Genomic DNA, 63,867 nt, shown 5'->3' with positions numbered 1-63,867 from the left:
CTAAACCTTCCCTGGCACAACTTGAGGCTACTTCCTCCCATCCTATCACTTGCTACTTGGGAGAAGAGACCAACACCCTCCATGCTACAACCTCCTTTCAGGTAGCTGTAGACAGCGATAAGGTCTCCTCTCAGCCTCCTTTTCCCCAGGCTCAACAGCCCCAAACCCTTCAACCGCTCCTCATCAGATTTGTGCTCCAGGCCCCTCACCAGCTTCATTGCCCTTCTCTGAACTCTCTCCAGCACCTCAGTGTCCTTCTTATGATCAGGGGCCCAAAACTGAACACAGGATTCAAGGTGGGGCCTCACCAGCTCTAAGTACAGTGGCACAATCACTTCTCTAGTCCTGCTGGCCACACTATTCCTGATACAAGCCAGGATGCTGTTGGTCTTTTTGGCCACCTGAGCACTCTGCTGGCTCATATGCAGCTGGCTGTTGACTAACACCCCTAGATCCCTCTCTCTCAAACAGTTTTCCAGCCACTCTTCCCCGAGCCTGTAGCACTGCCTGGGGTTGTTCTGACTCAAGTGCAGGACTCGGCACTTGGCCTTGTTGAACCTCATACAATTGGCCTCAGTCCAACAATCCAGCTGTTCCAGGTCCCTCTGTATGGCCTTCCTACCCTCCAGCAGATCAACACTCCCACCCAACTAGGTGTCACCTGCAAACTTACTGAGTGTGCACTCGATCCCTTCATCCAAATCATTGACAAAGAGATTAAACAGAACTGGGCCCAATACTGAGCCCTGGAGAACACCACTCATTACTGGCCACCAACTGGATTTGGCTCCATTCACCACAACTCTTTGGGTCTGGCCCTCCAGCCAGTTCTTTATCCATTGCAGAGTACACCCATCTAGGCCATGAGTTGTCTGCTTCTCCAGGAGAATGCTGTGGGATATGGTGTCAAAGACTCAAATGAGGTTATTGTTTCTTCATTAGAGAGTGTCTTCTTTTAATTAAAATTTGTGCAGTAAAATCCATTATAATGGTTTTTTTGTGTGTGTATGTGTGTGTGTTGCTATCAACACAGAGAAGAATTGAAATACTGTATTTAAAGATGTAGGTCTTTAAGGTCCTAAGGACTGGAGTAACAGATACAGGATGAAGTTTATTTGTATAAAACCTCAAGATTATATCACTAGAATGGAACAGAATTATTTCTAATAGTTTTAAGTTCAGCAATTGGGAAGTACTGAAGGAAAAGAAGTATCAAGATGTTTATGAGCAACTCTGAAAAGAGGCATATACCACCTTATGAAGTTGCACAACGAAACAGGCTTTTCTTGCTGCAGCCATGATAAAGCCAACTCCTGCAGAAACCCAAGGCCCTTGTCCTGAAGGTGACTCCACTCACCAGGAATTCACAGTTCAGTGAGAAGCTGAATGCTAAAGAACAAAGCTACAAATTAAACACACTTAGTATGCAACTTGGCCTGCTTCACCTCTTCCTTAACACGAATTTATCTGCCATAGCTTACTTCATCATACCAAAAAGCAGATTTTAGAGAAGTTTCAGTCAAGATGCTATGGGAAAATATTTATCTATCAAGGGACATTTTCTCCTGCTCTTCCCATTGTAGTTTCTCCAATTTGAGATCTGAGGTAGGAAAGGTTAAGTTGTAACCAGACATTTTCGGCATACAGAAGTGAAGGCTTTAAAGAAAAATGTATTGCAGTTGCTTAAAGTCAATAAGTGGAATCTAATGAAGCTCGTTGCTGGGATTCATGCTTTTTCAAGCCTTGAGTAGCTGAAGACATGTTTGTGCTATAACACTCTGTTCAGAGGCTACTGAAAAAGAAATACAATCTTCTACCACCTTCATTAAGTCTGGATCAGATCTATGGCATATTGTTGTTTAAAGTTTGGTCAGCATATGTTGAGATTTCTCTGGTTACTCAGGGGGTTGGTGGGCTCTGTTTCTCTTGCTAGGTGTTTGGAAAGGATGTGGCACAATAACCTAAAGCAATAATGGGAAGGTTCAGTGGGCTCAGTCCAATGCCCTAATGACTCAGTGACTCGTAAATGTTAGAAAATACCTCAGGAGCAATGGTGCTAATGAGGGTGACTGCAGAGTGGCTCCACTCTGTGCCTAGTGATCAGCCTTCCCATGCAGACACAGAACACAAAGATTAGCTCCGAGGACCTGGCCCTCTGCAAAAGCCTCTGACAATGTAACATAACCCAGCATGATCTCTTCTTTCTGAACTTTACCAACTGCACACTCAGCAAACAAGAGGACAAGATCACAACTGTAACAAGAAGACTGCCACTGGAGAAGGCAGTCAGAGCCAAATCGCACCTCAGCATGGTGGGCAAAGAGGGTGATTTGATATGGACTGAACACAAGAACAGTGCACACAGGGAGATCCAGTGGCCAGACCTCAGCTATTAACTTCCATACATTTTACTTTTTTCTTTTGAAATACAAAATATTAATCAATAAAGTATAATTTGAGGAGGAAACACATACTGAGAAAATAACTGGCTTCCTTACTTTCAGCTTTAAGTCAAGGTTACTAAATTTTTCAAGTTTATATGGCATGCCCATTTATACAACATGACACAATAGGAGGATTTCTCCCCTTGGTGGAAGGAAGGGTTCTTTAACCCTTAAATTACCTGCCTCCCAGTGACAGCAAGCAGGAGAACTATGCCTTCAAATTATGGATGAAGAGAGTGTAAGCTGCAGATCAGGAGGGAACTTTACAAGAAAGTTGCCAGCCATGGGTAAAAGTTCAGGAATTCTACATTAGCGCCCTAACACACCAGTGTAAAAACAGTCCCAGAACAGGATAATCAAGGAAAGAAGGCCAGGAGGTTTTAAGCTGAGACTTTTTCAGGTGACTTGTCACTACACAGCCTATGTCTTGACTCTGAATCAGATTTACATGATACTTCTGTACAGACTTCTGTTGACATCACTTGCTCTGTGCAGATTGAAGGTCAGAAGATACATATGATTAGTATTTAAAGACTTTAAAAAGTATGATGACTGAATTCAGAGAACTGTATATAATCTTTTAATCATTCAACAGATGAAAAGGCAAATGCCATTCTGTAGTAACATCCTTTACAGGCTTGGAATTACAATTTCTTCTGAAGTGATGTGCATTACTACAATTTCAGCTACAGAAAATAATATCTGTTTTTCTTGCTTGTACAAAGAAGCACTAGATATTAGGATGGGTATTCTTAGTGTTTCTAGGAGAAGGTTAATCTTTTTTGCATTCCCTGCTATGAAAGACAATATTCCTGCAAATGTAGTCAATAAACATGTTAAAGCTGAGGTGATTATATGTACAGTGACTGTAAAATGTGACTTTTACTTGCAGTCTTTCATGCTACCTTCACTGATCTCAGGTATGAAAAGACTTGGATAAATCAATGCAAATGAGGTTTCAACTAGTATTGGCCTACTTGTTAGTGTTTAAAACTGCTAAACTGAAATATGGACACTACAGACCAAGCTACTAATTTAACCATGACATTTAAATTACACCTTAGTTAAAGACATATTTATTTTGCACATATTCAGATAAAAAATATTATTATTTTCAGAGAGAAAATTCCATCTTCTTTTGGTAACATTTATGTAGAAATTACACTTGATCAACTGTAAAAGCATAGGTAATTTCATCCCATAGTAAAACATTCCATTAAACTCTGTTCATATGAAGAGTGATCAGTCAATAAAACACAGTCTAAACCGGATGGAGAAAGTGCCAAGAGATCAACCCATTCCTGTGCCATTTGACTACTTTGTGCACTTGCAAATCAGCTCACTTTCTTTTTTGCATTATATAGAAAAAATTCATGTAATTTGCCTTATGCAGCATTTAAATGAAAAAATGAAAGGATTTTTTTTTTTAAGCCTATGTTTTATAAATCCTTTTTAAAGTCTGGAGTAGGTTGCTGTTTTAGTGCTCAGCACTGACATCCAATAAGCTTGTTTCAATTCCAGAACCTTTCTAGATGAAGCAAATGTCAAGTCTGCACCATATAGAACATACCAATCCAGTCTGAGGCTTAAATTTAAGCCAACTGCATAGTCTTTTACTGAAATGCCAGAAAAGAGAAACTACTACTCATCCCACAACCGTTTACACAAAGTCCATGAAAACCTGAAATTCATAAGTTATTAGAAGTAAATTTTTCATTATTATCTTCAACAGATTGAGTAAACAGAAAATTCTCAAAGACTTGAAGCAAAGACTGCTGTATATACTGTTACTATAAACATGTGTGAAAGGAAATGTGGCAGATTTTAGTAGTCTTTTTCCATACATACAATAATGCCAAAATATAGACTCGATTTTATGTTCAATTTAAAAAAATGTTATCCTTTACCTTGAAGCACAGGAGAAGTTGTGCCACTAGTACATTAATACTGATCTTCTACTACATTCACATCTGATACGTGACTTCAGTGTACTGAGTGGGGTTTTTAAAAATTGTAAAATAGAGCCACGCCATTTTCAGTTGTTTTAAATAAAAGCCATCAGGTGCTAAGTGATTCAGGCAGAACTGATATTACTAAATACTAGTGGAAGAAAGAAAGTATTTATTGAATAAGACATAAGATTTGAAGTTTGCAAAATGAGGTCTGGTACTACTTCTTTCAGTCAGTAGCATTCAATTCTTACAGGAACCTGACTAGTTACTTGTAGCATACTTGCTTAAACTAAACATTAGCTTGCAAATGTAAGAAAATGCCAAACATTAGTTTTGCCTAACCTTTGTTTTCTGAAACCTGGGATCCTAATCTGCATCTGGAAATCACAGGAGAAAGGGGAGGCACTTCTAAAGATTGTTTCATCCCACGTGTGAATCATGATGCCCCTTTCTTTCCATTGGTTCTATAGGGGACCACAAAGATAAAGCTCTCTATTTTTTGGCCAAATAAAGTTATGAGAGGTGAATCTTAGTCTCTAAGTTCTAGCCATTCTGAAAAAGAGAAAGCATCAAAATTGTCACGACTAGTCTATTTTTTAGCTGGTTTTACCTTGCCTTTTCAGTGACTCCCATTTGTTGATGAACATCAATAAATTCCATGAGTTGCCTTTGTAGTATGTTTTCTCTTCCTTCAATTTGCTTAATAAAATCATGCTGCAAAAGACTAGATACTGTTGGACGCTTCTCATAATCTTTAGTCAAGCACCTGTGCTGGCAGAAAAAGCATATGATCATTGAGGGATCGCTGTTAAGTTTTGAAATGCTTGTCTGTAGTTCAATTATACCTCTATAATAAATAGAGGTATCCTAATCACAACAATTCTGTACTGAAAATTGTAAAGATTTCATGGAATTGATGAAATTTAAGTTACTGCATTTTAAAACTAAATATTCTGTAAATTAAGAAAAACAGAAATATCAAGTGTGTTAAAATGTTGTTATTTCATGTTTTAAATCTGGAGTCTCACTTGGAAGTCAAACTGAGTTTGCAAACTAGGTTTTTAAGGGAAATTATTAGTAACAACAGCTTTCCATAGAGAATGCAAAGATGTTTTACACGTGACATTTACACATGTTCCATATTCAGCTACAGTGGTCCCAGTTGTTACTCACTTGTTAATGAAGTCATTGAATTCAGGTGACCACAGTTCAGGCTGCTGCAGTGTTGGAGGAGGATTCCTGCAAAGGTCAGTGTGATGATAAGTTAATAAGCTACTCACTTGACAAAAACAATGTGTGAAGGCAGGCTGAGTAATGAGTTTTAGAAGACCACTGAAAAAAGATATTGATTTCCACTGGTAAAAGGAGCATGGGTAGATGATACAATGCCTCGCTGGTTCTCCTGCTTTACATAACTAACAAGGAGAAATAGCATGGAGATGATGTGCCAAGCATAGCTAAGAATCACTATAATTTTTTCAATCAAATCAATACATGGAAATTAAACTAACAACCCATTAATCACTATTCACTTGTAATGGCAAGTTGCTCTTTTCAAGCTTGAAAGAATATACTTTCTTAAGAGAAATTTTAAAAATCATTTCTATTTTAAGTTTTCCCCAAGGGACCAAATTAATCAACCTGCTGAACAAAGTGTCAGAACGAGCTAGCTCTTTATTAACTATTTCTCATTCATCAGAAGATAATCAGAACTCAATACAGATCTAGTACAAATAAATACTACTACTTTCTTTTCTGTTGTTAGAGCTGTTTATTGTAAGTGTTAATGTGATTCAAATTGTTTTAACAGTTGTCTTCCATTCAAATACAGGTGCCATTTTCACTGAATACAGTCATGAAGACAAAACGAATGACCTATAGATGGGGAGACTCTTCTGTCTATTTTCAATCAACCATCACAACTGTTCTTCTTTAACTGCTGCTTAATGTTTACTCTATCACTTTCAGGTTTTGCTAACGGAATAAAAGGGTATTGATCTTACATTTGCTCTGGGGCAGAAAGGTGCCCAGTATTTGTGGGGTTATAAGCCAGATGTTTTTTGAAGGCCTAGTTGAAATTACTGACCACGATGTTTCGTAAATGCTTTTCCCACAGCAAGTAAAGGTGAGAAGAGCATTCATGCTCTGCTTCAGTGCCAAGTCAGTCAAGACTTCTTAAGCCTGAAGGTTATTTAAACTTATTTGAGTGACTTGGCCGAAAAGGACTTGAAGCACTCGTGTACTATGTGGTCTCAACTGCTGTGCTACTGCTCCAGCTGTTAGAATGACATCCACAAACCTCTGTGTGATCATCTCCTACAGACTTTGAGACTGATGTTCTTTGAAAACCTGCAAGTTGTGCTTTGGGTACTTTTATCTCCAGCTTCAAAGAAAACACAAAAGAAATTGCTATTTGCACTGCCCAAGGACAGCAACACTGGAACTGCCAGGAATAGCACAAGCTAATGAAAAGTGGCAAACAAAATGTATGTCAGTGGTGGAACAATACTTTGCTTCAAAGGACATGAGACAACTCTTGAGAACAGGTATGGGGCCTGTTCACCACAGTAGCATATTCAGACTCCATATTTCTATCATAAGTCATTCTTTGTAACAGAATATATGGGACTCAGCTAAGGCCTGTGCTCGTATATCTTGGGGAGCCGTCCACTCAGGAGAAGGCCTTATAGCTGTTTCTCAAATGTAGCCACAACTAGCTCTGAACTTCTCAATGTGCACACATGGTTGAAGCAGATCCTGCAGAAAATACAGCTGGACAAAGTATTTCTCACCTCCTCCTAAATAAATAACATGAAGAAACTCCACATACTTATACAGTTTAAGTTTGAAAAACGTAACAGTTAAAGAAAAAGTTCAGTCTAACCCAGCAAGAAATAAACACATCAAGATATTACCTGGGTATTTTGAAGAGTGCCCTCATAGGGTGCAAATCAGCAAGGGGTGGATCTCCATCTCCCAACTCTATTGCAGTAATACCCAGTGACCATGCATCACATCTGGCATCATAGGAGCTATCTAGCTGCTGCTCACAGGCAATCACCTGTTGGAGTAAAAGACTGGGGTGGTCACTGGATAGTCAAATGTCTGAATTTAAGAGTATACCCACAACTAGGGGAATCTCTTACAGGATGGAGATACTGGGTGAAATAAACAAACATGCATACATTTAGCAAGCCAAAGCATCCTGCTGTTGAAAAAAAAGCAATGTTTCAATGAGAAAAAGCAGCTGTCCGTGGACAGTAGGTTCTCTGGCTAGATGTTCCCTGATCTGACAAAGGGTGCCAATCCTTGGCTTTTTCAGCTGCAGGTAGTAAACTGCATCCTATGGTTGAGGGAAGTCACAGGAAACTCAGCTAAATCTCTTTTCTATGGATATTCCTGCAAAATAACTAATGGAGCTACATTGCTCCCTCTATGAATTGAAACAAGCAGGAGAGCAGGAGTTGAATTCTCTATCTCCAGCTGGGTCCTTATTCAGCCAAATCAGCCAGTTTCAAGATCAAGTTAATTTCTCGACAATGTGATAGCCACTGGACTACAGTAAATACTTTCAATTTCATATACATTTCAGCTTACCCACAATGTTGGATTAATCTGGAATTTTTCACCCCATTAGCTACAGGTCTAAAGCAATGTGTATCCCGTTAGCTACATGGCTAGATGAATATGTATAAACAGGGCATGTTTATAAAAATACATGTGTATCAACAGAGTAGTTTCATGTGCTATAAATAGATGTAAATGTGTGTGTTTGCGTGCACACAAATAGTGTAAGCACATAGGCTTATTTATAATGATATATTTGTCCTGCCTCAGCTTAAAATGTATCTTCATATGCTTCAATTTCAGGCTGGAAAAATCTCCAAAGATACATAGTACATCTTATTTATTCATAATGACCTCTTCCATTTCTTGCTGTCAGCTATGGATATATAGTATCACAATCTTTCCAGGTGCAGAAATCAAAACAGAAATGCTATAATGCATCACAGTACCACCTGGGGCTCCTTCCATCCACGGGGAGATACCCATAGTTTCAGAGCTTGGAAGACTGGAGAAAAGCAACGGTAGTGCTCCCTTTAACATTTCAGTAAGCAATTCAACATCTTGCTCCCTGGCTATAAGCTTGTAATTTCAAAAATAAACCCCATTTTAACTTAATCCTTGCAAACACATAAGAAAAAATGTTTTTAAAGGGCATTGCTACTTCATTTGGTGAAAGATCCAGTGGTCAGGAAGACAGACAAAGAGCAGAAATGCAGAATGCGGCAGCTTGAATACCACTGCCAAAATGTTTTGAAAGATGAATCTAACCTCTGGAGCCATCCAGAACGGGGTGCCCACGGAGGTGTTCCGACGGAGGCGAGTGCTGGTCAGCTGAGCAGACACACCTGGAAGAACGAAGGGAAGCTATAATCAGAGCAACTGTTATTTCCATCCAAGACAGCCCTTCAGAATGGTGCCATCCCTGTCTTGTCATGCCAAGACTTCCTTTGCTGCAGGTCAGTCTCAGATACATCTTTCCAGTTCTTTGGAAAGAGCCGCCCAGTCCTGAAAGGTACTCGGCACTTCAGCTGAGGTTCTCCACATCCTTTGTTTCCAGTGTCTTCAGCAGGACCAGAATTTAGTCCCAAAGGAGCATTTCATTAGTAATCCAATTCCATATATTTTGACTGGCTAATTACAGTTTTTCTATAGTCTCTTTCAGAAGAGTGGTAAAGTACTTTAGGAAAAAAATAACCAAAAACCAAAAAACACCATCACCACCAAACCTACTGTACTTTCCATGGATTCTTTTTTCTTTTACTGCTCAGTACTGACACTAGACCTCTGTTTCATTATTTCTATATTTCAGGTTGAACACTATAAAAGATATTTATCTCTTAGCTGCCCTGCCATAAAAAAGAAGCAACGAAACAGTGAAACCTCAAAAATCTTACAAAAACAGAAGTCTCTCCATGCTCAAAGCACATTCTCAAAGCAACATCAAATGCCTGCAAATCAGCTTTGTAACATGAGCTGTAGTTTAAGGAATTAACTATTTCAGGCCAAGAGCTGGAAAGTGAACTCTGAAGTCTAAAGATCCCTTGTAGTTTTAAATTAAAAGACACTGAAATACTAGGAATTTTAGTGGGCCACAGCACACTTTCTGACCAGCCTGCCACTAACCTCCTGCCTTGCAAAACAAGGGTGTATTGGTTGGTGTAGTTGGTGTATTGGTATAGAGTATCTCTAGTGTGTGCACAGAGGAGAGCACAAACATGGAGAACAACAGCCCTTCAGCTAGCATATCCTGAATTATAATGGATTTATGAGTCACAGCCAACTGTGAGGTTCACCAGCAGCATGTTCTGAAGTGCTTGGTATCATGGATGGCAAGAACGGTGCTGTGTTCTACTCTTGTTCCAAACCCAGTCTGATTGACATTGAGGCTCATTTATTTTGTCTTCATACATATGTCTGCTTTCTATTTAAAAAAGAAAAACGCCTCAGTTTCACTCTGTGAGTGCCATTTCATTATTCTGATATAGAAGAAGCTCCAGTGAACACCACTGGCCAGTTTCAACTCTGTACTGTCTGGTTTGAACACACTTGACCTTATCTTCCTGAAAAGCCTGCAGATGGTTCATAATAGCAGCAATTCACATTAACTGCCCAGTGGAAATACTAACTAAACCTCTCTCTAGAGAGAATTTGATTAGTTTGGGTATTTTTCAGTGGAGGTCAAGAAACCACAGAAGGCTCAACCTATTTTAATTTTTACTCTAAATCTATATGTTCAGCTCTGATCCACAAAATATCTGCATTTATCCATCACAGAAATGTATATAACAGCTGAAAATAAGGCAGCAAGAAAGATCCCGCCTGTTCCTTTGAGACAAACACAACCATTGCTTTTGTGGCTTCCACCCTCTAGTCTCCTGCAGGCTGGAGGAGGTTGAATATTTTCCTCTCTCCATGCCTGTGGAAAGTCCAACACACGGTGTTTGCACCATGGGAAGCAGGACAATGGGAGTCTTAGCACAAAGTCCACCAATCCTGCTTGGGCCCAGCTAAGCAGGGGCTTTGTTTCTGCTACTCAAGGAGTTGTATGAAGTCCAGCTTCCGGATCATGGAGCCTGTGGCCGTTCTAAGCCCTCAGCAAAACACGTCATTCAGAGAGCAAGGAGTCAGCACACATCACCATGGGTCTGTCACCAGTGCAGCGATGCACATGGACAACACTACGTGATCCTCAGTTGTGGAGGGAGAGGAGGCTACTCTGGGCCGTCCCTTTCTACGTATTGAGGGAGTCCCCTGTGCTAAGCTCCTCTTTGCAGTCTTGGATGAGGAAACTGGATTCAGTTCTGAAGGCAAAGAAAGGCACTAACTAAATGTTTATCATTCCAGTGTCAGATTTTATAAATAATCATAACTATCTGTAGAGATACAGAACAAAATATAAAAGGAATATTAATGTGCACAATCTTCTCTATGCACTATTGGTTTTTTTTCCTCTTTGAACTGTAATTATTAAATAAATTAAAGGAATTTTTCCTCCTCCTGCTTTTTTGCTTTCGTAAAGAGCTGATTTAATTTGAATTGTTCACTACTACCTTCTTTAGGCTTCTGGCATTTTTGTTTAATTTTTGCTTGTTTGTTTGGGTTTGTTTATCCCTTTGCTCTTAGCAGTAAAGTGGCATTCCAGATTATGGAATGTAGATCTTATGACAAATGATATTTCCTTGGGCTTTTTCTGTGTATAGAGGAAAGATGATGTAATTCCACACTTAGTAACATTTCTTCCAGCATTTCAGTAACCAGCCAAGCATGTAGCAGCCAGCTTTTTTAAACTTGTATAGTTTCTGACAAAAACATCTTGCTCCTCCCCCTTCCACTTTACTATTGCTTATTGCAAAATAAGTCAAATATTGTCCTAAGAAAATCTAAATATACATGACAAAATGGTGTTTTATTACATGTAAATTGTAAATTTTATGAAAGTGAAGAGGTTAATAAATAAGTGCATTAATAGTATCAATGCACACTATACCCAAAATAAAATATTGTACTTACAGCTGGAAAAAGCATTTTGATTGTTTGTTTGTTTTCTTTTTTCAGGCATTAGTTTGCTAATAAAAACTGGAAATCAGCAGGGTTACACCATGAGTATTATTCTAGCTTTTCATTGCAAAAACTGGCATACTGGAAAAACATTGAAAGTAAAGCCATCTACTCATGACCTTAGCACTCAATAAAATAAAAACAGTGCAGAAATGACCTCTCTATTATTAGGAAAGATTTGTCTCACAGTAGCTCACAACCTGAGTAGACACTGTTCTGATCTAAACTGGTAGGCTGTACAACACTGTTTTATGATTATGTCCTGTGACAGAAGTATGCACATTTTACTGGTTGCTGCTAATGGGGCAATGGCAAGCCCTACCAAATTCTACTAAATCCACCTCTGGTGTGCAGCAGTGAGGCTGCATTCCCAACTCTGAGTTCATACATAAGAACACAGACTCTACCCCAAAGGGTTTACACTGGCTATCACACTGCCTCTGGCTACCTCTTCCATAACCCTTCTGCATTTGTGCCTTTAGTGTCCACTTCCCTACCAAAGCATCCTCTTTGTCATCTCCTTTGGATTAAGAACCTCCAACTCAATCATTCCACAAGGTGGTCTCTGGACCAAAATCTGCTCACACTGTTACCCTTGCAGATCTAAACAGGCTAAAACGCTTCAAATTATTTCACAACATTTCACAACATCTCTGTCCCATGGTATGAAGGCAGTCCCTCATAGATGAACTCAATTCTAACATTTTTCTAGACCTGGCAATGGGTCCTAACAGTTCAGGGTTTTCCTTTAGCAATCTATGCTTCACTTTGAGAAGAAGCCACCGTCCTTGTCAAGATGCAGACAGGGAAGTAGCTACTGCCCATGCAACAATGGTGGGAGTTATAACTCCTCTGTAATCGCTGTTATCTTTCACACCATCTCATTTCTGTGTTTCCTTCTTTCAGGTTGTATTTGCGTAATGGTACACATCCAGACAGGATCATTTCAGACTGATCAGCTGCAATGCATACAAAATACTAAAAAAATAATACATACAATTCCTCCATACTTCCTTAATGACAAAAGACAACAGGGAAAGAACAAGATTTAAACAACGTAACTCTGATAGTCCAAAGGGCAAATGTCACAACAGACCAGGCATGTAACCACATGCTATGTATTGCAGGTATGGTGGCATCTGCATTGGGACTGTCCAGGGAAATCAGAGTGCTTCTCCCAGGTTTAATTGCTTAGCATGGATAGAAAGCATAAAAATATTTAAAAGAAAATGTCACTAGCAGGCTATAAGGTCACAAGTGGTTGGTTTGACAACTTTAGAAGAGATGTTTCAGAACCTTTTTCAAACCATGTCAATACTCAGAATTCCTTATAGACTATTAACTGACTCAAACACAAACCTTCAAATGAAAAGAACACGGAAGCAACATTGTTTCCTTGGGTGAGCTGTTGACAGAAAAGCATGCTTGAGAACTTCTGCTCAGTAGTAAGTGCTCAAATTAGATCTAGAACTAAAATTTGGTTCTGACCCATAAGATGGAAATAAACAAATAGGGAACAAAGTTGAAATGAGGAGTCCAAAAATACAACTATTTGACAGCCTTTTGTATTGAAAGGTGTTACGTTATGTTATGATGAAGCATGACTTCCTTCTCATAAATCTATGCTGCCTACTCCCAACTACCTTACTGTCCTTCATGTGTTTGGAAATGATTTCCAGGATTATTTGCTCCGTCACCTTCCCAGGGATCAAAGTGGGACTGACCTACCTGTAGTTCCCTCAATCCTCCTTCTTGCTGTTCTTAAAGACGGGAGTGACAGTAGCTTTCTTCCAGTTTTCAGGAACCTCCCCCAATCTCCAAGACCTTTCAAAGATTACCAACAGTGGCATTGCAATGACATTGGCCAACTCCCTCACCACTCTTGGGTGCACCCCATCAGGTCCCATGGACTTGTATATGTCCAATTCATTTAAATTAATTCATTAAACCTGATCCTCCTCTACGAGGGTAAGTTTTCCTCACGCCAGACTTTCCCACTGGTCTTACAAGTAAAGATGGTGGCAAAAATGACATTGAGTGCTTTGGCCTCTTCCATGTCCTTTCTTACCACATTTGCTGTCTTTATGTATTATTATAATGCACATAGTGTTTTAATGATGAAAACTATTTTCCCAAACACTTATGAAAACACACATTGCAAATGCAAATCTTTCACTGATGAAATAGGGCCCTCTACAACTGAAATAGCCCTCTAGAACTCCAGAAAGATCAAAAGCTTAGTATCCAAGAAGACCAGGTATAGGAACAGCCTGGGAGATGAAAAATCATGGTGCTTACTAGAAAACCAAGAAGCATGGAGTGAAAGGGGGATAAGAAAGTGTATCTGCACTGTAAAATGTAGAGTAATAGAAATGGAAACTAAAAGAATCAAGGTCCAGTGGCTTTCACAGTAAACTCACCGTAAGGATTAAAGACAAAGAAAAGGCATTTTTAGGCATATAAGGAACAAAATGAAAATCCTAACCAGGATACAGAATCATGACAAGGTAACTACTGATAATAAAATGGCAAACACTGACCTAAAAAGAAAAGCAGAATGTTCACTACGTCTATGAGATATATAATCTCTTTGAAACAAAAAGTTTGCATACAGATTCTTTAAGAAATCAGAGAACTTTTGTATTACAGGTGACTGGGCAAGGAGGTTTGGCAGCGTACTCGAGCTTCCCTTAGTCTGTAATTCTGGCTGCACCCTTTCTCCATGGCACTCAGCATAGCAGGCGACCATGGGCTTCCCTCCACATGCCCCCGACAGTTCAGTGCAGCATGAGGCCAATAATTTAATCAAATCTCATGCTCCAGGGCTTCAGCTGGTCTCCTGAAAGGGATTCACATGAACGCTTGTTTTCCTGATGCACAATTGGCCAGATGTATTTAGGTAGGAGAGCAAGTCTTCTCTGGAGCCTCAGGGATTTGTGCAGCTAGACACAATCTGGTGCAGTATGCTGGTGAGAAAAGTCCCTCCTTCCTAGATACTGCCTTCCTCACATAGATTTCAAACTGGCTGCTACTTTTGAGATGCAAAAAGGATTTTTTTTTTCCCCTATATGACTGGGAAAACCCTGGAGATTTTTCTCCTTGTTATATGACATGGTTTTCCTGTTAAAATTATCTGGGTTACTGTCAACATTTCTACTGATGGGATAGAATATTTAAAATATGTAAGGACCAGAATACTTCAGTACAAATAAGTCATTGGGTTCAACTTCCACTTGAAAGTGAATGGGGTTTAGTATACACAGGTGAAACCAGAGGGTTTCTAAAAACCTCAAAAAATGTCAATTTTGTGACCCAAGAAAAAACCAAGAGGAAGTCTTTGCTGGCCATAAAGGGCTATTTTCTCGCTTCTTGTGTCTCTGGCATGCAGCACAAGCTTTTTGTGTCAAGCTTCTTTAATGTTTAAGCCATCAGTGACATCTTTATGTGAATTAGTAGAAGAAAATATTTGAAAGACCAAGTGAACAGCTTATCCTGGATACAGCATTTGGCCACATGATTTCTTTTTGTTGTTACTGGACAGCACAAAGGTTTTCATTCACACATGGCCCATAAAATAAGTTTTTAAGGACTAAGCCTTCAACAAAGAATTAAACATTGAACAATGAAAGTGCTCCAAAGCTCAAGTCAATGCAATCCATCTTATCCTTGCTAACCCTAGTTTGAAAAATTTGGAGTCATTACTTTGATTGGGTTCAAAGCAGTTTGACAAGCTGTTCATGAAGAAAGCTTTCTTCAAAGTCTTTTACTTTGATTGGCTTCTGCCATAGTCCCCTAGTAAATACTTTTTAGAAGCAACATGTGAATGTCATGCTATATGGTATGCAGAAATGACAACACAATAATAGTCTGGCTTTGATCTGAATCAGTGAAGCAGACAGCTTTATTATGGATGTATGCTAGAATGACTAAGGCAAATACAAGTCTTGCTATGATTCATTGCTTAAAGTAAGCTAAGGGCAGAAAGAAAATTTTATTTTTGTATACTTTCAAATTAAATTATTTTAATTAATTGCTTCATTTTTGTAGAATGATTCAGACAGCATTTATAGCTAATGCAGGTCAAGAAGAAAGAGATGCAATAGGATACTCTGACTACTCTAGAATAAGTGATCTACAGAAGTCTGGAAAACTACCCAAGGTCATGCTGAGCTCCTCTTCAATGTCACCAGGACATGCAAGGCTGGAAGCCATGATTTATACTAAAAGGGACAGAGACTGAAATGTCCTTCCCCTAAATACCCCAATACTCAAACTTGGATCACTCACAATTCACTTCTCAACCTATTCCCTGAGCACAAGGTGGCTCTAGACTCCCAGTCCACTGCAGCCCAACCTGTCCTGCAGCCCAGTGCTGTGAACCTTCTCTCCCTCTGCTGTGCTCCGTGACACACGAGGTTTGCTAAGCTGAGCTGTGATCAGCCAGCAAACTGCATCTATCAAGCCTCTTTGTGGTAGAGAGAGGTTAAAGCACTGTGTTACAGCAAGGGAACACCAGAGCTGCTCAGGTGTCACAATGAAAGGATGACGCTTAATGCTGTGGTTCCCTCCTCAGTCTCCGACCCAAGATTTCATATGCTTTCCCCACAAGACCAGCAGAAAGCTCCCCCATGCATCAGAAAACCAGGCAAGGTGAGCAAGAAAGCAGATGGAACGATTAAGATGGAGTCTTACCATGGTCTTATGAATTACTTTGAGGTTGTACCTATTCATTTGGACATGCAGTACAGTGTAACTGATTTTACTGCTCTTGCTTTGTCATTATAGCAGCTGCTGGCTCATCCACACTTCAAACACTCAACCTGTTCAGTGTAGTCACAGAATTTTAAATATTTTGTCCTGTATTTCTGTATCAGAATAGGTATCAATATCATGCAATATAACATAAAAAATCCCACATATGCATTCTAACTCAGCTTAAGCTATTGGTTCTTACACTAGTAGCTGTAAAGCACTGTCTAACATTCCATAATTTGTAAGGAAGAAGTAGCACACCACTACTGAGTCACAACAGAGAATGCTGGCAGAATTACTACACACTCTTTCTATGGAAAAAAAACCCAAAACAGTAAGTTTATTTTATGAACTCAACTGAATTATGAAAGGAACTTAGTATTTGCATTTAGTATTGCCTAAATGAAGTTATGTATGCATTTTAAAGGAAAAATAGAGTTAATAGAAAAATACAGTACAAAAAGAGAGTGTCTTCCAATTGGCTTGTTTCACCAAATTGCAATTTTGAATAATCAGACCATCTAGAAACATCAGCTTTAACTTTTCCTTGGCTTTTAACTTTGGATGACTTCAAATAGCCTTAAAAGAAAAATGATAATTCTCTCCATAACATAATATTAACGCTATTACATTCCAAACACAAAAACTGACTTATGTCAACCTGCAGTTTCCAAACTACATGGAATAAATAGTTCAAGTACTAAACAAAGCAATGTCAGTTTTCAGTATGTCTAAATAAGGTGATACAGTATTCCCTCCTCCAATCCATTTTTTTCCCCAATGAGTCACACTTAGCTTAAATCTCTAAATGAGTCAGGCTACTGTACATCCATGATAAAACCATGCTGGCTACATGCAAAGTACAGTATCTGAAACTGCATTTGGAATGCCAAGACAATATTCACACACAACTTCTAGGTGTAACACTTCTAACATTTGAAACAAAAGCAGGAAAATGCAAACTAAGTATGTCTGAACTACAAAAATCACCTGATCTTCACTATATATTCCAATAATGTTACAGTACATGTTAAACTATGCAATCTCTTTATCCACAGTACTCAAGGAACCCTTAAAGTCATTATTCTTTGAACTGCATGCAGAGCAGCTGGTAATTTTCCACCATCTGCCAGCACCAGTGAGATTGCCATTACTTTCTTCCCATATCTTCTACTGGAACCTGCTTTACCTATAAAAAAACCTTAGGTGTTTCCTATGTATTGCTTATCCAGAGACTCTAATGATGAAGAGTTTCAGATACCACTAATTAGATGCCTAAGAAGAAACTGAAAATGGACAGTGCCAATCCTTTTCAATATCCCTTCCCCACAGAGACAGTATTAGGCAAACTGAGGGGAATCAAGGTGCCTCTTGTAATTCGAAATAGGCTTGAATTCTGAAGATTTCTAAAGATTTAATGAATCTTCCAATATTTTATTTTCATTATAGGAAGGTGAATATTTCTAATATCCATCTAGAGGTCTGATTTTTTTTTTTTCAATGACCTTTCCTGGTAATAGCATCAACAGTCTAATTACATGTGATATGAAAGTATGGTTTCATTTGATGCATAGAAGGGCATGGCCTTCAGCAAGGAACAGTGCTACTGGAAAACTATGTATTTGCCTAAGTGGTGGAGTACGATTTATATTTACATTTTTTCTGGGGATTTCCAAGGTGACAGCTGCTCTTCCTGAGATAGTTCCAGTCTGTGACAGTAGGCTTCAGCAGCCACGGAGAAGTATGAGCTACCTCGGCTCTTGTTCAAGACTAGCAGCCTACAAGGTCAACCCTCAAAACCAGCTGAAGAGGAATTTTCCATCAGCACTACACTCTCCTCTTTTTAGCTAAAGGAACCACTTGCCATATGACTGTAGGTGTTTCAAAACTTTTAGTGGAAAAATGGTTCTTTCCTCCATGACTCTCCCACAGCAGCAATCTGTCTAGTTTGCTGATAGGGAGCTGTGTCCTCTAGGGTTCTCTTCTTTCAGTAACATAGAAGCATCAAAAGCTCTGGCTTTCAAGTTTCCAGACTCACTGCAATGGCAAGGGATTTTGGAAACACATTAAATATTTCAAAATGAAATGTCACTTGGACTTTTTCAGACCAAAGTTAAAATAATAACAGCAATAATACAGCTCAATTTATTTTCTCCCATTTTGGAACAGTACATTATTTGACACCTTGGAATTTCCAAAACAGAATTGTGTTTTAGACTAACATTATTTAATACATGGAAGGCCCTGTGAAGCATCCTGATTTCAATAAAAGAAATTTAATTGAGAGGGAATATTCAAAGAAGCAAATATTTGTCAGCATAAGCAGATGCTATACACTCAGCTCCCTATGAAATTGGTTACACATTGTAAGATGCAGAGGAATATATGAATTTTGATTAGAGATGAGGTGTTCTATGTGTGCAAGTGACTTCAGGCCAATTTTTTAATTGATGAAACAAGGTCAGACACTGAAAGATATTTAGGCAGTAAAAGCTGCAGATGACATTGTCACAAGACTTTCAAAAGGTATCTAGCATCAGATTAATTTGGATTTATGTTACAGAAGTTTTTAATATTTTATTAGGTGTTTTTCTGCACCTTTAGTGGCTAAAATTTCTTTCAAAATCTGTCTATTTAACATCAATCTACTACATAGAACCAGAAGTCTGAGAAACAGATGTAAAAGATTTCCTTCCCAGAACACTAAGAAGCAACTGTGAATTTAATTAACAACATTTATAAAAAAGGAATTTTATTCACACCTTGCTTGCCTCCAGCTCTTTTTATACAATCTATTATATGGCAGCCACCCTTTAAAGTGCTGCAGGGCATGTAATGTAAATGTACATTTTTCTATCAAATCTCTATCCTATACTGAAATCATAGCAGTTACACTTGAATGGAGTGTAGCTATTGCTGTGGCAGAGGATGCTCCTTGCTTGGAGCATAATTGCTGTGATTCTCAGGTGTAACATCCCTCCCCAAACTTTTTCCACCAGAAAAGCTTAACAGCTAATTCCCATGAATGTTCAGGTAGCAAAACTACCTTCAGCCAACCTTCTTCTTTTACAAGGAAAATACGGATTTTATAATGCCTCTAGAAGTTTAATGAGTTCAGGGATTGGATCTGTGATCACGGGATGTGCTTAGAGTAGATCCACTTGGCTGCTACTGATTATCTGTAGTAAAAAAAAAAAATAATTACTTTATTCATGTCTGCTGATCTAAATCAACATACTGGATGGATGTGAGGAGAGAAGATGCTTCTTGTGGCTTGGGCAGACTAAAGTAAAACTTATATCTGACAGATCCCTGATAAGCAATTGAGCTCCAGAGGCATCGGTTAGAGATACTATAAACTCATTTACTTAATTTGATCATTAATCTGTCAACTGGGACTGGGTATTTCTTAGATATGAGAATATTACTGGAGTGATTAAGAATATTACAGCAGAACTGTAAGGGAAAGTAAAAATTATCTCTTCAAAGCAATCTAGGTGAGGCACTGCTATGGTATTCTTTCAAAGTCTTTATCATCTCTTAAACTATCGACACCTCCACAAAAGGTAAACAGTTCAGACTGTTAGCCCGGGTTCTGGGCGAGCTTTTCCACAGATCTTCTGTGTCACCTCAAGCAACTCAGTCTCTCAAAGTTTCAGATTCCCAGCTCTTAACTGAGAATTATAATGATATGCTTCCTCATAAGAGTGTTGCGAAGGTCATCCATTACAGGCTGTGCAATGTTCAGAAACGGTGGTCAGAGCATACATAAATGCCTATGACACAACAACCATAAGGCAATGTGTATAAATTCTATCACAAAATGAAGCTTCTGTAAAAGTCAGTATTGCTGTGCAAGAAAGGACTCAAGTGAGTGGTACACGATATGTCGGGTTCAGAATACAAAAAGAAGAAAGGAAAGAAAAGGCATCCTCAAAGGTGATTTAATTCACTGAAAGTTAACTGTTTTTTTCACTTATGACTATTAAAAAAGTTCCTAACTGTAGTTTTTTAACAAAATAAAAGAAAAAAAAAAAAGAAAAAGACACAAATTCAAGTTATACGAGCACACACCACATATAGACTTAGAACAGGTCCTTTCCTAGTGTTGTGTTCCGTAAGACACTTCATAGGTCCATCTTTCAGATACAGGTTTTATATACCTGTTTAAATGAAAACCACCATAAAGAATATCAGGGGAGGAAAGCAACGGGTTCTTTGAGAACACCTCATCATCAACCAGCATACAGGAGAATGGTGCAGACAAAATTATCTTGGGAAGGGCTCACTTCTTCTGTCAAGTATGTTTGGTGGCTGAAGGAGTCCTTGAGCACTGTTTCTGCTCCCCTCTCCACAATGGAAAAGCTATGTGCATGCTAGAAATGGCTATATGATTATTCAGGTTGGTTTTGTTTGTTTGTTTGGCCCAATGTAACAATCGGTTCAACCTAAAACAAAAAATTTGCTTCCACTGGGTATTTACTGGAAGATAAGAGATTGTGCCTGTGTGCCTATCTCATTCTGTAGCTTAGAGATTCACAGGCTTATACAGTAAAAAGATGGTTATGCGTTTCAGTCCCCAATGCAATAAATGTTTATGTACAACGGTCTGTAGCAGTGTCAACATGAGAGATTTTCATAAATTCACATTCCTGGCTAAAAAATACTCTTGGAATCTGATTAATGTGGGTTTAAATCCTCTTAAGTAGAAGACACAAATCTCCCAAATCCCAGCTTAATACCTTAAACATCAGCCTGAAGGGTGAATGGTAAGTCTTCCATGATGATCTTGTGAAGACTGTATACATTTTTCCAATTTGATACTTCTCATTATTGGCTTTGCTTTGTTTTGTTTGTTGTTGTTTTTTGGTGTTGTTTTTTTTTGGGGGGGGGGGTGAGGGGGATATACTTTTTTTTTAAAAAAAAAAAAGGAAGAAAAAATGTCTTTATTTCTAAATTAGGCTGTAGTTCCTATATTTATTTGAGAGGAAGGACTCCAGATATCATTACACATCCTCTTCAACCCACATGAAAGTGTGCACTATGTGTTTGTTTCTTACTCACGTTCTCATCTGTGCTTTGGCATCACAATTTTTCCCACAAGATTTCAAGATTATTTTTCAATTACAGCCTTAGCAGTAGATTGCAGTGACTGGGGAATAAAGAATTCAGGTCCTCATCCCTACAGCTTGTATGTTTTGACATCTGCATAAGTGAATTAATTTTCAGAAGCATCGATTCTCCACAGCTCTAATTGCCTTCAGCACCTTAAAAAAATTAGTATCCACAACACATTAAAAATCTGCAGGCAAAAATATTGATTTTGCCTCACATTATATTTCCAGACTACCAGAATATACTAGTAAGTGTACGGCAGATAATTTAGGAAGTTGGAAGGTTTTTCAGTAGAAGATTTTATCTCGGAATAAAATAATGAGCATAAATACATGATTTTTCAGAAGAATTAGTAGCCCTAATAGTTGTGGGGAGTTTGTGTGTGTAGTAATGAAAGTTGTATTAATACAATCTACTGGCATGAAGACAGTACTCTACTAATGGGAGTTGAAATCCCATTATTAGTTTAAACAATTGCTATGTATCAATTGAATAAATCTCATTAACAAAATAGGAGGGAAAAGGAAGAATGAAGATTTTCCATCTGCTGAATGGAATAATGGTATTTACAACTGGCTGTTATGCTGTGAAGTAGTGACCAATAAACTGAACTTAAACAATAGAAGATGGTGCGCTACCAGAGAATAATAGTTCATAATAACAAGCATTGCAAACTTTAATACCCCCCTTATATAAAACAACAGTCAATACACTTCTAAGGCAAATCACTGTGGTATGGCTGGTAAATAACAGGTTGCATCTACTTACCTGTGTCTGTGCTCTTGCCTTCTGGTGGTTAAACCAGATGACAGCATTCAAGAATTACTTAAGGCCTAACAGACCTTTTTACATTTAATACCAAGTCTTAGGTTTATACTTGCCAAAAAAAACCCGTTATTCTTCCCAGACTTTGGTAAGTTGGGATTAACTAAATAATATCTCCCCCTTTTCTGCCTTCAGGTAGTATCTCTTGGTTTATTTCAATCAAGCTAATGAAGAACATGTGATTGAGGTGGAGCTCTCCCATTCCTCACAATATCTAGTAAGTTTTGGGTCCTCTCAGACACAACATGTAACTTTAGCCAATAGCTCTGAAGTTCACTGAACCAGAGCACGGTCCTGGAAGACCTAAACACCAACATATTTTGAACCCTATTAATTTGCTTTGCCACTTCACTTACTGTGTCTGCCCCAAAGCATTTGGCATGCACTTACACTGTACTATAACTTCTACCTGTTAGCAATGCTATCTAAACAGCATTAGCAAAATGTCTGGAAAACCCAAACTTGTAAAAACACCGAATCTGTGAATATTTTATCTCTATCAAGTAACTTTGGTTATTCAAATCATTTTTAACAAAGAACTCAAAACTTTAATAAAAAGTTAATATAATTAATCTTTTCTGATTTGTTTCCTCTATTTTATTTTCCATGATTCAGAAGTACAATGTTTGTATATGTAAGTATACATAACATACCAAAATCCACAAGCTTGACTCCTCCTTCTGTGGTCAAAAGGATATTATTTCCCTTAATATCACGGTGGATAGTTTTGTTTTCATGCAAATGCTGAAGTCCCTGGAAGGTGATATGTAAATGTAAACTTTTTACTAACAGCTCTGTTCTCTGTATTACATTCGCAGATACAAAAAGGTACCAGTAAAGTTTGAGAGAACTTACACCAGTTTCTTTATTTGATCCATAACCACAGAGATGACCCTCTTACAGGAAAAGCACTTGGCACACCATGAGGAACAGATATTTTTTAATTCCCTAACTTTATGTCAAGTATAAATTTTAAGATAAGAACAGAAAAAAAAAAAGGACTGTAAATCTACATTAAATGTTAAAATCTACATTAAATGTTATACATTTAGAGTGTAAACTTAAAGAAAACTGCTAAAGCCCATCACTAATTTCATTGCAGAAAGTCAAATTCTGGTTAAAAAAACAAGGAAAAAGAAAGACACTTGACCCTGATTAGCCTTTTTTTTTTCCTTGTGGTAGTGTTTGAATTCACTAGATCTGTTGATCATTTTGCTATATCTTGGATCCTGACATCAGAAGTTGAACAGTATTTTGGGTATATTTCTGCTATTTCTTAAAAGAAAAGCAATTTTGATGTAGAACTGTATTTACTGATGAAGTAAACCCACAGTCAGAAATCGATTTCCATTCTCTTACTAATGAAAAAAACAAATTAATTGTTCTTTACCTTTCTTGTTCAAAAAGAACCATCTGAATTACACATTACCTTGATTTCATTAAACACCGCTTTAATATAAGACAGTGTGCTGTGTTAGGGGGGACGTGATATTAATTCATTCAAAGAAAAAACATACGAGCTGAATATTGACTGTCCTGTCACTGGAGCTTATCTTACCATCAGAGCTTCATGTAAAATGTAAGCAATTATAAGTTCATTCATCCTTTCTCCTCTCTTCAGAAATCCTTTCACAAGATCGGTCACAGACCCACCATTGCACAGCTGCAAAACATCAGGGGAATACAAAAACAAATTAAGAAGTGTTAGAGTAGTCACCTGGTTTTAGTTTTCAGTAGTTTCTGTATTTGTAGCCAAATGAGCATCTATTAAACTGGCAAACCACAAATTTGTCTTTATGTCTACCAATTACTGAAACAACATACACAGCAACTTTTGACAGGCTTTTCCCACTACTTTCTGCTTTTAATTCTTCTTGCCCAAACCGAAGTACAGCAGTCTATCTCTTTGTTTTCCTGTATACATGATTGCTTTTCACTGAAACAGAAGGAGCTTATAGTGCAATACATTCGCTGTGAATGCATGTTTTGTGGGGCACGTTAGTTGCTTCTTACATTCATTGTGTGCAACTCACAGCATTGCAGATTATTACAGTATCAATTCTCAGGTACAAAAGCTACATACAACATAAAATGGATTTAAGGTATCAGAAGACAGGTGGCAGAGAAATTCCATCAACAAGAAAATCTTCCAAGGGGAAAGCTGCCCTCTTTGCTGAGCAGCACTTAATTTCTAGTGTAGAAGATGTTATTCACAAGGGATGGGTATCATAGGAGATGATGAAAGCACCGTAGAAAAAAAAGTCTCTTCTCCCACTGAAACAAGGTGTGCCATAGGTGTAAGGCTAATTATAGCCCTTGTAGCATCAACGCGGTCAGCTTCTTGTACGAGATGCAGAGCCACAATCTACTCTGGACAATCCCTTCTGCTGTCTAAGGTCCAGTCAGACTCCAACAAACCCCCGTCCTGTCTCATATAGATGAGAGGCAGAAGTTTGGCCTTGCTCTCTAAAGAGATTATTGAGCATACATTACCAGCAAATTAGTTGAGACCTGCAATATTTCATCTGCTCAGTCTTATCACTTACAGTTTTTCCCCAGGAAGAAGCAACAAGGTAACTTTAGTGACTAAGTCTGTAGCAGTTACAGACTCGCAAAGATGAAATTGGTACTTAAGGCCCTAAACTATCCATAATGCACCTAACAATACACATTGATTGAAGAGCCATTGCCTTTGTAAAGGAGTGGCTGCTTCCAATAGAACTGTGAAACAAATTGTAAGTTTTATACTGTATCATCCAGTAGCTTTTCATATGAAAATAAATACCCACATAAGACATTTTACCAATGTAACACAAAGCAGTAATTCCTTTGGCTACAGATTTTGAAGTCTATTCAAATTGAGCACATAATTTATCAATAAAACCTTCCAGCTGCAGAACTCCAGACATCAGATACTTTTGTAAATGATTATTTAATCTGTTCTCCTATACCTCTACATTTTTTTCTGTGCTGCAAGTACAAAAAGACTTGCACCTTACAGTATAAAGCATTTCATAGCCCTTTGTACCCAAACATAACAATGATTTTCTGACTACCTTTGGAACCTCTGGGTTGCATTGCACTTGCACCACATGAACGCCTACATAAATACTATTAATATGTAAGTCTTGATGCATTATGTGTCCCCCATCAGGCCAACGAAGGCTTTAGTCTGATAGATGCTGAGCTCTATGGCAACAATCTTGGAACTCAAACTCACCCTTGCTTCAGTGGGACAATATGCATGCTTAGTAAGGAAAGAACTCATATGCTTAAATGATGAGATTAAGTGCTTTGCTGGATCAGGGTCAGATTCCCAAGCAGGATTTAATTTACTGTCTTTAGCCATGCTGGTCTGCCTTCTCCATTGACTTTTCTAGTTGCTTTTTTTTTTTTTTTTTTTTTTTATAATGACATTATTCTTCTATGATCTCTATTGTTTTAACTTTGCCACATCACTGACACATTCAGCCAAACTGCATGGATGATGATGATTCTAGTTAATTTAATGCACTTGAATTTCAGGGCACTGAAACTGTCTGCCAAGTGACAAACCACTTGTGGAATAAATTACACACATGACATTCTTCAAACTATTTTTCTTCATTATATAATATTAAAAATTTGCTTCTTATAGATAGATCTTCCATTTTCATTATAGAGCTGGATAACTGTTGATCTTTCTGTTCAAGATAAAGAAAACTAACAGAGAAAGGAATATGTTCTTTTTGTAGGTTTGAGAAGGAAGAAACTATACCTCAGAAATCACCTTCTTCAGTATTTAGGTAGTAAAGCCAAGACTGACTTTATTTGCCTGGATCAGCAATGTTAATTTTTACTTTCTTAAACATGTCACTTAAATTCATTTTTCTAACCATCTTAAAAGATATAAAACCCTATTATGAGAGAAATATCTGTATTATTAGATAAAACTTATGTAAAACATAAGTAAGATACTAAATCTGTGATTATTTTAGACCAACCTAAAACTTAACCTGGGTATATAAAAGGTCAGCTGGGCAGGTCTCAAAGGAAACAAAAAAAGAAGTCATCCACACCACCATGGAAATCCTCCAGCACCTCCCCAGGCAGGGCAGCTGCTTCAGCAGAGTTCAGCTGAGGATCTCACAGACACAGGTCCTTGCACACACTGGGTAACTTTTCTTTTGCTACTTCTGTCTCAAAGCATTGCATTGTTACTTATAGCACACAATTTATATTTTTCCGACTGCTAGCACAGGAGGAAGAGTGGGAAAAAAGGCTAGGTACTAGAATGCAAGCAGCTGTAAAGAGGAACAGGGATTATTAAAATACAAACTACAATTAGAAAAGGAGATTATGGCAGACACTGTATGTGTGTACCCTGAGCTGCATGGGGTGGAGAGGGGGGGAATGATGACGACAACGATTACACAGGTTAGTATTATCCTTGTTCTACTTTTCTAGAGGCCACACAAGTCCTCTTGGGTAAAATGTTGCATCCAGTGTCGTTTCCTATTTCCTACTGTCTATTTTTTGCAGGCAAAGCTGCCACATGTCCCTATAACCGTGCACATGACTAAAGTTCAAATGGTGGTTCTTTCTCCTGACTCAGGCTATCAAGCCGCATGTGTGTTCTACACAAGCCCATCATAAACACATCAAAATGTCCCTCTCATCACAGGCTCTTTTCTTCCCTCTCAAAAGAAGAAGCTACAGAAAACTACGATACTCTTGCTCAATGCGGTGCTGGACCATTCTTGCTTTGGAATCCAAGTAGACAGGGAGATAAATTATGTTTGGGGTTGTGGATCAGGATCAAGTTCATGACATAAAAACTTAAAGGGATAAAAAACTCTAAACCGTTAAAAAAAAAAAAATCACATTTCCTTAACTCACACAGTCCTTTGATAAGAGATTATGGGATAAGCGGTACTGCTGGATTGGAGGTTTCCTGGGGTGTTGTTAAATAGTGCAGCTTATAATTATGATCTCTGCTGTTTCTTAGTTGCATGCTGCCCACAGTAAAACCTGTGTAGCCTCTTACCAAAGTTACTGTGTTTGAGTTAAGCTAACTGGAATGCTTGGATGACACGAAGTCACTAAGGCAACAGAGATATTTTTTTAAAAAAAGTTCTTTCTATTTTCCAGTGAACCATCTAAAGGAGAGAGGTGCTGCTAGCTATTATTTCACTTCAAGCACTGTGCACTCACATGGCCAAATAGCTAGTCAGTGTCATTACTCCACATCATTTGGCAAAATCTCCTCAGAATACCTTGATGAAGGGCACTAGAAGCAAAAAACAAGAAACGGATGGAGAACTCAGGACACAGGCAATAAGCCACGTGTGTACCCGAGCTGTGCCACATGGCTGCTTCCGACCCTGAAGGTCAAAGTAACCCATCAAACACAAATGTCCTTCAACCTGTCATGAGACAGGGGCTCTTCTGGGACTCAGATACTACATACTCCGGTATGTGAAATGCATGCCAAAACAAAGCCCTTCAGTCTGAACTGGTTTTAGGAAGTCTCCAAAGCCTGGATTTTCTCAAGGAAGAATAGAATCCTCTTTTAAGCTTTTAATAAACTTAATTTAAAGAGAGAGACTCTTATAAACATCCTCCCATGAGACACAGTAAGGGAAGATATTAGTGATCCTCCCACGAGTATTTCATTTAAAAGTTTCATCTTGATAACTTCGTACACATGCAATTTTAAGCAATTGATTGTTAGCCACTTCTTGTATTGTTCCCTTGTGATTTACAGGTATTTTTTTTACCCACAGTATTTTCAGTGCCTGCTCTGATGGAGTGCAAATATTACCTGCAAATGCAAGCAACTAAAAGGGCAGTAAACTGAACAATTTGGGCTACTTAAAAGGGGGTGGAGAAGACACAGACAAATGCTTCCCAGAGACACCCAGCAAAGGATGGGAGGCAATAATCCCCAGCTGCAAGATAGTAGATTCCTACGGGACATAAAAGGAAAAAATTTCCTACTGAGAGTAGTTAAGCACTGGAACAGATTACCCAGCAAATCTGTGTTATCTCCATCCTTGGAGATATTTGAAACTTCAATGAAAAGACCCTGCACAAACCTGTAACATTAAAATTAATCATCTTTGAGGAAGGGGCTGGACCTAATAACCTCCAAAGGTCCCTTCCAACCTATAATTTTCTGTGTTCCATAATATTTGGATTTTAAAATATTCAATCATTAGTTTGGATATTTAGACAGCAGAAACAAGGTGAGAAGACTAAGGAAATGCTGCATACTCGGACCAAGTGAAAGAATAATTTGATTGAAGGCTTGATCCACATGAAAACCTGCCTGAAACCTGCTGTAGCTCTGATGGCCATACATAGCTGTATCAGAAGAGGCGGTTACAAATTTTCTACGGTGATAGCGAAGGGCTCCTCCCTTATGATATTCTGGCACACAAAAAGCAAAGACTCAAAGTGGGATGACATACAGTTCTCCACCCACCCATCTGCCACAAACAATCCTGCACGACTCTAATTGAGCTACTAGTATGCAAAGCTATCTTCAGCAATAGATTTTTAAAAAAACATGTTCCTAACACATGAAATGTCAGTTTAAATTGCCATCACATCACAGTCATGCAGGTGTTTTTTGTAGGTCTTACTCACTCTTCATCTGACCCAGGTGATACATTTCTCTTTGTTCAGCTCTTCTCGATTCTGATGCCCATTGAATAAGGATTCAGTATCAGGTTCAGTTTTAAGAAAACTATCAGTTGCATTTTTGTTAGGGCTATTACAGCCTTTAATCATCCAACTGCTCCTGATTTATGCATCTGCACTAAGCTGTCAGGTAATATTTGCTTACACCCTGCAGTTGCCAAGGTGCTTTCATCTTATTTTGGTAGCTTGGATGTGAAGAGCAGGGCAACTGCAATTACTGCCTTCCCTGTCTTTACAGCCTGCATGGACATAAATGACTGGGTAGCACATCACATATGCACAACTTATGGCATGCACAAATGACAGTTATGAAAAAGTCACATTGTCCAACTTGGCTTTAATGTTATCACATAAAAATACTAAAAGCATCTCAGGCGCTAATCTATTTTTTTCTGTTCTTAGAATAGATCAATAATCTGACCTGTTCCACCAAGCATGCAGCACAAAACCAGTGCCAGTGTCTGAGCTGACTGTACCTTCCTTTCAGTACTGACTGCTGGAAGAACAACAGATTCTGATTTGTTGTTTCATTGTCACAGAACTACAGAAACATAGGAGGTAAAAGGGACCTGAAGAAATAATTTAGTCCACTGCATTTGCACTGTGTGGAGTTCTGGTACTTTCAGGTGGTCCTTGGCAGACAGTTGTCTAACCTGCTCCTAAAAATTTCCCACTGAGGGAGATTCCGATCTTCCTACGTAGCCTGTTTCTGTTTCACTAGCCCAACAGTTAGAACATTCTTCCTACAATCCAACCCAAATCTTCTCTGCTTCCAATAAAACTGTTTTATTTTTACCTTTCCCTCGAGTAGTCTTTGAAAATAAATGATCATTATTCTTCATTTAACATCAACTGAGTCAGACTACTGTCATGATACGTCATTTTTATCTTTCCTAGGCTGTATAAATTTAGTTGCTGTAAGCTTTTGAAATCATCCCTAGTTTCCTAAATTTATACTGCCTGCAATTTGCCACTGATGTTTGTGACACATTTTGCCCCGAATTGCGTCCAGAATTCCTTTGGAAGTCTTGTCTTAGCTGGGAAAAGATGACCAGAACAGAGTATCTCCACTTTGCAGAGAATCCTTTCTATAGTACCTTTGCCTAGTCAGGTATATCCCATTTCTTCTTCCTATGGACAGCAGCACCTTGCATGTGTTTACTGATTTTTTTTCCTGTGATGCAAAAAAGTTAGGGTCAGCTGTGACCAGACTAATTCCCATTCCTATTTCTGTGGTGTGACATGTCTTCACAACTATTACTATGAAGGAGCACATTCCACTAACGCCAACCACAAATGCTTGAAGGTCATTGTTGAAGACTTTCAGGAACCCAATCAGTTTCTTCAATAGGTCAAATGGTTCAACACACAGTTCCTGTCCGTACAGCATAGTTTTAATTTCACCTCAAATGGAAGAAAGATGTGCACTGTGGCTCCTATTTTTCCTACCAGCAGTACAAGATAACCCATAATTAAAATAAACCACAGCAATGCTCTATGCTTTTAGGTAAAGATGATTGCTTTCAATTTAGCATGAATGAAACATATCACTGAAACAGACATCTTTCCTGAGTTATTTAGCTTCAGTGATCACAAACCATGCGGTATATATAATTTTGCTCTCTTATATCATCTAGCACCTCCAGGGCTGTGTTAGTCACAGCCTCACGGGTGTTTGTTTGTTGCTTCTGATTTCTTCACTTTCAGTTTGGTTTTTAACTTCTTATTTTTCATGCACATGTACTGACAAGACAGCCAGCCAGAGGAAATGTTTGCCTGTTCCATCTTATGCAATATTGGCCTTCACAGTCTCTTATCTTTCTCGATCAGGACACAGATATCTCCACCTCACACATGCCAAAATGGAAGATCATTATAGAATCACAGAATGATTTAGGTTGGAAGGACATCTAGTTCCAAGACCCCTGCCATGGGCAGGGCCATCTTCCACTAGACCAGGTTGCTTAAAGCCCTGTCCAACCTGGCCCTGAACACTTCCAGGGATGGGGCATTCACAACTTCTCTGGGCAGCCTGTTCCAATGCCTCACCACCCTCATGGTGAAGATTTTCTTCCTTATATCCAATTTCAATCTACCCTCTTTCAGTTTAAAGCCATTACCCCCTGTTCTGTCACCACACACCCCTGTAAAAACTCCCTCTCCAGCTTTCTTGCTGGTCCTCTTTAGGCTGCTACAAAGTGTCCCCAGAGCCTTCTCCCCTCTGGGCTGGACAACCCCAGCTCCCTCAGCCTGTCCTCACAGGAGAGGTGCTCCAGCTCTCTGATCATCTTCTTGGCCTTCCTCTGGACTCCCTCCAACAGGCCCACGTCCCTTTTATGTTGGGGCCTCTGGAGCTGGATGTGGGACTCCAGGTGGGTTCTCACCAGAGAGGAGTCAAGGGGCAGAATAACCTCCCTTAACCCGCTGGCCTCACTCCTTTTGATGCAGCCCAGGATAGGGCTGGCTTTCTGGGCTGCAAGCATCCATTCCTAGGTCATGTTGAGCTTCTCATCAACCAACACCTCCGAGTCCTTCTCCCTAAGGCTGCTTGTAATCCCTTCATCATCCAGCCTGTATTTGTGCTTGGAATTGCCTCAATCCATGTGCAGGAACTTACACTTGGCCTTGTTGAACTTCATGAGGTTCGCATGGGCCCACCCCTCAAACCTGTCAAGGTCCCTCTGGATGGCACCTCTTCCCTCCAGCATGTCAACTGCACCACACAGCTTGGTATCATCAGCAAACTTTCTGAGGGTGCACTCGATCCAACTCTACATGTCATAAACGAAGATGTTAAACACCGCTGATCCCACTGTCAACACCTAACGTACACCACTTGTCAACGGTCTCCCCTCACACGTAAGTTATGTTGATGCCAATATTGTGTTTTCCTATACACAAAGCCTGTGCCTTTAAAAAGGCATCTATTTCATAGTACCACTTTCCAGTTGTAAGGAAATTCTATTTCATAGTACCACTTTAAAAAGGCATCTATTTCATAGTACCACTTTAAAAAGGCATCTATTTCATAGTACCACTTTCCAGAAAAAGGGAAATTTCTTATTTTATGTGGCAGTTCTCAGGGCTCATTTGTACTTTTGGACTGTATTATGTCATCCAAACATAACATAATGACCCTTACTGTATACAGGAACCCTGTTTTCCATCACATTTCCAGGATTCAAAGTATGTTCTACTCGTGAATGTTCTTCTTTCAAACCCAGCATAATTGAAGCCACTAGGCTTTACATACACAAGAAAAAAAAAAAAATGAAGTAATGTCCTCAAAGGAGGATTTCATGTGTTCTAAAACATTTGTAATATTGTTTTGTCTCTAACAAAATTTAAAAAAAAGGCAAGTAGGTGACAGTGCTGTACAAACATTTTACTGGGCACAGCCCAGCTGAATTGCATTGCTAGCTTGTCCTGATGCAAACTTCATATTGCATCAACCCATAATTCACAGTCCCATGAAGCTGCTACTGAAGAAACTAATGTATCACCTGTCCATATCTCCTCCCATAAAAGTGGTACACAGCCGAACTGGTATCAGGCTATGATTTGTAATGCAGTGTAAATGCAAATGAGATCTAGATCACCTGATAATATATTTACAACAAAAATTCTGAATGAGCTTTAACTACAGCTTCACAGCCTGGTGACAGCATAACACAGCTGTAATTTTTTTAAAAAAATCAAATAAACAGAAGGATCATTTTACAAAATCAGAGCTAACCTAACTATGAAACTGAAGGTCACTGGTTGGTAAAGAGTCCAGGACTTTGAGCAAATGCAAGAGGCAGTTTACCAAAATGGAACATTTTGATACAGAAAATTTAGTGCAATTAGTAATTTTATTATACACAAGGAGCTTTGGTAAAGCAAAACAAAACAACAAAATCAAAACCCAACCAACAACAACGACAACAACAAAAACACACCAAACCCCAAAACACTGAAAACAAAAGAAAACAAACCAACACAAACATTTAGAGTGCAAAACCATTTACTTGGCTGGGGAGAAAAAGTGGAGCCTACGTTTGGTATCAATAATGTCTGCAGAAGTACTTCCAGTCCTACAAACTTAGCTGAGGCTCTGGAAAACACGCAAAACCATGTAAGCAAATAGGGCAGCCTGCAGTAACAGTGAGCGCTTCACAGGTTTTACTGCCTGCTCAGAATCACTTTGCTTTTGTTCACTCTTCACCAACTGGGAAATGTTTCAAAGGATCTTCCTCTTTTGTAGCATCATTTCTACACAATTCAGGGTTCAGACAGTAGTCCAAGTAGCATTGTGCCCACACTACACATAATTCATTTTATGCCTGTGTTCCTAGATGAAGACAATAATTTAGTATAATTCACTGCAATTTAAAAGACTGCAATAGAAATCCTCCCTATTGAGTCTGGAAGCGTGGCTGGGGAAGCACAGATCCAAACAATGGGGCTTGTCTAAAAGCTCCTTTTCCAAGAGGAGTGAAGCTGAAAAAGACTCAGCCAAAAGGCAATTCCTGTCCTCTCAGGAGGGTGTGGGACAGCTCGGCTCAAGTGCTCCAGGAGTTGCCTGTTCTCGCCACTGACTGTGAAAGGAGTTATGGCGTCTCAGTAACTGTTATGGGAGCCTAAAGCAGCACGGACATCCTGAAGGGCATACAAAGACATTCTTACAGAGAACTTTGTAAGAATCAAAAAGACACTGAACTAAAAAGACCCTTTAAAAAATTATTTTATAATTTTAAATAATCTACTGGAATGATTAATTCAGAGAGGCTAGATCGGACAGAATCGAAATTAGTGTGCTCTGTAAACCAATCTCGCCTTGCTCCCTGCGTCTGTGCAAAGCAGCTCCTTGCTTCCAGGATTTGGTTTCAGTGAAGTCAGCAGCTTTCTGAACTGCAGCTAAGGCTGACATCCTTTCTGAAGCCCAGGAAATTCTTCTTTTTGTCACCACTGACATCTGGCCACCTGCTTTCTGCATGTCCCAGCTCTTTGTTCCTTGCTATAGCACTTTTGTCTTACAGCCTGGAGCTCCCAGCCCTCTCTGCCCAACAAAGAGCTAGAAGGAGGAAACCTTTATCCCTACGCACGAGCCCATTTGCTCCTGTCATTCACTTCATGAAGGGACCCAACACCTGAGAACAAACGCAGCAAAATTATTTTGTCTATCACACTTTAACCCTCAGATGCCTGAAGCAAAAAGAGACAAACCTTAGCCCCAGCATTCTTACGATGACAGATGCCATCCCCCACTAAAGCTAAAGGAGGTTTGGACATTTGGGATTTAAACAAAAGCTATACAAATATGGGGTTTGGTGTTTTGTCATGTTTTGTTTCATTTTTAATAATCTCACATCTGTAGTAAAGATACGAAAAAAAATTAAATGTACAGAAAGCAAAGTGATTTTATATTTTAGAATGTGAGACGCTACTTAATTACATAGTGGAATGGTAAAACTCAGAGGCTTTTTTCCTGGGCTTTTGCTCTGCTTCATGGTAGCAAAAATTGTTAGAGGTTACTCAGAACCAGCTTTTTGTATATGCAGTATTCTCCAGCAAGGTGGGCCCTAACATACACTCACCAGCTGTTTAAAAGATATAGACTGTGCAAACCACAATGTAATATGAAGTACTCATTACACAGAGAAATTACAAGTATTTACTAAAACTTCAAAGCACCAAATGATAGTTGTAGCCACACATCTCTGATCTTGAGAAAATAGGATATAATTAAAAAGTGGAAAATTGCTATAATTGGGAAGCAAAGAGGAACTTATTAGAAATGGAGAAATCAAGGCTGATTCAGACGTGTAATGGATCAAAATACTCAGTGTTTGTCTGAATGGAGCAATTATAATCAAATACATTAGTGAAAAATGACCCATGTTGAGAAACATGAAAAAGCAATTTTCAATTGTTTAATTTTTCTTCTATATATGCCATTTGGATACACCTGATAATATTTAGACAAATGAAAAATTCCCTTGGCCCCACCCCAGCCCCCATAAAACCCAAATGGACTAGTTATTTTCCACTATGCTAATTTCCAAAGATTATTGTTTTATAGTAAATCGCTCATATCAAAAAGGTATATATCTGCTTTCTTATTATGACTCATTAGGTATTCCATTATACAGAACAACTTCCATCCAAAGCTTTTTTTAAACTCCACAAAGTTGCTTTTATTCCCTTAGATGGAAACATATCTGTGTATAGCAACTGCTGCATCTAACAAAAGCATACTGTAAACATGCTGAAGGAAGATCTTAAATAATTCCCTGTATATACCACAAGGTCCTCTATTTAATGTAAAACAGAAGCAAAGGATAGAGTGATGTCTGTATCTCAGATAGGCTAATATCTTTGAAAACCAAAACGAGACTGCTAGGTCCTGTTTCTAGGCGCCCCCACTGATTCCTGTAGGACTCAGTCCAGATAGCACTTGTTACTCAGGCCTCGCAGAAAAATGCATGTCAATGAATTCAGATCTTCCCACTCTTGCCAAAACTATCACAGCAATAAGAACAACTCCACTTTCCATACTCCTACCCATTCCTTACAATTGTATTATTTTTTAAAGACTAAATTTTAATTTGAATGGCATTCAACAATTGAAGTCCCAACAGCTTCAGTGACATGAAATTGCTTGCTGAACTTCAGATACACCAGTCTAAGTGATTCCCACCACGCAACGTCTCAAAAGGAGATCGCAGGATCAGTGTCTCCCCAGTCCTGAGCCCTCCCTCAGCCTGCAGGCTCTGACACTGCAGGTTTTTTCGGCCAAAGGTCCTTCCACATTAAGAACAAGCATCAGCTGCTTTGAAACACTGACAGCAGTTCCTCTCTCCCTCTTCCATACACTGAGAGGTGCCATGAAGACTGACAACACCATAAGCCGAAAAAGAAAAGTGATCAAGCTAATGGACAGAAAAATGCCTTACTGCTGGTCATCAGGACTCTCACATGGCCCTGGAAAGTTCCGCAAGAGACAAGGACTGTACTACCCACCTTGCTCTGAGCTCTTCTTTTCCATGCCCAGCCTCCTTTGGCACAAACAGCTCCCTGAAGCAATAGTCTGTGCCTAGCTGCAGAAAAGGAGCAGTGTCTTGTGAAGCGTCTCACTGTGTTCCCTTCCCCAATGCAACTGGACCTGCTGAGACTGATACTTCTTTACATGCATAACTATACTTCACAGACAGCACATTATACAACAGAGCAGAGGATTTATTCTTTTTTAAACAAAAGATGCACTTCAGTGATTACACTAAATATTAGAATAACATGCGATATCAAAACAGCAACATGATCAGAAACTCTTCCATGTATAGTAGGTCAGTGAAGGATCCAAAACTATGAGCCACACAAGATCTGGGCATTAATTATATTCATTTTTCCCTATTTGACATATATGTAAATTGTGCTGTCAATGTTTATTTATGAATCTGTGAGGAAAATTTCTACATCTTTCATGAATTCTAGCGCTCTCTATGACCACACTTAGCATTTGCAAACATCTGGAAGCATCTGATTCGCTAAAGCCCCCCTCTCCAGCCACCAGATAGAACAGTGCAACAGCACAGTGGACTCCAGGCCAGATGCAGCAGTGCAGAAATAGCATTCGGCATTCTTCATTTTACCGAGGAGTTACTGCAACACCTTCTCTAGGTGTTGGTGAGTCCTGATCCCTAACCGGCCACCTCTGACCATGACATTCTTCCTCTGAGCCCTCAGGCTGGCTGCTCCTTCTCAATCACATCAGACGCGAGCTAGTTGCTTTACTGTCAGGACCCACAGCAGCCCTAATACCTTTCCCTAGGCAGCAACAGATCTACTCCTACCCCTGATCAGCTCCCAGTGCTGGCATCTGTCACTGGCTAACTGGAGGCACAACATGTTTTCCTTTCTGCTTTGAAGGAGCAGCCAACACAAACAGAAGAGCAGACCGCTACCCTCCTTCAAATCCTCCTTAACAACTCTCCTGTGCTGCAATGCTGACAAATGCTTGCAGCTGCTTGAGATCACAACTGCCTTCTTTTATCCCCTCAGTACTCCGTTTCCAAATCCATTTGTTCTGTTTGGCTTAAAGCTTTGATGTAAGCTTCCTGCTATGAAGGTTCACTTTTAGGATTGGAAAGGAGTGAGTAATTGATGCTCTACACATCGTGCTGGGCTCTCTGTCTCTACACAAATTCAAGAACGGTAATTCTTCTAAAGTATATGCACAGAAACCAAAAGGACTTGTATCAAGAGATCTCAGCTTGTTCCATGCTCAGTGCATGTAAGTGACTCACCAGACAATTGCACCTACCCTTATAACTGGTAACTGAGTAGGAACTACACTGGTTTGCTACCCTGTGCTTATCACACAGCAACAGCCTGTGTCAGGTAGGTTCTCTCATAGCTCTCACTCCATTACAAAGCGCTTTGGCTAGATGGGAAAGCTCTCTCAGGCCACGCAAGCCACTAGAAGTAATCTAATAGCAATGGACGGCCATTACCCTGGCTCAGCAACTTGTTATACTGGCACTTTATTCCTTTTTTCCATATGGGGCTACGGTGTCCTCACTCAGATAAAAAAGAATCCACACCATGGGATTGTACTTTGTCTACACTTGTGAAAAGAGGACCAGGTGAACTGATGCACTACAGTTTCCTGTGTTCTAGTTAATTCAGAACCCTAAGAGCTTCTATTTACTGGGTTTAATGGTTTTGCTCTTTCTGGAAAAAAAAAAAAAAAAAAAAAAGCAAAAAGCAACACAAATAGAAGCATCCCAAGGATTTAAAAAGATAATTTAGATATTTGTACATTTATTTTTTTCCTCTTCATGTTAACTTAAAAAGATCAAAGTTAAGTAACAAATTTTTATCACTTGAGGCAAATTTTAAATTAGCAAACATAGCTGTCAAGTGGATCACAATAATCCTTCATGATAATCTTTCTGGAACTCTTTAGAGTTACCAGTGTCTGGTTTGCAGGTTCAATCAACATCAAGAAACATCCAGAAGATTGAACTCGAGTATATCATTTTGCCTGCAACAATGTAGAATTATACAAGTTGCCTATTTACTTAACGCATTCATTTTCCCACCTCATAAAGCTGAGGGAATGGAAAAGACTAATGTGTCACTTCTTCAGAGAAGTAGTTTCCAAGCATAAGCTATTCTACACTTTCACATGATTTCTCTGATGAAGATTGCACTAGAACAAGAAAAGGTTCTAACCAAGAACAAAGACGAATCAGGTTCATTTTAGTCTGGACTACGCGAAACAAGTACATATTGCACTAGCTACTGAAACATTGTTTCTGAAGGCACTTTTAAAATATCTGGTCCGAAAACAGAGCTTGCAGTCCACTGCGAATTGTAACATATTCCTACTTCTCAAATGAACAGGATTCTAAATTTCTTAACCACACATTGAAAAATATTTTGATTTGGAAATGTTTTCTTAGTGTTGAAAACATTATATTCTAGTATGTGGAATATTATATGTAGTAATAAGTATATAACAATGATATGAAAATTAAAATTGCATGCTCCAAACAGGGGTGTCCAACTAATTTTCACAGGGGGCCAGATCAGCCTTCATGGTTGCCTTCAGCTACATTTACACAGTCCTAAAATTACATTTGGCCCTTTGAATGCAACTGTGGGGCTGACGTGGCCCCCAGTGAAAATGAATCTAAGAGGAGACTGTATAGCATGACAGTAGCATCATCAGGTTTACTGTGTCCACAAATGGATACTAAATAGAATGGTCTGAGATAACCCTAATACAACAATCATGGTTGCTGGAGAATATGAAGGAAATGAACTGCAAAAATTGGACAGACCCTTCCTAAATAGTATCTTCTAGTGCCACCACAGGAGACAGAATGCTGTGCTACATGGACCATTGGTCTGACTCTGCAGGGTACTGCAAATGTTCTTGCAATGTTCATGTACACACTAGGAGAACCAAAACACTGAAAAAGAATGATTTTACAGTCTTCTTGAGATTCAGCACAAAGAGGTTTATTTCTATAACTTCCTGGCAATTCCCTCCACCTCTCCAGAAATGGACATACACCTCTCCAAAACCAGAGAGGTTTCTTCAAAATGCAAAAGTGTATTTTTAGGTGGGAAGTCACTTCATCCAAACTTTTTTTCCCCACCAAACTAAGTTTTAAATTGCCAAAACAAAATATTTTTTTACTATAAAAATAGTGCATGTTCTATTTCCTAAGCATAAAAGTATATTGATAATGATAAAATATACTAACTTATGTGACTCACAACCACAAAGATGCCTCAAATACAGCACACATAACTCTGTGTCTTTTGTAAATTGACTGAGATGCTTCTTGAAGTTCTACCTGATCTGTGTGGGAAATGAATAATAGAAATACGATACATTATGATTGTTGGCCTCTGAGTTACAGTAGCAAGTAAAAGCTACCATTTACCTTGCTGTCGTATTTTCAGCCTTCACTCAGTCTTGACTAGGTTGGTCTTTGTACCAGCTCTCAGACAAGGGCTGTGCCACTTGTTCTCCCCACCTGCCCTTGACCTATATGCTCACCTGTAGGGCCCGATATAGTTTACCTCTCTGCTCCATACCCCACCAGCTGGTTTCCAACTATCTCAGGTCTATTCCCTTCTGAACTAACCCCCAGAGCAGAGAGAAATGGGCTACAGCACACTCTGCCTTAGCTGCGTCATCATGCTGATGTCTGCTGCCATGAAACTGCTAAGCTGAATCATCCCAAGTAAAATACTCAAGTGGTTTCTTTTCAACAGACTCAATAGGCCAATTTCTTCTGCCTGCATCTCTGGATACACGTGACAAGGCTTAATAGATGTGGCAAGAATCCTTCTCTCATCAGTCTTCTTTCTTATAAACGTGATTAGAACAATATCCACACAGGGGCAGATGTTCAGCCTATCTGAGTGCAGCCTACAGAGAGAAGAGCATTTCTAAATGAAGAGTCGAGTAATGTTATTCTGTACAGATATACTCCTGTTTCACATTCATTTCTGGAGATGGTTTCTTTAAAAATGCTGAACTAAGAAAGTTAGGTTACTTTATTACCAAAAAAAAGTTATGATGCTAAAAGCTCTCATATCATTAGTTTTCCTCTAGCATTTACTTATTGGTTAAAAATCGTATTCTATACTAGCCTCAGATTTAGGTCTTTATGTGTTAAGATGAACACAACACAGTAACTCTACACTTCTCCTAGAAATACTGTACTAGAGTGTCACACACAGTTCGTTATGCAAAAATGTCGTTTATTTATCCAAGTAATCACTATGCACATTTTAAAGTGAATTGAAATTTAACTACATTGAAAGGTTAAATCAGTGTGAGATTGACTACATATTTCTTGATACTTTATTATATATTTTAAAAATTTGCTTATTTTAGCAGAAAATTATTAATGAACAACAGTTCCTACTCTCTCAGAAGCGTATTTCCAGCTCCCAGCACTGCAATTTCAAAATACTTTACAAGATCAGTTAGGTAATCTGCACATTAATATAGAGACAGCAAAATCCGGCAAAGAAAATAAAATGCAAATGTACAGTAGAAAATGACAAATTTCACTTCAAATTGTAAAAAAATATTTTCTGTGAAGGTCCTTTCTATTAGGCAATTGTTAAGTGAGGAGATTTGGAAGAAATGTCATGTTTACACAGGATTATTCTGTAACAGATAATTTCCATAATTCTGAAGCAACTGGTTTGGGTTTCTATAGACACCAAAACTGTCAGATGACCCACATGAATAGGTCAGCTCCAAATTCCATTTAGTTGGAAGTAAATCTTTCTTGATAGTCATCTGATTTAAAGATTTCTAGACAGAGGATAATCCCTTCAACATGGATTTTGAACATGCAGTGCCTCACTGTTGACATATGCCTTAGAGTCAGCAGGAAATGTCAATTTTAGTTAAAAATGAAATGTCCAACTACCTCATCTTAGAATTTGAGAGTAGAGGTTCAACAGGTAACAAATCATGTAAGAACAGATTAATTTGGGAAAACAGAGATGGAATGTGGGCCAGAATATTTCACACCAAGGCTGCAATAATCTCATCATAAATCCATCCAAGGCCTTTTCCAGTATTCAGAATGGGTGATAATTTACAAGGTCTGACAATTTTACAATTCAAGTATTCAGGACTAAAATCTCTCAAGAACCCTTTACAGTATTATAGGATACTCTTTTTAGTTACTTGGTCAGTTTTGGCCTCAAAACTGTACGTCAGCCTAGATCAAACCTGATTAGCCTCTTTTACCCAAAAGCCAAACATGATCAAGTGAAATACAAACTATGGGATTATGTGAAAAATTTGTACATATTGTACATACTAAAAAAGGTGTAAGAACTGAACAGTACACTTCATATAACCAATGATGAAAACTGAATTAGGAGAAAAGAAACCTAGCAACAATCTTTCTTTCCAGACTGGCTTGCTGTTGATATATTGCATGCGACATGTCTTAAAGAATCATAGAATCATTTTGGTTGGAAGAGACCTTCAAGATCATCAAGTCCAACCATAACCTAACTCTAGCACTAAACCATGTCCTGACTTTGTCACTGAGAGCTGAGGATTTTTTTCCTCTAGGAAAAATGATTTAATAATATCTACATACATGGATTCAAACACTTCACAGAGTAACTTGGTTGGTAAACTACAGTGGTGGCTCTAAGCCCATCATTAAATGCCGAGTTTTACCACCTATCACAACTCATTCCTAGTGGAATTTGAGACAAGTTCCCCCAAAACCTCCTGCCCACAGATCCCACCAGAGAACACAAAAGCAGAGCCAAGCACCAAGCTCTGCCTTGAACATCCCACTGCTCGGGCAAGTTCTTCTTGGCACTGCAACTTCGCAGGAATCCAAAATACCACAGTGCACAGTAGTCTGGATTTGATTCCTGACTTTTCCTCCTTAACATCATTTTGCATTCAGCTACTATGGAAGCTGCTTCAGATTATGCAACCTGCAGTGGCCTATTCTGTTTGTCCTTCCAGTCTTTGGGAAGATATTTCCAGGCTAGGTGCTGACTGCAAAAGGTCTTCTTCATTTCAAAGGATCGCACAGAATTTAGAGGGATTAGTTGATAGATTTTTGAGAGAAGGAGATAAGAAAGTTCTACTCCTTGGTATCAAACTCCACAAATCTAAATTTGAAGACTGGATTCTCTCTTCAGGGGAAGCAACAGTTCTGAAGTGAAAATGCTCTTTTATGATAAAATAATTTTTTAAAAAGCCAAACCCAAAGCAATGGAAACAGAGGTCTCTGTAAGCTAAAGACTAATCACCATCTTTATGAATTTAGACACAAATTTATTGTTAAAAAACCCCAAACCAAAACAGAACAAAGATGCTGAAAATCTTCATTCTTACGAACTGTAGGACACCTGAACTGATACTGTGAAGAACAAATTGCAATGGCCCTACAAAGCCACATACATGCTGAAAGGAAGGTGACACTACCACAGAGGAATTTGTCTCACAACAGCATTCTTTCACACATCCTTTTAATAACAGAAATGCTTCACCAAAGTCACCATTGGAATTTATTTTTGTACTTATGCATATCAACACATACACACACCAACTGAAATTCATTGCCTTCATGGATCTACATGGGCAGTGACAGACAGCATCTGAGACTATTCCACACACTCCATACTAGCACTTGCATATATACAGCTTGGCATGTAAAGACTAAACATAAACCTTATACTCCAGATGCATGCTTGTGTTTTTCACATTAAGAAAATAAATCCATGTAAAATATAAAAGCTAAAATATAAACACTTGACTGTTTCCCCACAGTCTGTTCCATCCTGGCTGTTTGGCATCCATCCTTTACAGGCCAGAAGTTTCACAGATGGAGTTTCAAATGCCCAGCAGACACAACAGAAGCTACATTCTCAAAGATGCTCACTGCGGAAAGAGCTGACATCTTTTGATGATAGTCTAACCTAATCATTTATTAGGATTTCCAATGCAAACTATTTTAAAACCATCTTCCCAATGCAAATCAGAATAATTTAGAAAAGCTTTTACAACTTAAGCATTTTTAGAGCTTGTTTCCAGGATCAGATACCATTGTAGCATTGAGATATTTGGCAGGAGATTTGTATTCACTTATCTGAAAAATCATAAATTCAAACAGTTCTTCAGTATCAACCTTATCAAGCACTGATCAGACATTAAGAGCCTCGATTGTTATGAAAGGCACACTATTCCTGTCAGAGACATTCTTCTTCATTTCCTCCTAGGGAGAGGAGGAACTTTTTGCAGAATAGGTTACATTGTATCTATGAACTTAGTAACAATCAAGCTCTTTGCTCCCAGATTAGTCAAAACTAAAGACTGAAACACACAAATTACAAGCCTTACCTTGCTCTGACTCCATTTGAGGAAAATAATCTGCTTTCAACAGTAGCCTGTTTTTATTGGTTTATATATCTGTTTGTGCACTTACTTGCACAAAAAAACCCCCCACAATTACACTAATTGATTTATATAATTTAATATTTAAAAATCATAATGGTTTATTTAACTGTTACATCATATCTCAATCATATTTGAAGAAACACTACCAGAGGAAGATCCCCATGATAAGCCTTTCACCAAAGAAAGATTTTTAGGTAGCAAATCCTATGAAGTCCTAACAGAATTTATATTCTAATTCTGAAAGCACAGCACTATCAGTATAATATAAAAATAAGAATGCTGAAGTGAGAAGACCGTTAATTCAGAGCCCTGAAAAGACTAAACAAGAGCATTTATAAATTCACATGCAAACACTCTAAATAAAAACAACAAATGACTTGCAGGTCATTCACTGAGTATATACTCAACATAGGAATGCCAACTGGAAGAAAACTCTATTTTTCTGAATTATTTACCTCAAGAACTAGCCAAAGCTGGTCTCCATTTTTCACATCTTTCTTATAGTACATGCCATAGAATTTGACCACATTGGGATGATCAGAGAGAGCTTTCAAAATGTTGTACTCGGCTTCAATTTCTTCATCAATATCCTAGTGTTACAAATGAGAAATACATAGCAGTCAATAAATAAATAATGATAGCCAATTAAAAAACCCAGACAGATAGCATTTTCTGGCTATTGAAATGTAGGTTGAAACAATCCAAAGGGAAAAAAACCCACCACCACAAAACATGAATGCACCAATTGCACGGCTACAAAGCTTCGTTCTGCTTACTCGATACAAAACAGTCGTCTGGTTTTTCACTTGGTCTTTAGGAATTTCAGCTAATGAACACACAGGGTAGGACAGAGCAGCTCTCAGGAGAATGGGGAAGAAGCATTTTGGGGCAATGCCAGTGCAATGTACAAGTGGGTATGTATGCAGATGCCTTGGGAAGTCACGTTATTTCTCTAGTCTCAAGGCATCCCCAGCCAGAGATGGTGCAGCTGGAACAACCTCTCTACCCCTCTGTGCACAAACCGGTATGACAGCAGTCACATCTTACTCACTTATTGTCCCACTTTCTAGAATCACCTGGGAATTTATCTCATTTTCTACTGTCATACAAATTGGTGACAACCATGATCTCTCTGGCTTCTCCTACTGAGCTACAAGAGTTGTGGCTTTTTGTCAGTCTTTCACAACAGACCTCAGGTTTCTTACATAGCAAGGGAAGTCCATTTGGAGGTGAGAGATCGGGACAAGTTTTGCTAGCACATGCACCAGGAGCTTACAAGACCTTTCAGGCCAAACACGGATGCTCGCAACGTTGGGCACTGGATGACTCAGATAACTCCTTCCACCTGTGCACTGGAATTGCTCATTGAGGGACATTATCCAACTGTATTTCATTCACGCTGAGAAAATATTCAGTCCATCTTGGCCACAGGTAAAGGCAGAATAGCTGCAGTCATTTCCCTCATTGTTTAGATCTCAAGGAATGTTAACATACTTGTTTCCAGATATAAAATATTTTAAATACAATTTGCTATTTACAGTCAGCCAAAAAAATAGAAATGAAAAAATCAATTCACTGCCAAATAGAAACGACCATGGCCGACAAAAGGGATGCTTTGTATTTCAATGAATTAGATTCCTCATTTTGTTCACCACCAAGGGCATCTGCCCCTGAGAAGACTTTGCTCACTTGTTTCTTATACAGGTCTCTACAATGCTAAATCAAACTCAAGGCTCATATTAGCCTTTTGTCTTGAGACCAGGTTGACTGGTCTCAAAGAACTTGGCCTGTCACTGGTATCTTTAGGAATTAGGTTATTAAACTTCCATATTGTGATTACAAGAAAAAGTCTTCTCATAAGGAAGGGTTTAGTCATTTTTTTTTATTGGAGTAGTCGAATAACAGTAGAAATTTTCCTCTTTCAAAAAAAGGAGGAATTCACTGTAAGTTAATTTTCCAATAAGCACAACACAGAATATAGACAATTAAAAAAAAAGATGCAAGGAATGAGAAAAATACCACAGCACTGAGGGTGGCAGAGGAAGGAAAGGGAAAAGAGTGGAAGATAAGAAGAGATGAAAAAAAGAAAATGCATCTGGCAAAAACAAGAGGATAGTTCATAAATAACAAAACATAAAAAAACAAAGAGTCGAAAACCCAAAAAACTACACACAAAACATACAATAGCCCTGGCTGCCTTGGGGAAACTGGAGTAGAATTAGCCCACTGTCCTACTGTGATTTAATAGAGGTTTCTGTCTCCTGAGGGGTACTCAGATTTTATGAGATTTTTACTATTACAAGGAGAAATGAAAAGAGAGAGAATGAAATGAATAGAATATTCCTTCTGTGCATACTAAAAAGAAAAATCTTCCTTTATATTTTATGAAGGAAGAAAACCTGAAATATTTGGTTGAATTTAACATATTTACCTGCATTAGAGTACCTCTTTTAGAAACAGTAGAGGGAATATTTTCATGTGAACTTAGACATTTGACATAAAGAATTGGAGAGTTCTAAAGGATTAAACACGAACTGCTTATTTCAGTCTCACATCACACATGATAATGTAGTTTCCCAGTTTAATTTGGAAATATGAGTTAAACCAAGTGATATAAAAAGACATTGCTTCTGCTTATTTTTTTTCAGTTTACCTCTCAAATGGCAGAATTCTGAAACCATCTTTAAAGAAATAAAAATTGTAAAAATTAAAAAATAAAATAAAGTAAGTATCTTTTTCTTCATTGCAATGGCTCCCTCTGCAGCCATTGATACTACTTTCAGTTTGAACAAAAAGAACTAGCTTATTGCTTTGATGCTATTTCTAATATAGGATAGCCATTTTAACAGTAATATGGAGGTACAGCAGCTACTCCAGACATCCTGAAAACAGGAAGGGTGAAATAATAGTATTCTTAGAACAAAAAGGAGAATACATTCATGTAAAAGATTCAAGTATTTGAGTGTGATATTGACTACATTACTTATTTTTTCATTAAAATGAGGAATCTGTTTTCATCAGCTATACCTTTTCCTTCCTTCAGTTTCTTATGTTGCACCTTTATCCACAGTATTTCTTCTGTCTTGTTTACATTCTATGCCCTTATATCATATTTAGTCTGTTTCTCTTTCCTCTAGCATCAACTTTACTACCTCTTCTTTCTTCCTGTCATCATACTTTATGCTTTTGCTACAACCTCTGAAGTGTACACAGCACTGAAAGTTTCCCCGACGCCTTCAGTAATCCCTGCCATAGCCACCTGCCACTTTAGAATCATTTCTGAACACTTGTGAAATAGATGAAAGCAGAAGCATTTCCTGCCATACAGGCATTTAGATGAACACCAAGTGCAAGAAAGTCCTGCCTGTTCATTGTAAGCACAAGAACCTTGTTTAAAGAAAGCTGAAGAATCAAAAATAGAGGTTGAAATGCATTTGAATTCATCAAGACCCTCATCACTTAGCTGCAAATCATGCTTACTTTCGGAGAGGTACACAATATTGAATTGAGATGAGCCTCCTTTTGTTGCTTTGAAAGCACGCTGAAATAAAAACCAGATCAACAAGAAGCACAATAAAGATAAAGCAAGATGTTACGTTTTCAAAAACATGTTTCATGGATTTAGGGGCCGTGTGATTATAATTTGACACTGTGTGACATGCAGGGGTGGACAGAGCCTGTGTGGCTGTGCAGCTCCACCCAGCGCTGCAGCGTCTGGGCCTGCACAGCCTGCGCTTCCGTCCTGCCCAGAGGCTGTGCGATGGCAGCATGGGCCTCAGCACCCTGCCCTGGGAGCGCAAAAGATGAACCCAAAGGGGCCGCATGACAAAGGAACAGCTCCTTGTCCATGTTTTGTGGGTTACTGCTCTTGAGAAAAATCCCCAGCCACATGCAGCACCCCTGAAGTTAGTGGGGTTTGCTTTTACAAACCAGACTCAAGTTCTTTCTTACTCTTTGAGCATTAATCTGCCACTCAACAAATGCCAGTTATTGAGAACAAAAAAACACTCTACAACATAATAATTCCACCTCCCAGTCACCTGGTGTTTTGTGTGTAGGAGCTATTGCCTTTGTATTTTCCATTTGGAAAGATGGATACCTTTTTGGTATCTACGTATTTTGGCACACTCTGAAAACTCAGAGCCAATGATAACAACAACAATGATAACACTATTTTATTTTTAAAGTATCACTCATAGCATGTAACTCAGCTAAAAGCATATACTAAAAATAGACGCTTGAAGGTACATCTAAAGCACTTAAAAGTACGTAACTTTCTTACTGGCTATTATGTAAAAAAAAAAAAAAAAAAAAAAAAAAAAAAGAAGAAGAAGAAAGAGAACAACAATAAAACCAGAAGAAGCTACGACTCCTGGTAATGAAAAGAAAAACAATCAGCTCTGCTTCTGAAAGTAAGAGATAAAGAAGAAGGAACCAAACATAAGAGTAACAAAGTTCAGGTATATATCTGACTTCCACTATATGCAGCGACTTCCAATATCACTTATGATATGAAAAACACATTGCTAGCTAGCCTGATACTTAGCAGGCTGAAGCAGTTTATTTCACTATCACTTCTAATGCAAATGATCTACCAAGATTAAAAGAAAAAAAAGACTACGTAAATTCACTTACAATTATATAAGAACAAACCAAGTAACTTAGGTAGCTTACGTGAACAGGATCCAAAATTTTGACTGCTGCTTTGCTGCCATTTTTCTTATTTAACACCTTGAAAACTTTTCCATATGTTCCTTTGCCAATAGTCTCAATTATTTCCCATGTATCTGAAGGATCAGGAAAGCTATCAAATATTATTGTTTTCCCAGTCAACGGAAGCATCTCAAATGATGGCTCCTATGAAAAAGAGATTTCAGTGTTCATTCAATAAATGCTTAACAGCAATTGGTTTCCTACAAATGCAAAGAGAAATACACATTCCAGTCTCAACCACTAGAAATGTTTTTGCAGGTAGAGTGCATGCACTGAAAGCATAATGAACAAGGAATGCTGCACTTAATACATGTATGCGCAGTTAATACAATATGGAGAGAAATTCAAATAATAATTTGAACTAATTTCAGGCTTGAGTGAAGTCAGCAGAAGCTTTCCCATGCACTTCAATGAAACTATAATGCCACTCTGAGACTTTTTGAGGGGCACGGGAATGGAAGTCACATTCATAAAATCCAAAAGAATTTGGCTCCGTTACCAAGAATTAGGCATGAAATGGGGGAAAACAAAACGAAACCAACCTATCACCTATAGCAGCATTAGGTTTATTCAATCTTTTACAGAAAATGGTCAGTTTTATAATCCTGCTTGTATGGGAATATATTGGAAGATCTGGTGAGGAGGTTACTTAAATGTAAATATGCTCAAGTGACTTGCACCTGTCTATAGAAAAAGTACATACATCACACTAATTGTTTTACTGACCTTGTGTGCTTGATGAGTAGAAAGTCTGTGTTAGATAACAGAGGCCTGTGAGAAACTCTAGGCACCTTATCACTATGTCTGAGATTCCTGCTTTGTTGTGAGAAAGAGCAGGAGGCTGCGCCTGCCTGAAGCCTTGAAATACAGGCGAGCTCAGCAGGCCAGTGATCTTCCAGCAGGGCTGAACTGACCAGCGCCTGCATCCCCGCTGGTGTCACCTCTGCCTGGGAGCTCAGGTGTGGCTTCGGAGATCCCCCAGTAGAGAGGTAACTAAAACAAAACTTGCTCTTTGCAATGCATTCGTGGCCTCTGTCTCTTCTTGCGACGTGCCTGAGTATGTGTACACACTGCTCTTACCGTTTGAATTTTCATATAGATCTCATAAGATCAAGCAGATCAAAGTGGCAGATATTTTTACAGTATTATGATCTTCTGACAGCCAAGTATTCACAGCCATGGAAAATGTGTTCACTGAGGAATATTCATAAACAATTGTTTAACATACTGTAAAAGATTATAATTTTACAGTGATTCAATTGCATCCATACTGACCAGGTTACACCTATGTCCTGGTCAATGACGCCTTCATAGTGACCAACTATCCAGCAGCTACAGTGGTAAAAATAAAGCACACCCCCACCCCAGACAAAAAACAACAAAACAGAAACCTCACCTTTACCTGTTGTTAGGAACAGCCAAAAACTCAGTAGAAATGCATTAAAAATCCTTTCTCATATTCTTAATTGTAGAGCCGAGACTGAAAAAGAGAAGGGGCAGGGAAGAGGACAGACTCAAGCTCTTACTAAGTAAGCAACCAATAAATGAGCCAGCTACTGAGTGCTTAAGTCCTTCCTGAACACAACATGCAGTAAATGACAGAATTTTCAGATACCTATTTTAAAAAGTTGTATATAATGCTTTATAAAAAGACTGCAATGAAATTATTCTTGGATTTTTTATGTCAACAGCACAAATCTACACAAATAAAGCATTTTATATTACTTCAGTGACAGAAAATGCACTGTGATACTCCACCTATTTTTTTATAAGGAATAGAAAAGCTTAAATTTCAGTTTCATCCATGGCTTCGAGCATACTATCCATACTTTCTTTATTCATCTGCTTATTGATACAACTACATATATCCTACTACACATGAAGCATATATATCCACTATACATACAGTATGTATACCAACTAGAAGCAACTGAAATGGACTACTATACAAACATAAGTTGTACCAGCTCTTTCCATTATCTGACATGCTTGCTGGCATGTCATGTGTACTCAGACTAACTTTCCACTGGAAAATACTGGCTTGCCTGGGGTACATGTGGCTCAGGATTCTTCCCATCACTCTACTCTTGGTTGATTAGCTCACTGGTGAGTGAAATGATGGAGTTTTCTTCTAACTCTTCCCACCCCTCCTGCCCTTTTCCAACGTATACATGACTATTACCAACTTCTATGCCCGCTCATGCAGTGAAGTAGTGAATATCCTCTTAACGCCAGGAAACCTGCAGCAGTCTGTTGCGTACCGAGGGCTGCACCCAGTACTGGCTCAGCATCTTGATTTCAAGGGCTTTGGAAACAAAATGACCCAATTTTACCTGCTACAATGAAATGTCCCTTAAAACAAACCAAGGTTAAGGTCAAAGTAAAGACAGAAGATTAAGATCAAAACACATGTAGCTGTAATATGTAAATCCTCAAATTTCCATTCCAGATACAAAATCTGCCTTTTCCTTCTGTCCAGCCTTCCCCCTTGGATCCATATAGACACAAATCAGCCAGGACATTGACTGCAGTTTCTTCCCAAGGCATTACCTTTCCACCTCATCCCTAGTATTTACCCATGCCTTGGGAGTGCCAACACTTGCAGGCAAAGTTACCTCTTCTCCAGAAAATGACTGCTAGAGACACTGTCATATGTTTGCATCTTCCTCTGCAAATCACACCAGTTGCACATCACCTTGTCTTAAGAAAATTTACTACGTACTTAATGCATTCAACAGCTGTCATACTTAGTTCAATAATTTAAGAGTGCTATTCCAGAAAGAATTATTCAATCTAATCCTTTGTATTTTGACTTACAGCTTCAAAATCATAACTTGAAAAAATTATATTGAACATTGTATTTCCTCATTTCCACCACGTTTAAGAACAAGTCCCTGCAGATAAACTGTTCAGCTTCCACTTCTATTATTAAAAATATATTAAATAGAATGATTTCAACTGTTCTGTTCTGAGTGATGAATAATGTTTTATTACATCTCAGTGAGGTTGAGAAAACTGATATTAATAAAAAATAAAACCTCATAATTCACCAATAAATTGGACTGTCTCTGGAATACGTCTGGATGCCCAGACAACTGAGTAATTTATCATACCCCTCACCATTAAAAATTTACTTTAAAAAACACAATTTACAACTTGATCCAAACTTATGAGCTTGGAATGTACCCTTGAACCTCTACAAAACCCGTTAAAAGTACTTCTGATGTGCTCAGCGTGACAGTTCCCTCAACTCCTACTCAGATTTTGGCTTTCCAGGGTCAGGCCTCATGTGTGCTGGGAGCAGCACCATGAGGTCAAAAGCAGAGCACCAGATAGGCAAGACAGCTGGCCAGAAAGAGCTGAAGGGTCATTATTGCACCATTATCTCCTGCTATCCGATGTCTCATGCAACCAGTCTCTTTTGTCTGGCAGCTTCCTCAGAATCTGCTAATTTAGGGAAATGGTAAAGGCCAAACCTCCAAGCTGGAAAGTATAAAGTAGCAGCTTACCCAAAAAGCTTTTGAAGTGGAGAGGAAGGATGAGCACTCTCACCCTTGGCTAGGACACTCAGTCTTTTTCTTTTTTTCTCTTTCTTTTTCTCTTAAGTGCACCAATTAAGAGTTATGGGTTACAGTTTATTTAGCCTTATGACTTGAATGGTGAATAAGTGAATTGATGTGACATACCAGTCTGGGCAAAAAGGGAATTGAGTCCCTGTTTGTCATGTTTGTTTTGTTTCTTAATGAGCTCAAGAAATTTTAAATCACAAAATATGTTGCCCTGTAAATTTGAGAAATCCAAATGGACTGTGACACAGTGATTAAATTCAGGGTATTTGGGGTGGGAAAAAATAGGTTTGGAGTTCCAAGACAACAAGCCAGTGTGACTGGGTTTTTTTTGGCTTTTTTGTGGTTTTGTTTTTCCTCTAAGAGGGGGAGGTCTGGTGTCAGTGATCTGGCTGTCACAGTTCTAAGAACAAACTGGGTAAGGATTCTTTCTCAACCAGCCCTACATAATCTTTTGCTTCCTAGGTCACCTCAAACATAGGCACCCTGTGCAGCAGACCTCAGGTCGCGTACTAGAGATATCCAGACTACATTCTCCCTCATTTTCAGTATCTGGCTAGTTTGGAGAGGGAAGGGGCAGCCTCATGAATTACATAGTATATCTCTTGTGGACTATCTGATTACAAAGGCATTCAATGAAGCACATTTATTACATCCCAAACCTAAGACACATACCAATTGCACTGTCCAGGGCTATACTGTGAAGGCCACAGAGCCTTACAGACAATAGAGTCAAGTGGCAAAAAGCAAAAGTCTAGGTTGCAAGCATGATGGAGCCTGAATTTCACATAGAATATTACATGGAATCATAGAACGGTTTAGTTGGAAGGGACCCTAAAGATCACCTAGTTCTAAGCCCCCTGCCAATCTCAATCTACCCTCTTTCACTTTAAAGCCATTACCACTTGTTTTATGGCTACACGCACTTGTAAAAAGTCCCTCTCCAGCTTTCTTCTTGGTCCATTTTAGGTACTGAAAAGCTGCTACGAAGTGTCCATAGAGCCTTTTCTTCTCCAGGCTGAACAATCCCAAGTCTCTCAGCCTGTCCTCACAGGAGAGGTGCTCCAAACCTCTGATCATCTTCATGGCCTTCCTCTGTACTCACTCCAACAGGCCCATGTTCTTCTTATGTTGGGGCCCCGAAGCTGAATACAGTACTCCAATAATTTTACTGCTGTTTCATACCACCTAAGTTTGCAACTTCTTTCTAAACCTTCCCCCACCCCAACATTTTCTGAACAGATCTCCATCTCATGTGGATGAAAGCATATCTGTTTCCTCCATGAGGAGCTGATAAAATGAGATGCACCTTTCCTCATGTCATTCATTCACCATAAAGGGAGTCTACATGATTAGCAGAGCAGATACTTATTAATATATGACTAAAATGAATCCAGCCTTTAGGTTTCCATCTGCATCTTGTCTCCTGGCTACCACAATCTTCTGATCTTCAGAATTAGAACCAGGATCTTCGTTGATTCCATCCAAAAACCACCTACTGAGGCCTTCTTTGATGTCTTTTGGGTTTTTTTTGGTCCACATTGCCCCCGCTTCCCATTGCAAACACTACTGGTGTTTAACCAGACAGCTCCTGCACACATCCTACCCTGTAATTTGCCAGACATCTTCATATGTGTCATGGGAGGTGGATGTCAGGAGCCAGCAACACTAGTGTTCATTGCTCATTGGGTCTGTTACCTCTGTGGAGGTGACAACTGCACCTTCAGATTCTGAAACTTAAACCTCTGCCGAATAGGTACCAGAAAAATAATCAGCCTAAAAAAATAATAATAATAATTGCAGGCAATGTGCATTATAGAATGCTGTGGCTTGTTATATCAAAGAAAAAAACCCTTCTCACCTCACTCTTTTGCCACCTGATGCCTCTATTCAATATCTAGTTTATAAGATCTTTGGTCTGTTACTGATATCAAGGCATGGTGGGGCCTTGAAATACTTAATACAATAGCACAATAAAATCCCACAACACATTTCCTCTTATTTCATGAGTTTATGCCCCACTGACAAGTACTTACAAGCATGGAATTTTTAAGAAAAGCGAAAGTATGAGGCTACAATATGCCATTCATCATACTAAGACCTAGCCCTTCCTGGATAAATGTCCAAATAATTTCATTGTTCAACCATGAACATGGACTGCAGCTCAGACCCCGAGCTGGTATAAATGTAGCTGTAATGAGCCATTTATGCAGCATACTATCTCATCCATCAATCAAAGAATAAGTTTTACTCTCAAAATTCCAATACCAACCCCACTTAATTCTTGGGGACATTTGGCCTCTGATTTTGATGATGATACAACCCATATCTGAATGGGAACTATAGTCAAACCTAAGCTCAGTGTGAGCAGATTATCTAGTTTGGCAATTAGTTACAAAAAAGTGTTTAGAATACAATTGGGTTTTTTACCTCTTTTGTCAAAAGCTGAATAAACTTAACATTATAATTTCATTCAAAAATAACAACAAAACCATAATTTTGCATGATTACATAATTTTTGTACTATTCATGCGTGTATCTGAATTATCCTTTTTGATCGTACCTCAGTTTGCTTACTACTTTCCACTCTATACATCCCCTTACGTTCTACAAGAACTGAACAATCATCTCTCCCACCTGCAAGAAACTTTCCAGAGGCAAAAAAACCTCTTTAGCTCCAGTTATGGTAGATAAAGAATAAAAATCAGCAACCTTCTCTAATAATTAGTCCACTTCTTTCACTGTTATGTGCTTACATGACTAAGAAAGACACAAGAGCTGAGATTCACTTCACTTCATATGTGCACAATATACCTACTGGAACCTAAGCTAGATACTATAATCCCATTTTAGTCAGTCAAAGTAATCAAAAATTCATTTATCTGATCTGATTAGCATCTGCCTTAGCATAAGAAGAGCTGCTCTGCAGACTCTATTGATTATACTGGCCAAGTCTCTATTAACTATAACAGGAACCCAGTTATTCAGCTTCAGATGTAGACACGCTAGATGAAGTGAATTCTATCCTACTTCACCACTGGTAACAGAGCTATAGCTTGACAACTGACACAATGAGTATGAGCTCCATGCTACAGCCAGGGAAACTGCAAGCCAGCCACATCTCATCACCTTGAAGCTAGCAGGCAACTTGGACATCGTCTGATGATGCACAGAAAAGGCAAGAACCATGCAACGACATTGCTGACCAAACTTTAAACCCAACAACCAAACCCTAAATTAATGTAAACACAGAAATAAATGGTTACTTTAAAGCATTTAGAGGCAAAGAGTGGTGATAAATTTAGCTTAAACATAGACAATGTAATTCCTGGGCACAATTCAAAGTATATATGTTAATCTTAAGGGCTGCTCAAGGAAAAAAGTTGATCAATTTTTGAGGACATTTTTTAGTGTTCGCTCTCTGAAGGGCTGGGTAACTGCTGCTTCTGTTTCTAAAACCACTTTTCCTCTTTGCTGACTGTTATCCAGTGACAACTTTCCTAACAACGCAAGGCAGCTTTCAGAGAAACTTGATGCCTCTGGACTCCTTGACCTTTGTAAAACTTCTGCACACAGCAGAGAAACAGTACTGTGCAGTATTGGTACTTGATCTCCTTCTATTGATAAATGCATATTGGGTGTCCACACTGACATTTCATCTGCTGATTATTATTCAGCTGATCTCGACATTTCGACTTGCTGCAGACTGAACTGCCCAGCCCTGCTCATGGGAGGCTCCAGCTCTTCACTCTCTGAATGTTTTCCTAGGGTGCTGCTGGAAGAGATCTACACCAGCATTAGGTTCCACCTTGGTTTTCTTCCATTCCCCCCATGTCCTGCAACAGTCACAGTCCTACTGCATGAGGAGGTTTACAGTTCTCAGGAAACTCATGGAGCCTCCTCCTGTTTTTAAGCAACAGGTTACAGAATCAGCAAGGGCTGTAAGCATTCAGGTTAATCTCATGCAAAGGGGCTGCCCACTCGATGACAGTCTTTCAGAGCTCAAACATGATATCAGTACAGGATCCCAATTTTTCGAAGGCAACCTTTAGTGACAGGAAGAAGGTATGAAAAGAACATGGAAACAAAATGCTAAATTTAATTATTGTAGTCAAGTTTAAAAGCTCAGATATTTTGAAAACAAATGAGAGCTAAAGATTTTTGTGGGAATTGTCATCCAACAGAAAATATTTATGCAGGGGCATTACAATCACAAAAACAAGATTGATAATGGAAGGCAGAATGGTGTTATTATCAAATTGTATTTGGAACTTGTGCCACCAGAAGTAATGAACTGACATTAGCAATCCATGAACTGAATCATATCCAGCTCATTTTGTGGCTCCCAGAAGAGAGGCGCTGCAAGTGATGAGAATAATTTTTCAATGACTACACACTAGATCAATACATTAGCAAAGAACCTAGCTTTCAAATCTAAAGAAGCACTTAATTTTCCTATTTTAACACAGTAAAACTTTATAAGGCCATAAAAATCAATATGGTGCCATCTCGCTCAGTCCCTACTTCTCAGGAACTTTAACAGCTGCGAAGTGGCAACTCAAAATCAATTTAGCAGCTGTATCAATGAGCTTTGGCAGGGCTTGAAATTAAGGTGATACAGCCATTTGACAGAAACGTAAGGAAGGCATTATGGAGAACAAGCAAATCTGCTAGCACTTAACATCAGCAGGCAATAAATTACAAGGTTAGCGCGTGTGTTGGGATGTTGTGGGCACGGTGAGATTTGGCACGTCCCGCCGGGGCGCACGGTCAGTCACGCTGCACGGCCGGGTGTCCCTCGGGCGGGCAGCGCCAGGAGGCTCAGAGCCCCCGGGCGAAGCACGAAGCCGCCCAGACATTTCCTCTGAACATTCTACACACTTTTCTTACTCAGAAACTCACTCAAAGAAAATACAAAATTAAACAAGCAGGATTTACCCAGGGGCCTGAACGAGAGAGCGCAGGGGACGGTGCCATCCCGCAGCCGCCGCACGCCCCCCGGGGCCGGGATCGCTCCCAGCCCGTGCAACCCCGCTCCCAGCCGCGCCGCCCGGCCACGCCTGCCCTCCCGGAGTGTCCGGCCGGACACGGCACCGTCCCGGCCCGCCTGCCGCGCCACCCTCGGGGGCCGGTCCGCCATGTCGGGGGGGCGCTTCTGCGGCGGTGGCTCCCTGGGGACCGGGGCTGCACAGCGGCGGCGGGGCCGCCAGTCAGTCAGTCACCAGCCCCGGGACCCCCCTCCTGCCCTGCCCGCCGCTCCCGGGACGGGGATTACCCGCAGCGGAACCTCCGGTCTCCGAAGAGCCAGCCCCGCCGAGGGGGCTGCGCCGCTCCACCTCCGGCGACCGTGCCTCGGATTCCCCCTCCTCCTTCTCCGGACGGCTCCGGCCCGGCCCGGCCCGGCCCAGTCCCGCCTCGGGGTCAGCGGCGGATGAGCGCTCTGCCCGGCTAATCCCCCGCAAGCGCCGGCAAAGCCGGGAGGGCTCGGCCTGCCCCGGGCAGGGCGCGGTGGGGGGCGCCGGGGCGGCCCGGCCTCCCCTCCCGACGGGAAACGAGCGGTTGTCGAGCCGGCCCGGATGGCCCAAACCCACCTGAAATCCCGGGCCGATCGCCTCCAGGGCGCGGTCGCAGCCTCCAGGCCTGATCCACCCAGCGGGGGATTTCACTGCACCTGTCGGGCGCGGAGCACCGAGGGAGGCTGCGGACCCAGTAGGGGGGAGCTGGGAATCGTGGCCCTGGGGCTGCCAATAGCCGCACTGCCCTGTGTAAACCTAATGGACTTACCTGGTCCGCTAAAAATAATTGAGATCTGGTACGTGCACAGAGCTCACGTTATTACCTGTTGCAGAGAGGTGACTACATAGCACAACAGAAGTGTAATACATGATAGCTGGGTGGAGTTGCAAGACAAAGTACTCAAAAGTTGGGAAATTGATGAATTCTATGAGTTCAGCTCCTATGTGATACATAAGCCAGTCTTTAATTATGTTTCTTATGCTTTCTTTGTATGACCCTTGCCACATCCACTGCGAAGAAGCAGCCAAACTTAGCACTAGGGAACATGTGCCTCCATTGGAGGCTTCTGCTGTGGCACTGTGTTTCTCTCCTTCCGTTTCTCTAATAACATTTGAATCTAGATTGTGTTTTCAGACAGGTCTAACATTAGGGGAGTTGTTTCAGAGCTGTCTATGTTCTACATCTTTTCATGAAAGCAGAATAGAGACTGGATAATTCATGGATAGGCTTTCCATGTGAATATATCCATGATGGGAAAGGCTGCTTATCCCATCCCAAACATCAAAGAAATTGCATAGACAAGAAGCCTTATAAAGTTCCTCACTGTGGGAAAATCAATAGAAAGTTCTATATTCTTAAACCCCAAAGCTAAACATTCATGAGCCAGACATTTGTAAGGATAAAGAGCCTCCTTAGTTCCCTTCATCAAAACACTACTTCTGTACTGTATAAAAATTGTCAACATTTTTAGACCATGCGGAGCATTATGCACATAGAAATTGATGAGGAAAGGTTTAAGGTGTCATATAGTCTTTATTAACTCCTTTCATTGCTGGCTGCTCTGTCCCTTCATAACATTTCCTGCTCCCCTGGTTGACACCCTATGCAAATACAAAAACAAAATGAGCTTCCTTGGTTTATAATCCCAGTTTACTAATTGAGGTTGGAAGCATTAGCAGAATAGGGCTCCAGTTGTAAAAACATCCGCAAATTTTAGGCTTGAATTGCTACATGAGCAGCATTTATGCAAAGCTCCCCCCTCCCTAAGACAAGCTCTCATTGATTTTAGTTGTGTCTACAAGTACCTAACACCCTTTGCCTTTAGGCTGTGTGTCTGACTGGATGGCAGGTCACATGCAGAAACATGACAGTCATATTCCAATTGTGCAGAAGCTTGACCACAGTGCACCATGAAAAAAGCCTAGAAGCCTCTCAGTGGAGACCGAGATGCAAAGGGCAGATGGTACACACTCACACCTCTTGGACAGAGCTGGTGTCCATCCAAAGCTGGAGCAAGGAGCTGAGAAGTGCTTAGACACAATCTTAGGAGCCAGAAAAGAGAATAAGTTCAGCGATCAGTTCATATGTCCCCTTCAACTCCTAGCAGTGCTGGCTGAAAACAAAACCACTGCTGCCCACCTGTCAGCTTCTTGATATCTGTGTGCCAAAGTCACTGTTCTTAGATCCGAAGACCTGAAATTCCCTGTGAGCGCCCCCTCTTCTTAGGTGAACTGGTCTGTGAAACTCCCCAAAACTAATATCTGTTTTGTTTAGATGATCCTGAATGATGTGTAAGTAGTGACAGCCCATTGCTGCAGAAAGGATGCCAGTTTAAACCAGTAAAAGTCACAACCAACCTCTGAAGCCTGTAAAGGTAGCCACTGTTCAAAAAAACAGGGAGTTTCAGCCCTAAGTGAATTAAAATCTACGTGTCAAATAGACACTGATTGTGCTGGGAAAGTTAGGCATGAGGCGATGACATTCAGTGTCACGCAGCCTAGCCACACTACTCCTTTCCCTTTATTTTCACTCCTCAACTTCCTCTTTCTCCATCTCAAGATGCCTTGGCTTTTGTCCCTCTTTTTTTTCCCCAAACATTTATGGCTTTGCTTTTCTCTAGGAAGCCTTCCAGATGAGATTTCAGAGTTCCTGAGTGAATGCGGGTTTATTTTCCCTCTCCCCTAAAATAAATTTGTAATAATTAAGGGCAAGTCTTATCTATTGACAATATCTAGATATATATTAGAAGATATATTAAGTATGATCATCTCCAGCCCTACCTGGTATGAGGTTAAGTTGTGCTTAATGCTACAAGACAGCATCTATACTATGCTATCTTTTTAATAGATTGTGATTAGATCGGTTTCAGACTCTCTCCTTGCCTTTCAATATAGTTTTAAACTTAATTAGAGATATTGTGAGTGTAAATCTGAAAACTATTTTTAAACTATGATGTGAGAAATGTGAAAGCAGGGTGAACAGACACCCTTTCAGAGCATCTTCAACATTAGATCACACTAGACAATTGCTTATAGAATAGTCTTATTCTTCATTGTAATATAACAGACTAGGAGCATACGTAAGTAGAATGGATCTCTTTTACTTAGAACTAAGAAACTCAGACATTTATGTTCCTAGAAGCTTCTAATGACAAGAAAAAAAAAGATGCTCTTGTGATTAAAGCACCAAATTAAGACAACTGATTTACTTAATAAAATATTTCCTGGGTTGTGAATGTCTGTACTACACCCAAATAAAGTGAGGATCCCACTGTGCTGGGCACTTTGAACTCCCCTACAGAAGGAGGTCCTCCTGCTGCTGGGCTCCAAATCCTGGGCTGAGCTCAGCCATGGAGGGCTTGTGAGACCTAAAAGACATGTTCCCTCTTCTCACCTATTTTCTTTATAATTGAGCTTTTAATTCTATTCTACCCATGAGGAAGTGTTTTGATGGCTAATTATGTACATATGCAAATAACAAGTGATGCATAAAAAGATCGGCAGATACATAAATGATAACTTAAGAAAATAAACAAGCGTGTTTAACTAGCAGAAGAGAGACCACCACTATAAGAATTAAAAGAACTTACCTCTCTGGGGAACTGCTTTTTGACCTCTCTGGCTGCTTAACTGAGCTCAGCCTGGAGCAAATATGAGGAACTCCTCCCCTTTTGGTGTTTATTACAGAGAAACAATACTTCCTGTGACACCTGAGTAAATATCCTCTAGGAAAACCACCACAGAGTTTGCTACAGATAGCTTATTATGCCTTTGATCATAAATAACATCCACCATACTGAATTACCAAACATGCCCAAAAGCGTATTTATTGAATGCATAGATTTATCTGAAGCAACCCTGAAGTTTGCCAGATGTTTTCTTTAGTCGATCAAAAGAGCCCCATAACCCCTTTTGAAGGTCTTAGGTGTGTGATCCTTGTAATCACATTTAAGGGGCTGGTTAGCTCAGGAGATTGTTAATAGGATACAAACCCTTTCACATCCAACCCAGATCAGTGGAGATGAAAAGTTGTGACTATTTAGCAGCTCTTTCATGTCCTGTGACCTAACCCAGTTCCTAAAGGAGAAATGTTTGTATCACTTTAAATTTACAGAATGTGGTTTTCAGGCTTTTTTTTTTTTTTAAACTGCACATGTAATACAGAACATCTAACAAAAAGGAAAATAATTTAAAAGCTCAGTGGTAATTAATGAATCCAATTAAAACTGCAATCAAAAGAATTTTGAAAATTCCCACTTCAAAACTATTTCCAACAAGCCCATAAGCACACATGAGGATTAAATAACCAAAAAGCAGGAATTGCTGGGAAGTGGAAGTGACTTAGAAAACTAACAGTTCTTCACTAAAATGTCATTCTATCAGCCCTTGTCATTAGACCCAGGAGCTGCACATCTAGCACAGTATTGCTTTTAAATAGTGGCAGCCTACTCGCACTTATAGATTCATATTCAGTAGAGAAAAAAAATATATATACAAGCAAGCATATGCAAGGCATTGTGTTGAAATCTCACATCTGTTTCTGCTTCACAATGTTTGAGGTAGCAAAGTTTTGGGGTTTTGCAGGTATCGTTTTCCATCTAAGAAAGTCCTAAGTCAGACCCAATTCAAACTCATGTCTCTCTCTCTTTTTTTTTTTTTAATATCAGGAAAAGAGATATTGGAAAATTTGAAATATCAGACCTTCCATGGCTGTTGTAAACAATCACAGGAGAGAAGGGCAGGGGCCAAATGGTAACTGCAGAGAAGATTTATACCACAAAATGGCTTCTAGTGTCAGCAGTTACTTAGAGAGTGTACTTATCTCTTCCTTGGAACACACTGATCACCAAAATAACCTTAAAGGATTTTGCTTACGTGCAGTGATGTGAACTACTAAGAAGGTGGCAGGACATCTGAGGATTGTTGCTTTCTGTGTACCAGGGTGTAGTGTAAAGTGCCAGTCTTGAAAACGTACAGATAAAGATTTGGGGCTGAAGTACTGCCATTTCCAAGTGTGCACAGCAGATCCCCCAGAGTCATAAAGCTGGCTTGATAGTTGTGGGATTAAGAAATTAAACTAAGGAATAAACAGCAGTCATGTGGTAATATTGCTCATGCGGGTCATGTTAATACAGCAGTTCTTCTACTAACAGCTTAGATATTTCAGGTTGGGCACCTTATATTTTTTTGCAAAGTATTTTTGAATCAGTTGTATGGAGGGTCTCATTTATATCCCGGAGCAGCAGTGCATATGTTATGCACAATCCAAGTGAACAACAACCATATTTAATATATAAACTATCTATTTATTTACAGCTGCCTTTCTCCATAGTCCCTGAAGGTTTAAGTAATCAGCAGTCTGGCATTAAGAAAAATATCCATTTAAAAATATCACCATCAACATTACTAAACATAAATGTATTTTGTTATACAAATAGGACTGTGAACTAATGAAGTATAAGCAGCATCCATGTATTGGTAATTGAAGCAGTTAAATTGATGTTTGGTGTATACATCTAGTTACTATCTGTGCTGTTCTAGTATGTACTTACAGGAGAGTTGAAAAGACCTTTAACTAAAAAAAAAAAACCCCTAGCAGAATCTTTCTATGAGGTGATTTATACCTTTTCCCCACTCAATTAAAATAAGACCTAAAACCCAGAAGCTGTTCAGTGTACAGGCTCCTACATAATATATAGCTGTATAGCATCCAGTATCCAGTCTCTGAGTTAATTGCATTCCAGGTCCTGCCATTTAACCATGTTTATTAATGGGGTAAATAGAGGTCTTTCCATATCAGGTGATAGAAGAAGGGTCAGTGTTGAGCAAGTCTGTCTTCTGCTTCCAAGGGGGTCAAAGCGCACAAATGGAAGTGTCAGCCAGGAATGACAGATGGCATTTTGTGTGAGTAAAAAGGAGAGGGAATCGGTTTTGATTGGTAGCCAGAACACACACATTTCTTTACAGAAAGTTGCGCATGGGATCTGCCTGACCAGTAGGTCTCCAAGTCACTTGCTCACTTTTCTTCTGCCTGACGACGATTTTTTCAATCAGCCTTGACTAGTGACAGAAGATTCTCCTGTCCACAGCTCCCACAAACACCCATCACAGTTGTTCAGAGCTAAATTTCAGGCAGTGAAGATATTATGGTTTACATAAGAGCAACTTCTCCCAATACTGAACCAGTTCCCATAGCCTTGGCAAGAGTCATAGGGCACCAGTTTCTTAATCTGTGGATTAACTGGACATTGAGGCTACCATTTGGAAAAATTAAGCTTCTAATCCTTGTAATATGTAAGGAACTGTAAAACGTAATCTAAATATTCAGGAACAAGATGGAAAAGAATGATAACCTAAAAAAAATGTAATTAGTTTTATTTTGCTATGCCTTCTTTTTTAATAGCATGGGTTTTTTTTAAAAGCAAATACCATCATTTCAGAAGGGCTATGACTTATGAAGTTTGCAAATTGGAGGCTGGAAGTACTCAAATTACTATTGTTGGACAATTTCAAGTTTGGAATATCACATAGTATGCAGAATACTTCCAATGGATAAACAGAATGTCTCAAGTGTTCTTTGTTCAGCTCATTTTTTTCCTATTTTACACTGCTTCAGACATACCGGGAGCTTGCTGTCAAGCTGGATCATCCTCCCCTTGGAGCCAGAGGTAGCAAGAACATTGCCAGACTTCACACTCTTCACAAATCCACACTTCATTAATCCCAGACAGTTGCGAATTGTCATACAAATAAATAAACCCTATAAATTCTTTGTCTTTCAGGCAAAAAAAAAGGAGTCAGGTTGGTTGTATCACACTAGCCTCAAATGAAGAATGACAGCATAATCTGAGAATAACCTGGAAAGTTTGTTTTGTGTTTTTTTCCCCTTTATTCTGCCAGTGCTGTTATGAATTCCTCAGCCTCCTAATCCAGGGGCACACCGTATATGAGCCTTATAAACAGTTTCCTCTTCATGAGCCTGTCATTAATCTCTGAGGATGTTCCAAAGATAGCCCTTGAAGGATTTGGATTTGTCTTCTTCTTTTTCCTTTTAATCCCGTTAGGGAGTATAGCAAACAGTGACACAAACAGGATTACGTGGTGACGGGGCCCATGCCTGGCTGTGTGAGCAGCACACAGATGTGCTCAGCTCCGCTTTCCTGCTCTGCAGTTTGATCTCCTCCTGACTGTTCCTCCTTCTCCTCCTTTCTGGTTTGT

At 39.3% G+C, this 63,867-nt stretch overlaps 1 protein-coding gene across 1 annotated transcript; it reads right to left on the bottom strand.

The window, feature by feature from the left end:
* Positions 1 to 7,307: 7,307 nt before the first annotated feature.
* On the bottom strand, positions 7,308 to 48,197 carry LOC308037788 (myosin-IIIa-like; the record flags this gene model as incomplete). Its single annotated transcript, XM_080339800.1, has 6 exons — positions 7,308 to 7,457; positions 8,732 to 8,808; positions 22,867 to 22,966; positions 23,772 to 23,876; positions 43,811 to 43,945; positions 48,030 to 48,197. 6 exons carry the CDS (start codon positions 48,195 to 48,197, stop codon positions 7,308 to 7,310), a joined length of 735 nt encoding a protein of 244 aa, XP_080195926.1.
* Positions 48,198 to 63,867: the final 15,670 nt, after the last annotated feature.

Source organism: Nesoenas mayeri, assembly GCF_963082525.1.
Source record: "Nesoenas mayeri genome assembly, chromosome: 2".
NCBI classification, from domain to species: domain Eukaryota; kingdom Metazoa; phylum Chordata; class Aves; order Columbiformes; family Columbidae; genus Nesoenas; species Nesoenas mayeri.
This window is presented reverse-complemented; position numbering and strand designations above follow the sequence as displayed.